General features: G+C 39.0%; 4 protein-coding genes across 6 annotated transcripts in view; 3 read left to right on the top strand and 1 right to left on the bottom strand.

Moving 5' to 3' along the window:
- Positions 1 to 18,518: 18,518 nt before the first annotated feature.
- Positions 18,519 to 49,219, bottom strand: chka (choline kinase alpha). 2 transcript variants are annotated; one of them, XM_063900219.1, is made up of 12 exons: positions 48,740 to 49,219; positions 47,579 to 47,687; positions 45,716 to 45,769; positions 40,134 to 40,247; positions 38,999 to 39,132; positions 28,532 to 28,636; positions 27,418 to 27,476; positions 27,241 to 27,328; positions 23,842 to 23,950; positions 23,644 to 23,750; positions 23,476 to 23,557; positions 18,519 to 22,260 (listed from the first exon to the last, which is right to left on the bottom strand). In XM_063900219.1, exons 1-12 carry the CDS (start codon positions 48,973 to 48,975, stop codon positions 22,192 to 22,194), a joined length of 1,266 nt encoding a protein of 421 aa, XP_063756289.1. In that variant the 5' UTR covers positions 48,976 to 49,219; the 3' UTR covers positions 18,519 to 22,191. The 2 variants fall into 2 exon arrangements, with proteins under 2 accessions (XP_063756289.1, XP_063756297.1); XM_063900227.1 differs by lacking the exon at positions 45,716 to 45,769.
- Positions 33,301 to 37,372, top strand: LOC134875626 (uncharacterized). Of its 2 annotated transcripts, XM_063900198.1 has the most exons (3): positions 33,301 to 33,448; positions 35,082 to 36,786; positions 37,048 to 37,372. In XM_063900198.1, exons 2-3 carry the CDS (start codon positions 35,103 to 35,105, stop codon positions 37,317 to 37,319), a joined length of 1,956 nt encoding a protein of 651 aa, XP_063756268.1. In that variant the 5' UTR covers positions 33,301 to 33,448; positions 35,082 to 35,102; the 3' UTR covers positions 37,320 to 37,372. The 2 variants fall into 2 exon arrangements, with proteins under 2 accessions (XP_063756268.1, XP_063756276.1); XM_063900206.1 differs by lacking the exon at positions 33,301 to 33,448 and having other exon boundaries at positions 34,411 to 36,786.
- Positions 49,220 to 54,119: 4,900 nt separating the features above from the next.
- On the top strand, positions 54,120 to 61,767 carry si:dkey-12e7.1 (uncharacterized protein LOC557553 homolog). The gene is made up of 3 exons (XM_063876279.1): positions 54,120 to 54,384; positions 55,938 to 56,576; positions 59,379 to 61,767. Exons 2-3 carry the CDS (start codon positions 56,013 to 56,015, stop codon positions 59,964 to 59,966), a joined length of 1,152 nt encoding a protein of 383 aa, XP_063732349.1. The 5' UTR covers positions 54,120 to 54,384; positions 55,938 to 56,012; the 3' UTR covers positions 59,967 to 61,767.
- Positions 61,768 to 62,536: 769 nt separating this feature from the next.
- anpeplb (alanyl (membrane) aminopeptidase-like b) overlaps positions 62,537 to 72,089 on the top strand; it is a 20,458-nt gene continuing 10,905 nt past the window's right edge. Inside the window, exons 1-11 of the mRNA XM_063901883.1 lie at positions 62,537 to 63,701; positions 65,692 to 65,834; positions 65,944 to 66,080; positions 66,526 to 66,646; positions 67,897 to 68,051; positions 68,141 to 68,254; positions 68,393 to 68,536; positions 69,272 to 69,337; positions 70,409 to 70,474; positions 70,590 to 70,738; positions 71,875 to 71,954. Coding sequence (XP_063757953.1) covers positions 63,094 to 63,701; positions 65,692 to 65,834; positions 65,944 to 66,080; positions 66,526 to 66,646; positions 67,897 to 68,051; positions 68,141 to 68,254; positions 68,393 to 68,536; positions 69,272 to 69,337; positions 70,409 to 70,474; positions 70,590 to 70,738; positions 71,875 to 71,954 — 1,783 coding nt within the window. The 5' untranslated portion in view covers positions 62,537 to 63,093. The remainder of the gene's footprint in view (positions 63,702 to 65,691; positions 65,835 to 65,943; positions 66,081 to 66,525; positions 66,647 to 67,896; positions 68,052 to 68,140; positions 68,255 to 68,392; positions 68,537 to 69,271; positions 69,338 to 70,408; positions 70,475 to 70,589; positions 70,739 to 71,874; positions 71,955 to 72,089) is intronic.

Raw genomic sequence — 72,089 nt, forward strand, 5'->3', positions numbered from 1 at the left:
ATCTTTCAATTAGAAGGTTGTGGGTTCGATCCCAGCCCCTGCAGTCCACATGTTGATGTATCCTTGTTAACGATGATCACAAATGTGTAAGTGTGAGCTTTATTTGGCAAGGGGCCAATTACTGTGCATGAACCAAGCGTGAATGGATGAAAGATTACTTCTAGTATGTTAAGTGCTTCATCGGGTCGTAAAGACTGGATAAAGCACTTTTACAGTCCATTTATCATTTACTGTTGGTTCTCTCATCTGGAATTCAATTGGTTTTTGAATGTGTCTTTGGTTATATGCCTGAAATAAGTTCTGTGGTTAACACTAGATTTTCAGGATGTGATCACGACACATACCATATGCCAATAAGAACCCCACTGGTAAATATCTGAAGTTGCTATCCACTGACTGAATGAGAATACTAAACGTCATCACGCTGAACATTATCCGCCTTTAGCTCAGCGGTGGTGATGCGTAGTGACTGTGATATAGTTCCTTTATAGCCAAACCTTAGCTTTTAACTTCTGGAGATAGCATTAATGTTCCAAAAATCATAAAAGTGGTGTTTTTATCCTGCTGAACTAAATTTGTCAGTAATTTTTTCCACAAAAATCTGAATTCCAATGGAAAAGTCTATTGCTTTATCCTATTGCTTTTTTTTTGCTGAAGCGATGATGACGTTAACCTCCGGGTCAGCATATACGTCACTGCACCTCTCTATTGTGAAAAGGATTCATTGTATTGGACTGTTCCACAGCGCTCTCCAAGGTGCTGAACCTGCTGCCAGGAGCGGCCAGAAACTCCTCTCTCTCCATACCCACACTAATAAACTTGCCTTGCCTTGCCTAATCCAGTTTTAATCATATAGCACATTCAATAAGAAATAACATGCAACACAACGTGCTTAACATAATAGTGATATACAATAACAAGTTCCGAACATACAAATGACTAATACACAAAAGTTTGCTTACATGCACAAACACACCCTCAGCCACACACTTTTAATATAAGAAGCAAGATTCTGTTTTGCAGAGCAATGTTTTTAACTTGCTGTTAACAGTGTTCAGTGTGGGGACTCCTCAGGTCCACAGTTTTGAGAGACTTGTACTTAACTTGAGTATTTCCATTTTATAATACTTTGTACTTCACTCAAATTCAGAGGTCAATTGTGTGAACTTTCTCTCCACTACATTTATTTGACACCTTTAGTTACTTTACAGATCTGGATTAATGATCCATCCATACATCCATCCATCTTCTCCCACTTTTCCGTCAGGGTCGCGGAGGTAACAGCTCCAGCAGAAAGCCCCAAACTTTCCTTTCCCTGGCCACATCAACCAGCTCTGACTGGGGGATTCCAAGACGCTCCCAGGCCAGCGAAGAGATATAATCCCTCCACCTGGTCCTAGGTCTACCCCTTGGTCTCTTCCCAGCTGGACGTGCCTGGAACACCTCCCTAGGGAGGCGCCCAGGTGGCATCCTCACTAGGTGCCGGAACCACCTCAACTGGCTCCTTTCAACGCGAAGGAGCAGCGGTTCTACTCCGAGTCCCTCCCGGATGACTGAACTTCTCACCTTATCCCTAAGGGAGATGCCAGCCACCCTGCGGAGAAATCCCATTTCGCCTGCTTGTATCCGTGATCTCGTTCTTTCGGTCATGACCCATCCTTCATGACCATAGGTGAGGGTAGGAACGAAGATGGCCCGGTAGACAGAGAGCTTTGCCTTCTGGCTCAGCTCTCTTTTCGTCACAACGGTGCGGTAAAGTGACTGCTGTACCGCTCCCACTGCTCCGATTCTCCGGCCCATCTCACGCTCCATTGTTCCCTCACTCGAGAACAAGACCCCGAGATACTTGAACTCCTTCACTTGGGGTAAGGCTTCATTCCCTACCTGGAGTGGACAGTCCATCGGTTTCCTGCTGAGAACCATGGCCTCAGATTTGGAGGTGCTGATCCTCATCCCAGCCGTTTCACACTCGGCCGCGAACCGATCCAGTGAGTGCTGCAGGTCACAGACCGATGAAGCCATTAGAACCACATCATCTGCAAAAAGCAGTGGTGCAATCCTTAGCCCACCGAACTGTGGACCCCCTCCCCCACGACTACGCCTCGAAATCCTGTCCATGAATATCACAAACAGGATTGGTGACAAAGCGCAGCCCTGGCGGAGGCCAACCCTCACCCGAAATCGGTCCGACGTGCTACCGAGGACCCGGACACAGCTCTCGCTTTGGGAGTGCAGAGATTGGATGGCCCCTGAGTAGAGACCCCCTCACCCCATAATCCCGCACAACTTTGGTGCCGACCGAAAGTCCTTCTCCATGGCTTCTCCGAACTTGAATGATGGTAAATATAATCAGCCCTTAAATCAGACTTTAGTTCACCCGGAGTAAATCCAGCAGCTACCCTGCAGTATACAAAGCCATTCAAACTAGCTGCACCTTTACCAGCTCTGAGAACACTTTAATGATCAATAATTATAAAACATATCAGAGATATTATTCTGAAATGGACCAATCAAACAATGACTACTTTTACTGTCGCTACTTTAAGTACATTTAGATGAGAGTACTTTCTACTTTCACTGGAGGAACATTTAGAATACTTTTACTGTGACAGAGTATTCCTACACTCTGGTACTTCTACTTTTACTCAAGAACAAGATCTGAGTACTTCTCCCACCTCTGCTACTACGTATACAACTGGTAGAATTGTTAAATAAATTCTTCTTGTGTGTTTGTTTTGCTATTCCGGGAGGGTGGGGCAATGCAGACATCAGAAGACGTTTAGTGTGGTCATCATTTTTAGCTACTGTAAAAACATATGCAGCACATTTCGAATTAGCTGTAGCGTCGCACTGATGACTTTGGGAGACCGATGAATAAACAGCAGTATAGTCTGCTTGCTATAAATTCATGTTTTCATTTCTCAGAGAGGGTTTGATAGAAAGCCCCTTTGTTTCAAAAGAAGAAGAGTACGACATATCTTGTGAGATCATTATATGAATGTTTAAATGTAGATCCCTCTTCCATCTTCGCTTTGGAATCCATGACAGGAGGTGTTGTAATATGAACTCCTTTTGATATAATCGATGAGTGTGACTGCAATTTCTTTAAAGCCAGACCTCCTGGAAAAGTTCAGGTTCAGCTTATTTATTTGTACCCGTAGGTAGATTTAGTTTGCAAATAAAAAGAAAAGGGATGACACACTCTGAAAACAACACACACAACATACAGATAAAAGTACACCCTGCTCACATCTAAAAACATTTTAAAAACACGAGTACAAACATGTGCATTCAAATGTAATAAATACATAATAAATACGCCTCTGTGCGACAGCTGCGGTTATAAAGCTGTTTTTGTACCGCTTTGTTCTACACTTTGGGACAATTAACCTCCGACCCGAAGGAAGAAGCTTAAAGGTCCCCTATTATGCCAAATGCACTTTTTGCTGTCTTTTATACATAAATATGTGTCCCCGGTGTGTAAGGAGACCCACAAAGTGTCAGAAAAAACAACCCTCTCTCTGTTCCTCCTTACCCACATCTCTAAAACTGGGGTACAAACGACCTGATCCAGATTTGCTTCGGTTATGACGTCATATTGGAAATGTGGGCTGGCTTTACATTGAACTCCTGGCAACGTCCTCCCCACAGGACACGTCCCAACCTATCGTCCGCAATATACAGTCGCGAGCTGAATCCCCTCCGCAGCACCTCTATGTGTCTGTGTGTTCAGCAGGATGTCTGCAGGAGGGACTTAGAGTTGTTGTTAATATAATAGATATAATGTCTCTGTTCTAGTGGTAAACACTGAGAAGAGTTTCAGAAATAATGCTGGATGTGGTTTGGAGCATAATATGGGGTTTAATCACGGCAGCGTTCAGCTGAGTTTCTCCCGTAGAAAACTTTCACAGAGGAGAGAGAGCTGCATGATGATGCAAAGGGGCGTGGTCAGCAGCAGCTCAGCTCAAATTTAAATCTACAGTCACAGAATCAGCACTTCAGGAACATGGCTGAAATAGAGGGGGATGAGGCATGCTACAATGGGGGATCTGTTTGGGATTTTGAGCAAAACACTTCACAGACAAGTTTTGTATAGATATTGCCCTACAATATACTGTTCAAATATAGAATAAGAGGAGACCTTTAAACTCTGAGTGCTGAGGGGGGAGTCATCCTCCAAAGTATAGAGCTGGACAACCGCTGTAACTATCTTGTGTACAGGGTCTCCTGGTTTAGCTGTTCAGTCTGCGAGACCACTTTATGATCTGAGTAACGTGTAGCTGTGTTACTTATATAATAGTAAGCAGTGTGCTCTTTACAAGTCATAATCATGCAGTTTGTTCTGACTGCAATAAGACATTATGAGTTGAAAAGAAGCAGCATACACTGAGTTTACAGGCACTTCCTGTGATCCAAAGAGCTTCTGCAGATCTGAAGCTTTGTGCTACGCTTGGTTTGACAGTTTACAAAGTCTGGATACACTTAAAGCCATGATGACATTAAGTGTTTCAAGCTTTATTACCAACAGCAGTGATCCACAGCAGGGGAACTTACTGAAGAACACTTCCTCCTGCTTTCAGCAAAGGTGATCCAGAGTAATGGAAACGGGCACCAGAAGGTTTAAGTGATGAAATCTAAGATAAGTGGAACTATTTTTCTCCAACTGAGTTCAGGGCATCCTGTACTCTTTTCAAACACTTCAGTAAACTTCAGCAGTTCCAGTTGTGACCATGGACATGGATTGTATATCAGAGAGCCTTGTATACACTTAAGCTGAACTTTGTAATGTATTATTATTATTTAAAATGATTTTCATTCAGAATCAGTATCAACTAGAATCATTTTGAGTATTTTATTTATCACGCACAAGTGGGCTTCTTGAAAAATGCTCTATTTCAGAATGAAATGAATCGAAAATATATTGGAAAAAAATACAATACATTTCTTAATATAAACATAAGAAAGTAACGCTAGAATTTGCCATAAAAGATCAAATAAAATACAATAAAGATATTCAAGGACAAGAAGTCCTCATGCTGCCTCCTGGTGGAGCACGTGTGTTGTCACATGCACTCTGTTGCAGGTTATTGGGCTGAGACGTGCTGCTGTGAGGAGTGGGGCAGGATGACCTTATGAGATTTTGAATTGTAACTTTATAAGTTAAAAACTGTTTTACTGCACGAAAGAACGAATACTAAACAATTCCTGAATCCTTATCACTCAACATCTATTTTATTATTTCAATGCTGTCCATATTACTAAATATTTAACCTGCAAAATCCATGTCTCTGAAGGAATACATAAAATATAACGGCCACTTTCATAATTCATCTTTTTATTCCTAATGATTTGCTTGGATAAAATATAAGCTTTGCGGGGGTTTTGCATTTATTTGAATTGGAATCACAGGTTTATTGCAAAATAGGTTTACACATACAAGATACATTATTTGCTTTGGTGCATACATAAACATAGTAGGGGAAGACATGGGCGTCACTTTGTTAGAAAAAATGGTGAGGACAATTTTTTCAGATCTAAAAAAACACTAATACATTAAGTGCCCCCGCAAAAAAATGCATCCATATGCGAACATTACATTTTTGACAACTAGTGCAGTAACTATGCTACGCTGCTGCAAGCTGGAGCATCCATTACTTTACTATTCTCTAATCCATTATTACCAATATTAAACGTGTCCCAGGTCCAAACTGCTCCACTTGGTTTACCAGAAATACACCGAGAAAGTGAGAGCAGGCCTCCAGATTGTACATGTTCTCTCTTCTCAAAGTGAACTGTTCTTTATGCACGCTATTTTCAGAACATTTTTAACAAACGATCCTAATGCCAAGTGGTGGGGACAAAATTGGCCGTTTCCAAAAGTGGTGGGGACATGTCCCAAGTATCCCCTGTATAAATGACGCCTATGGGAGAAGACAGTACAGCCAAAGTAAGACAGGAAAACGAGGAGCGAGTAGACAACATGCAGCAAAAGGAGCAAAAGAGAATTTTATGGAAATGTTTCTGGACTAAACGTTTCTCTGTCATATGTAGGGCTCTTTGTTTCAGTGATTTATATAACTCAATTGATAGAGGTGTGGACTTCTACTCTCACACATTAAATTACTAGTTCTATGTTCCCATTACCTGGACGCTGCACTACCGACTGAGAGCTGGCACGTTCTTCCAATCTACCTGATTTGATAAGAGATGAAATGTTTCTTCTCTCTCTGGTATTTATAGCTACGAGAAATTCTCCCTCAGGGAATTCACATCTTTTTGAATTCTTTGTTGTGTCTATAAATTGGATTGCCCTATTTTTGTAATCATTGCTGTCTATCTTCCACCAACATTTGAATATGGCTTTATCAGGAATGCTCTAAATGTCAATAAGGGGCACACTCTGGACATAAATAAAACTTTTACATTTTAAGTTAACTATTTTTGTCCATGGTCACTAAGGATCTTGTGGACAACTTCAACAAATAAAAAAGGGCTGTCTTTTGTTTTTGTCCTTTTGTATGTGTTCTTGAAATTGTGTAATTACTAAAAACTTGTACTGGGAGTGTGTTGTTACTTTATGCAAAGGAAATGGTTGTGCCCTGTGTGTAATGTGTACTAGGGGACATATTCGGCTCATTTTCAGGTTCATATCAGTATGTTGTGTCCCACTGGGACATGTCTCCATGCATTAATGTTTAGAAAGCTCTTTATTTTTCTCATACTGTCTGTGCTGCAGCACCTCTTTTCACCCTCTGTCTGAAACCAGAGCCCAGTCTGTTCTGATTGGTTAGCTGACACGCTCTGTTGTGATAGGTCAACTGCTCAGACATGTCCCGTCCATTAGCCTATTACATACAATGTGTTAAATAAAGCAGTATTGCTGCAATGTGCAAAAGATTTTAATCCAAAAGAATGTTAATAATATCAATCATGTTTTTGTTTACTCAACTATAAAGATGTTATTGAATGAAAAATGGAAAAACAATAAATAAGAAATATGCAGAAATGTAAAAGTCTAAAGTCTAATCTAAAGTACTCTGGTTCTGGTTTGGCACTAGAGTGCAAACATGAACTACCCCTTATCATCAGACAGAGAAAAAGTGTCTTTGCTAACTCTTTTGAATTTAAAAAAAGGTTTTGAATGTGCACTGACCCTGTTAAATAAACGATTAGAAAACAAATCAGCCACGTCCAAGATATTTGATTATTTTTGAGATTGCCAACAATCCTATCTGTAGGTATACTGTATGTGGCTGGGGAATAAATATTATAAAAATAGGTATTTTCTTATAAAAAACCTAAATTGATTTTAAGAAACAAATCATTTATTTAGAACAATCATTCTAAATTATTGAAATCAATAAAAATACCACAAAAAGCTTCCGAATTTTCCATATGCAAATCCTGAATAGGGGTCATGGGTAGGGCAGCGGTTTTAGGGTGGCAGTGACAACCACTTGACAGTGCCACTGTATCTGTGACAGGGAGGGGGTGCTACAGTGGCTTGGAAGGCAGATAGTGTCAAAGTGTTGTAAGGTCTCTTTTATAATTGTCCTTTTCCCAAATGCCAAAGGGCAGACACACTTAGAGATACCTCAAATAGGAAGTGTGAACATTAGGCCCTCAGCAGTACCCACTTACATAACAACAAAGAAAACAGCAGCATAATGACTCTGCAGATTTTTTATGAAAATATTTGCAGGATTGGCGCCTTTATGGTGGCCGACAGGTGCAAACATGCTACAACGGCACAAAACACCTAAGAGAAAAGCTAAAAATATAGAAATAACAACACATGCAAATAGAGAACAATCTAAAATGCAGCACATGAGCAGCATTTTGAAAAAACAAACCAACAACTTTAGGAAACATGCACAGCATTTACTAAAAGTGCTGCATTAAGGCAAAAAACACAGGGGAAACCAGGGGACAATAAAAAGTGACGCACACAGCTGGGACAACTGTCTCTGTTGGCAGTGTTAGTCTGTCTCATAACTGTAAGTGTTTGGTCAGTGTATTTGAAATACAATACATTAGCTAGCTAGCGTACAGCAGATCTGCATTAACAGCAGAAGGAATAATGTGATCACATTATTAAAATAAGAAATTAAAACTTATATTTTAGGTAAGTTTCCAGGGGAAGTGACAACTAGTGTATGCAGCGCTTTTAGTGAACCCTTTGTGTGTTTCGTTAAGTTGCTGAACGTTGTTTTAAATGATGAGCATGTGTTGTTGGTGAAGATATTTCTTTATTTGTATGTGTTTAGTGTTTTTATAACTGCATTGTTTTTAAAAATAGAGGACGTTTCTCGTAATGTAAATGCTGTTGGCCCCTGTAGCTCGTTTGCAGCTGTAGGCCACCGTAGGCTTCATCGTTCTGAGACATGTACATTTATTGATAAAGATTTGGTAGGTGCTCCACCATCATCCTCTTCAGACTCTGTCTCAGCAGCCTGAAACACATCAGTGCACTTCCTTCCAATCAGCTGTTAGCAAAATGAAAAAAGGAGCAGAAAGCACCCTACTTACCTTTAGACCCAACTTATCTTTGTGAGCCGGGGTTCAGGTGTGGAAAACCTACTAAACCCTTGTGTGTTCGGCTCAAAGAAACACATTTTTGAAAAGTAAAGCAAAGCCCTTGTTGGAGGCTTTACGGCAGATTCAGCATGTTTTATTGAAAGACATCAGTAATAGAAATGTCTCTGACTGTTTAGCTAACATGATTAAGTGCACAAGAGAAGAAAGAGAAGTAAGGAAAGCAAGTAATTAAGGGAACACACACCAGGAAACTGTGAAAATCGTCTGCATGCTGAATTGTTTCGTATTATAGTCCAGCAGTGACTCAGTCAGTAGGGGCTTGGACTGGGAATCCCCCAACCGACTTGAAATATGGAAAGTGGACTGCTACTTGGAGAGGTCCCAGTTCACCTCCTAGGCCCTGCTGTGGTGCCCTTGAGCAAGTCACCGGACACCTCCAATCCCCCCTCCCCATTGCTCCCCGCACAATAGCTGCCCACTGCTCCTAGTACTAGGATGGGTTAAATGCAGAGGACCAATTTCACTGTGTGTGCTCTGCTGTGTGCATGTATGTGACTAATAAAGAGGGTTTCATCCTCCGACTCTATCTTATAGAAGAGCTGGTTGGTTATCTTTATGTACTGTTATCTTAATTGAAAGCGTATACAATTGCTTTATGTGTTAAATGTATGATTTGTGTCATGTTACCAGTTTATTGTCAATATTTCACTTGCAGAGAGTTAGGGAAAATAATTTATTCAAGTAATTCAAATCCCCCCATTTACCAGCTCCATTAAAATAATGCATCAGTGATCCAAGTTAATATAATACACATTAATCTAAATTGGGCCATCTGCATATGTAATATTTTAACTGTTATTGCATTTTTTTATAATACATAATAGAAAGTAATAATAGAAGTACAATTATGTATTAAGGGTTTTTACTTATAACTTGCTACTTTAACAATAATGCCAGTTTTACCTTAGTAAAAAATCTGAGTAATAGATATCTATTTTATAATCTATCCACCACAGGATAGATTTATTTTAGAATAATTGTGGAATATTTATTGCCCCAGATTGTATTGAATGTCCTGCCTGGCTGTGATGAGATGTATATATTCATTTTATAATACATTTATTTGGAAATGACGTCATTAAATGTAATGTCAGGATTCAGCGACCTCTAGGCTCACGCTGTGATGCTGAGTTTATGGAAGTCTATACAGCTATCAGCCAGCAGGAGGGGCTGTTGGATTACTGTCAGACAAACGCTGCAACTGGGCATTGATTACTATAGTTTTATAACTGATCTGTATAAAGATCATTCTCAAATGTACCTGTTAAGTTAACGTTTTACCTTCACTCAGTATAATCACTAGATGCTTCAGTGTGAGTAAATGAGTCATGTCATGGTATTTACTGTGTCATGCACTTTAGCAAGTACACTGTTTTTAAAAATACACAAATAATGCAGTATAAACATTGTGTCTACCTGACAGACTGTCCCAGCTTCATCTTAAACCTTTAAACATCTGCTTATCATTACAATACTTCTGGATATCATTTCCTAAAAGCTTACATAACAAATCTACCAGAAAAAATGTATTCCCAAAAATAAATAGTAATAAGAATCATGTGTGGAGTAGGTAAATATAACTACACAACAAATATTAGAGAAGCTCAATATACTAAAACCTGTTGGTGTTCAAACGCTGGTGATGCAGCCAAAATGTCCTTAAAGAGAAGACCAAAAACACTTTCAATTAGCTACAGTCAACCGATTTCCATCTCGGCAAAGCAACACTTTGTGTAGAAAGAACAAACCTTAAGTCCCACAATTTATCAATACTGCTGTTAATATATGAAATGGACTGAACCCGAATTCTTAAGGTATTCTCATTCACAATTAAAATTAAAATGTAGTAATCTTTGTTAACAATACATGTGTATATGTCGAATAATAATGAGACTTTGAAGCTTTTAGTTCATCTCTAAAACTGATTTATAATGATGCAGATTGTTGATGTACTTACTATTCCTTTATTTTGTTTGTATTGTGTGGTTGTTTCGGCCCTTATGGATTCCTAACTTGGAAAATATTTTGTTATATTATATTGTTTTTATATTTGTGTAGGCCTTATTTATCATAAAGTTGTGTAGTTATTTTTGCTGGGATATTCAAGGTCTTTCACCAGGGGTGATGTGATTGGATAACTCCCTGAGGATTATTGCCTTTATGTTCTCTTCTTTCTGCCCTCCGGCTTAAACTAACATGGATTTTTGTACCTTGTCTGTTTAAAGGTCTGTATCAATATTGAATTAGTTAAAAATAACACCTCTAAAAACAACATTAATTATTCATGCAAGCTTTCAATCTCTCTGTTTATTCTGACAACTTTTCAAAATAAAAGCTTACTCTCAGCGGGCACGGAACAGCAGTGGATGTAAAAATGTTCTGTCTGTCCCGGTCCTGGATGTAAACAAGTAAGTGGTCCGGGCCAAATCCCCCAGCTGACCATGTCAGCCTTTCAGCATCACACTTCTCTTTGTTTCTCTCTCTGTTAACATTCCTCCACTCTGCATTCTTGCCTCTGTGTCAGCACTGGGAACCAAGGCCTCAGCATGACTCGGGGAAACACATTCTTCCTCACTGGTCAACAAGATGTTTGGTCTGGGAAAACATGACCAGTGTCCTGAGTCAAAGGTTAGGGGGCATAGTCCTCAATAGAATCAAGAGGTATACCTGTTCATGTGTCCTAAACTCAGGTCAGGGTTGTTACTTTGAAAATGTTTTCCGTTACAAAAACAATTGATCTGTAAAAATATTTGATGAACAAGTGATAGGCTAAGGGGTGGGACATCTCTAAGCGGTTGATCAGAGGCGGTCAGCTAACCAATCAGTACTCAGACTGGGGTCTGGTTTCAGACAGAGTGTGAAAAGAGGCAGTGTGAGGAAAATAAAGAGCTTTGAAGTACTAATATGAACCTGAACATGTCCTATTATTTTGTATTTATAGGAGAACCTGCTTTTCATTAATTATATGTATATAACCCTATTGGTCACCGACATGAAACACATGAGCACATACTACAGTTTAAAAAAGCAGAAAGAAAATCTGAGCTGACAGAAAGGCTCTGTTTTAGTTTAACACACACAGTTGAGCTCACACACATTATTGTATGAACATATAGGTTCACCTGCTGAATTAAAAACAGAACAAATGAACCAAAGAAGTGAAAAACATAAAGCAGATTCAGGCAGTAGGCGTATAGATTCACACTTAAGGTATTAGCCTACAGAACAGATCAGCTGTTTTTGTATCCTGATTATGTTATCCTGTTACATGTATTTCAAGTGATAACACCAAGGACGGGGAGAGGACAATCTATAAGTGTTGGTGTGTTACATAATGACTTTTAAGTTGTTCAACATATATTTTTGGATCTTTATTATGTATACCGTTATTTCCCAGGCTTGTGTGAACAACATGGAGGGGATTACTGTTTGCACATCCAGTGACATGGCAAATGACTCACCATGACACACTTTTCTGTTTCCTTGCTAACCAAGGGAAAGACACACAGAGAAGGATGCAGCCCCCTCAGAGGCCAGTCACCCCCACCCCTTCCCCCAGTCTCTGACACCCCCCCCCCCCCCCTTCTTTCCTCTTCTTTTACCTTTACCTCTGTGCTTTACTGTCTAAAGGTGAGAGGAATGCATGTTAAACAAAAGAGGGCGGGACTAACTGACTCACTGACATTCCTGAAAGACACTGTCAATTTTACAGTGATGTAATCTGACACTTCTCCTGTGAGGGGGGGCTGCAGCAGAACTCTTTTTTGGCCTGAATTTGAGAGTTAAAGACACTGATGAAGAAAGCTCTAACCATATATCACTTTGAAAAGTTTTCCATTTCATTACTCCATTTCTTTTCTCTTTTGGCTTGCTCTGGTATATCCTACTCCCCCTACTCACTGCAGTAACTTGAGCCACGTTTACATGCTGCACCCACTGCTCAAGGACAAAGAGAGGGAAGCTTTACATTGCAGAGTGCTCTGTGCATTGAGAAGGCAGTGTAACAGGCTGATCTACAACCAGACATGGGGATAATGGATTGCACGTTACATAATCAGGATACAGACTAAGCTAACCTTACCGTTACAATAAATAAGATGCAATCAGATAACTGCAGTATTACAATATCACATTTTAAAGTAAATACCAGTATGTTATAGGTAGAAAAAAAAATTAAGAGCTATTGGATGTATTTGAGCTTAACTGTGTGTGTTAAACTAAACCGGAGCGTGTAGGCCAATACTATATGTATATGTACAGTAGGGCAAAAAAGTATTTAGTCAGCCACCAATTGTGCAAGTTCTCCCATTTAAAAAGATGAGAGAGGCCTGTAATTTTTATCATAGGTATACCTCAACTATGAGAGACAAAATGAGAAAACAAATCCAGGAAATCACATTGTAGGATTTTTAATGAATTTATTTTCAGATGATTGTGGAAAATAAGTATTTGGTCACTAACAAAAGTTCATCTCAATACTTTGTTATATACCCTTTGTTGGCAATGACAGAGGTCAAACGTTTTCTGTAAGTCTTCACAAGGTTTTCACACACTGTTGCTGGTATTTGGGCCCATTCCTCCATGCAGATCTCCTCTAAAGCAGTGATGTTTTGGGGCTGTCGCTGGGCAACACGGACTTTCAACTCCCTCCAAAGATTTTCTATGGGGTTGAGATCTGGAGACTGGCTAGGCCACTCCAGGACCTTGAAATGCTCCTTACGAAGCCACTCCTTCGTTGCCCTGGCGGTGTGTTTGGGATCATTGTCATGCTGAAAGACCCAGCCACGCTTCATCTTCAGTGCCCTTGCTGATGGAAGGAGGTTTTCACTCAAAATCTCACGATACATGGCCCCATTCATTCTTTCCTTTACACGGATCAGTCGTCCTGGTCCCTTTGCAGAAAAACAGCCCCAAAGCATGATGTTTCCACCCCCATGCTTCACAGTAGGTATGGTGTTCTTTGGATGCAACTCTGCATTCTTTCTCCTCCAAACACGACGAGTTGAGTTTTTACCAAAAAGTTCTATTTTGGTTTCATCTGACCATATGACATTCTCCCAATCCTCTTCTGGATCATCCAAATGCCCTCTAGTAAACTTCAGACGGGCCTGGACATGTACTGGCTTAAGCAGGGGGACACGTCTGGAACTGCAGGATTTAAGTCCCTGGCGGCGTAGTGTGTTACTGATGGTAGCCTCTGTTACTTGGGTCCCAGCTCTCTGCAGGTCATTCACTAGGTCCCCCCGTGTGCTTCTGGGATTTTTGCTCACCGTTCTTGTGATCGTTTTGACCCCACGGGGTGAGATCTTGCGTGGAGCCCCAGATGGAGGGAGATTAGCAGTGGTCTTGTATGTCTTCCATTTTCTAATAATTGCTCCCACAGTTGATTTCTTCACACCAAGCTGCTTACCTATTGCAGATTCAGTTTTCCCAGCCTGGTGCAGGTCTACAATTTTGTCTCTGGTCTCCTTTGACAGCTCTTTGGTCTTGGCCATAGTGGAGTTTGGAGTATGACGGTTTGAGGTTGTGGACAGGTGTCTTTTATACCGATAACGAGTTCAAAAAGGTGCCATTAATACAGGTAACGAGTGGAGGACAGAGGAGCCTCTTAAAGAAGAAGTTACAGGTCTGTGAGAGCCAGAAATCTTGCTTGTTTGTAGGTGACCAAATACTTATTTTACCGAGGAATTTACCAATTAATTCATTAAAAATCCTACAATGTGATTTCCTGGATTTTTTTTTCTCATTCTGTCTCTCATAGTTGAAGTGTACCTATGATAAAAATTACAGGCCTCTCTCATCTTTTTAAATGGGAGAACTTGCACAATTGGTGGCTGACTAAATACTTTTTTGCCCCACTGTATGTATACTATATATGTGTGAATCTATAGACATACTGCCTGAATTTGCTTCATGGTTTCTCTTTCTTTGGTTCATTTGTTCTGTTTTTAATTCAGCAGATGAACCTATATGTTCATAAAATAGTTTGTGTGAGCTTAACTGTGTGCGTTAAACTAAAACAGAGCATTTTCTGTCAGCTCAGATTTTACTTCTGCTTTTTTAAACTGTAGTATGTGCTCATGGGTTTTGTTATCGGTGTATAGGCTACTGCCTGAATATACAGTACAATATGATAATACTTTAAGTGTCAGATCAAGTCTGAGATTTGACTTGTGTCACAACAGCACCATTTCATCATCAACAAGGACAAATATCAAGACAAACTACAAGAAAAACAATCCTTTAACAACATCTCACTCACTGAGAGAAACTGCTCAAAGACCTACATACCTCACCTTACCATACCATACCATACCATACCATACCTTACCTTACCTTACCTTACCTTAACTTACCTTACCTTACCTTACCTTACCTTACCTTACCTTACCTTACCTTACCTTACCTTATATTACCTTACCTTACCTTATATTACCTTACCTTACCTTACCATACCGTACCATACCATACCATACCTTACCATACCATACCATACCATACCTTACCTTATATTACCTTACCTTACCTTACCATACCGTACCATACCATACCATACCTTACCATACCATACCATACCATACCTTACCTTACCTTACCTTACCTTACCTTACCTTACCTTACCTTACCTTACCTTACCATACCATACCATACCATACCATACCATACCATACCATACCATACCTTACCTTATATTACCTTACCTTACCTTACCTTACCTTACCTTACCTTACCTTACCTTACCTTACCTTACCTTACCTTACCTTACCTTACCTTACCTTACCTTACCTTATATTACCTTACCTTACCTTATATTACCTTACCTTACCTTACATTACCTTACCTTACCTCACCTTACCTTACCTTACCTTGCCTTACCTTACATTACCTTACCTTACCTTACCTTATATTACCTTACCTTACCTTACCTTATATTACCTGACCTTACCTGACCTTACCTTATATTACCTTACCTTACCTTACATTACCTGACCTTACCTTATATTACCTGACCTTACCTTATATTACCTTACCTTACCTATATTACCTTACCTTACCTTATATTACCTTACCTTACCTTATATTACCTTACCTTACCTTACCTTATATTACCTTACCTTACCTTATATTACCTTACCTTACCTTATATTACCTTACCTTATATTACCTTACCTTACCTTACCTTACCTTATATTACCTTACCTTACCTTGCCTTACCTTACCTTATATTACCTTACCTTACCTTATATTACCTGATATTACCTTACCTACCTTATATTACCTTACCTTACCTTACCTTATATTACCTTACCTTACCTTATTACCTTACCTTACCTTGCCTTACCTTATATACCTTACCTTACCTTACCTATTACCTTGATATTACCTTACCTACCTTATATTACCTTACCTTACCTTACCTTATATTACCTTACCTTACCTTATATTACCTTACCTTACCTTGCCTTACCTTACATTACCTTACCTACCTTATATTACCTTACCTTACCTTATATTACCTTACCTTACCTTGCCTTACCTTATATTACCTTACCTTACCTTATATTACCTGATATTACCTTACCTACCTTATATTACCTTACCTTACCTTACCTTATATTACCTTACCTTACCTTATATTACCTTACCTTACCTTACCTTACCTTATATTACCTTACCTTACCTTATATTACCTGATATTACCTTACCTACCTTATATTACCTTACCTTACCTTACCTTATATTACCTTACCTTACCTTATATTACCTTACCTTACCTTGCCTTACCTTACATTACCTTACCTACCTTATATTACCTTACCTTACCTTACCTTACCTTATATTACCTTACCTTACATTACCTTACCTTATATCGCCTTACCTTACCTTACCTTGCCTTATATTACCTTACCTTACCTTATATTACCTTACCTTACCTTGCCTTACCTTACATTACCTTACCTACCTTATATTACCTTACCTTACATTACCTTACCTTATATTACCTTACCTTACCTTACCTTACCTTATATTACCTTACCTTACCTTATATTACCTTACCTTACCTTACCTTACCTTATATTACCTTACCTTACATTACCTTACCTTATATTACCTTACCTTACCTTACCTTACCTTATATTACCTTACCTTACCTTATATTACCTTACCTCACCTTACCTTACCTTGCCTTACCTTACATTACCTTACCTTACCTTACCTTACCTTACCTTATATTACCTCACCTTACCTCACCTTACCTTACCTTACCTCACCTTACCTTACCTGAATGATATGCTTACTGAAAGGCAGGTTTTCCTATCAATCAAATCATTTTTGATCCTAAATATCTTGGTTTCTTATTTTCTAAGGTCATATTGCTCTGTTGTCTTACATAATAATGACTATAAATATATTACTGACTTAGTGATTATATAAATAAAAAACATCTTACTGATATTTATTTTCTCTTGTTTATATTTGCATTGCATTTGATATTGATGTAATCCAAAAGTAACAGAAAGTAACCAGGTGACATCACCTTTATATTGTGATACTCAGATTAGGTTTCTGATGACATTTTTTCTTGTAACGAGTAATTATAACAGATTCCATTTTGAAGGTTGCCTGGCAACAACCACCAAGTTACCACAAGCTTATACACTGTTACAAATGTTCCACACACACCTAAAGACCATTTATGTGCTGTTATGTAACTGCTCTTCCCTGTGCATTTGGTATGCAAGTATTTAGGTTGTTTTACAATGGGTTTTGTTTTATTTCACTCATATTTGGCATTTCAATTTACAACTGTTTCAGCCTAAATACAGGTGTATCAACCCCCCTCACACTCAAGCACACACTCACAACACAAATGTATTCTTTTTTTTTTTTACATTTAAGTGTTTTGTTTTATTTTTGCTTTTATTATATATTGGGATAATAGTTTGGAATCACTAATGAATTCATAATATTTTTGGGAATGTTCATTTTTTCTCTATTATGAATTGTAACGTTATCTCAAATAAGCCCAAAGGATGAGCAGTGTATTATTGTATACGTGTTATATGTTTGTGTATTTTCTATTGTGCAAAAAAACATGGTTAGCATCCGAGAAACTTAAGCAATAGTTTGAAATGTATGGACATGTGTATGTATGAAACATTATCAGTAAGCAATGTCATCATAATAAAGTAGCATGCTATTGTTAGCATTTAGCTCAAAGCATTGCTGTGGGAGTCTGATGGGGAGGTCATTCACTTTCAAAACATGTACAGTATGTCAGTTGCTGAATCCTAAGCAGTGGACCAACATTTCTTGAATCAGTAAGTCAGTAATATATTTATTTTTTTGTTTCTAGCAAACTGCTCAAGTTTTCAGGATATGATTAGGGAGACCCCCACACAAACGCGCCTCTTGCAATCCTGTGCAATAAATCTGCAATGTGCAATATAAACACAATTTGTCAAGTGCTATAATCACTTTAATGTAGAAAATACTTACTTTTATAAACTTCCCAAATTATATTCTTTTAATGTCACAATACTTCTATGACATCTATGTCACTTAGTTTACTGAAATTACAGCTGCTCATTTTTAGACATGGTTGTGTACTTATTTGTCTATTTGATTACTAATGTGTTTCCCTTTTTTATTATGTCATGATTATTTTTCTTTTACCTGCTATTCAACTTTTGCTATAACACTGTAAATGTCCTCGCTTTTGTTCTAATGAAGGATTTCTGATTTCCGATTGGATTATTATATACTTAAATAATAAAAAGCAGTGCTTATATGACATGTTGAAAATAAAAGTTTGTGAACAGGCAGCAGCTCCCTCAGTTTGTTTCACCTTTCCTCTCGTTTATCTGTAATACCCTCATGATTATATATCCAAACATAGAATAACACTCATGAGTCAGTTGGTCAGTTGTTTTCACTTTAATCGTTGTTTGTGCAAAGCAGAAAAGTTTAATTTACAGCCAAGATCATTTCAATGCTGCAGCAGGTCACCCGAAACCTTTTTTTTAAAAACAAATTATAATATATCATTTGAGTACATATTCATTCAGAGTAGCTGCATAGAAAGCAAAGGTCATCACTGTGAGTTGCATGATAGTTGTGGATGCTATCACAGAACACAATGTGTTTTTCAACTGAAATCAGGTGTCTTACATTAGCATATTGATAGGAATGATAATGTACACATTTGTTATTATATTTTTTTAGCATTTTGTTAGTGAATATTAAATTAAATGATGTATTTGTGCAGAAGAGAGAATGTTTGTTCCCTTCTGATGACTTTGAGTTTTATTGAAAAGAAAAACATTCTAAATGTAGTTATTTTGGTCACAATACTGAAGTTGAAGTAATAATTGAGGAATGTACTATAGTTACAGATTGTAGAGTCCATTTCTACCATAACAAATACATAAAATCATGGTAAAGGACAACAAGAATTAGATGGTTTTGAACAATTTTACAGTTGTAAACATAAGATTCTAAATGTATCCCAGTTCATTTCCTGCCGCAGGGTATTTGAAGACATCAGCTGACAGATAGTAGTCATGGACCCAAGCTGTTGCCTAGCAATGAAATTCAGTTCAAATAGTCTATTGCTACAGACGGGATGCAGCAGTAACACTTCCAGTATCTTCCACTGCACATTCAGCTGCTAGAATATTCCTAATCCCATTGAATATCAAAATAAATGTCAAACTAAACATCAAACACATTGCAAACAAATATAACAATAAAAATATACATACAAATACACTTGCAAGTAAAATAAACCCTTTTCAACAACATTCACGATTCGATAACCCCCACATGAAAACACTCAAGTACATATTTTTATTTTTCATATAGATATTTCCGATCCTAAAATCAAAAGTGCCTTAGTCGACATTCAAAAACCCCTGGATTGTTCCAGTTTGAGGTGACTAGAGTAGTGTCTTGTTACGTTTCATGATCCAGCTCACCTCATTCAGCTCTGTGTAAATGTACAGTAGTCATTATAACAAGGGGTGTGAGCCAATTACTACTGTTCACTACACCAGAGTCATTGTGTGGCTTCCATACTATGTCTTCGTGCTCACAGGCAGACAGAGAATGTACCCTGATGTATTACATGATGCTTCAACCCAACATGGAGATGCATCTCAGCCATTATATGGTGGTTATTCAACTTTTTGTCTGTGTATCCACTTAAGTGTTACCAGACGATATTAAGCTTTTAAATAGCGTATTGCTAAACCCCAAACAGGGAATGTTCAATCAGGGCTTAGCAACTGTTGTAGTACCAGCTTTTACGGAGTTTGGAGAATGATGTTATGTCATGTTTATAGCTAGCATATGGATTGTGTGGTATCTCCTCACTGGTTGGAAGCTAGTCTTGGATGCTACATTTAGGCTAACTTAATGGAAGTAGGCTAAAATATTATTATATTGCATCATTAAGAGGTGTGTGCTTATATGACATGTTGAAAATAAAAGTTTGTGAACAGGCAGCAGCTCCCTCAGTTTGTTTCACCTTTCCTCTCGTTTATCTGTAATACCCTCATGATTATATATCCAACATAGAATAACACAATAACACGTCTGGTAACACTTAAGTGGATACACAGACAAAAAGTTGAATAACATTTAGGCTAACTTAATGGAAGTAGGCTAAAATATTTTTATATTGCATCATTAAGAGGTGTGTAGCTTTGATGTACATTATTTGGATCCCTTTTACAGGGATTCTTGTAGTAAAACAAGTTAGCTGTAGTCAGAAATAGGATTTACAACAAACTCATTAGCCAAATTAGCTAGCTAGCTAAATTGGGACACAACAGTTGTCATTAACGTTATCAGAATCGATGAACCCTGGCTAGTAAGTGCCTCTTTCTACAACTTTCTGAATTTAGAGAACCATCGTTTCTAAAATGAATACACATTTTAGACTTTAACCTCCTGTTTTGATTTTAAAGCTTTACAGCAGTATCAGCTACAGTTGCTGAAAATGGTTGACGAGCGATAGGTTCATTTTGGTCTTTTTTGTTGTACCAGATACTGCACCTTCCCCATGTGATATGCTAAACTAAATGTTCATTCTAGGATTAAAAGCTTTACAGTCACAGTTATCATTTATGAATGAGGTCTAAACGGCATTGCTACTGAAATGGTGCGCTAACACACTAGCTTGTACTGACTCTAAGTTGGGTGAACAGAGGAATACTGATCAGGACCAAAAAAGGCACCAAAATGAGATGGTGCCCAGAAACTGAAATTCAAGATATATAGGTGTAGTTAAATGCAAAAAGAAGGCTGTTAGCAGCATATGATGGATCTGTCTCTCTGTGAACAATAGCATAGTTGGAGCACAAATAATGACTCGATGCGGTGAAGTAGAATCGAGCTGCTCAGCTGTGCAGCATGATGTGACCGTCTGTGACATTATTCTAGATGGGTACGTCTGGGTACAATGACCCATGACATCCCCAAAGAATCAATTAACACAAACAGAAACCATTCATATGTGAACTGTATGATGTTTCTTCAATGCATGGATAATATATAAAAGTAAAAAAACAAATATATGGTCAGTTAGATCCCTAGTGTTAAGCAACACTTTCCCAAGCTTATAAAGCATGGCTGGAATGTCTTCGCCAAAGCAGACAATGCAAACGTTAATGTGTAAACTACATGAAGATATGAATGTACTTGTCACAGTGATTTGTAAAAACGACATAATCCCACCAAACTTTACCAGTTGAGAGAATAATACCATAAACCAATCAAACTTTAACTCTTTAGGAATCCAAAGATAAACAGATTTAATGTATTGGAAATACCTGATATTAAAGTCTTTGATTTTAATTTGGTGGCATTAAGAAGATACCCAGAAAAGGGACTTCAAATATTCACATACTCGAAAATCAACACAATTCCGATATTTGCCCTGGCTTGGCCTAATGAAATTTCTAATACAACCATTTAAAAAAATAAAATCAAAAAAACAGCAAGTGTAATACCTATAAGTGTAGATCAACCTGACCTGTAAATCAAGTCAGGATTTCACCATCAGTAACAAACAAGCCAGGTTACTGGCACATTGGGGTCTATATATAATATACATAGCTGGCGGCTCTAGTTAGCAGGAATCTACCAAGCAAAATTCACATTTTGGTTATTTCCAGCAGAACATTTCCATAAGGGAATGATCAATACATTTACATTGATGCAATGTTAACATTTCAAATCTAGCTGTTCCCACCTCTCTCCTGCTCAAAACCCTTGTGTTAGTAAAATGGTTTGAAAAAAGGCAGAAGCAGACAGCAGTTCTTACAAGTGATGAAGGTAAGTAGTCAGTGTTTTCTCTTTTTTTTGGCTCTCAGGGAGTTACACAGTGTAAACTTTGAGCTGCAATGGATTTTGGGGCGTACCTTAAGGACTTAGCCACGTCATCAAGTTTTGGCTTTGGTCAATACATCACCAACAGCAGCCAGCCAGCAAGGCTTGGAATATAAGTGAAGCGCGGATGGTGGAGTCTTCCTCAGCCTGCATGTGCCCCACCTGCTGTTTGGCTAAATGAGTTGTTAGTCCATCTATTCATTTCGCTCCGTTAGCCCAGATCTTCTTCTGCTCGAAGTAGGCATCAAATCTAGCCAGGGCATAATCCTTCAAAACAGTCAAATATAAATGTTGTTATACATATGTGCACACAACTGCAATTATCTTATAATGAAAACAAAAAATTCTGCATTGAGCAACATTATCAAAATCAGCATAGCAGAGCAGTATAATACTCACTATTCTGTTCTGTTTCTTTCTTTTTAACAGAATTAAATAATTAATGAAATTAATATTACTGTATATATATTTAAAGTATATATATGCATACAACCAAACGAAAAACATTGATAAAGGGAAGTTTGCACATGTGCTACATTGCTTCATATTTAGGAACACTTATTGGCATTAAAGGAACCAAGCTAAAGTGGTTTATAGCTATTATATGAATCCTCTAAGTAAATAATGGGGTCTTGCAAGGTTCTGTATTGGGACCTGTTGTATTCACCTTAAATATTGATCATTTTGGAAATGTCACTAGAAAACACTCCATAAACTTTCAATGTTATGATGTTGAAAACATTGAAAACATTGAAATCCTTCTTCTCACCTACAAAGCTGTTAATGGTGAGGCATCATCATAACTTAAGAGCTCATAGTACGCTACTGCCCCACTAGAGCACTGTGCACACATAATGCAGGGGTATTAGCAGTTCTTAGGTTCTCCAAAAGCAAAATGGGAGCCAGAGCCTTCAGCTATCAAGCTCCTGTTGTGTGGATCCAGCTTCCAGTTTGTGTTTGAGATGCAGACACCCTCTCCACATTTAAGAGTAGGTTTTAGTCTTTCTTCTTTGATAAAGGTTATACTTAGGGCTGGCTCAGCATCAGTTGTTTTTATAGAAGTTATATGACTATTACTATTAGAAGATGATTAACATCCAACTTGTTTCATATATATTGACATTATTATTTTTGTGACATAGATTGTCTATTTTGTAATTTTATCATGACGTTTTTCTTTACACACATATATTGCACTTCCTAGGAGATGGATCTCTACCTACATTCACACATTTTTTGTATTCTGTAACTGTAGGGTAATGTCTCACCATAACAGTTCTGACAAAGTTGAGTTTGTTGGGCTGACATGACCTGACCTGTTCTTTACAGTAAATATTGACATTGCCTCAGCCCCCAGGACTGTGTATATCTTCCTGAACCACAACAGCTTAGTGCTGGAAGTATAAACCTGTTTGTCTTCATGCATCACCATTACAGTTTGTTTGTTTTTAAAGTAGAGAAATAAATAAATGTTTTATTTACCAGATATCCAAACTTGATGGTGGATAGCCGGGCCTGGATGATGGACCACAGGCCCCAGAAAAAGTGGGACGCCAGGGAGAACCTATTCAAAAACCACATGGTCACTATTGTTATGTGTTTTATTCTCATGCTGTGTCAGTTCACACCATGTCCTGCAAGAGAGCTCACCTGTTGACCTCCACGTACAGCTCCTCCATCAGCCTCATCTGGTCTTCTTCACTCAGGTTGTCAAATCCTTGGTCAGACTCACGCAGGTAGCTTTCAAAGAAGTGCAGCTGAACAGAGAGGTAAAGAGACGCCATCAGTCAACAGCAGACAATTAAACCAAATGAATTGGACATTGTTGCGTTAACATATCGTACACACCTGCTGGGCCTTTGAAGGGTAGGCCTGAGCATTGACTTTGAAGAACGGAAACTCCTCACAGTTGTAGTCGTACATCCATTCACAGAAATGGTTGCCGATATCAAATCCCCTGCAAGGTTAACACATGGAGAGAAACAGTTATGCTGATGATGTCTTTACATTCACAAATACTTTTTGGTCGGGCTTTGTTCCTCATAGATAAACATTTCCTTAAAGTTTGGAAGAGTAAAATAGTTTTTGTTGTGCATTTTGTGCTGTCCATTCTATTGCACTAGAGCCATGTGTAATCAAATGTAATGTGTGCTGATTACACAGCACACCAGTATATTTTGTATACTGTGGTATCTTAAAATCACCAAAAACATCTAAGATATCTAATATCAAATATACCTGTATCTAATTTCATTGTAACAAAACTGAATAGTTACTGCAGTAGTTCAGTCTAGAACAGGGTCTTACAGCACTAGGGGGGCTGCCCAGGCAGCAACACTCCAAGCAATCATAGAACTCGATAATGTGCTTCAGAAAAATTGAATTTTTGGGGTTTTCTTTGGCACAAGGTTATCACTAATTCAGTATACTCTCAATTATGCAATATGCCAAAAACTAAGGTTAATAAAAGAGCGATCTAGGCATTGCCTTCAGCAGATCATATTGAATCCTAGCAGCATTATACTTCTTGTTGACCCCCCTAAACCTTAATAGAGTGGTACAGGAATGAGTCCTAAAGTCTGAAAATGTGTCAGTATTGTACCACTTCTGGTTCCCTCATCTCAAAATCTTTTTTTTTTTTTAACAGGTTTTGTTAGCAGCCTAAAATAAGGTCTGTGGTCAAATATGTCAGTAAATACCCCACAGGTGAATGTTTGGAGAACCTCCTAAAATGGCGGTTGCTAACGTGACTAAACAAGACTTCACAACATTATCATGCTGAACATTAGGTGGTGAAATGAAGTTATGTGACTGTGTTGTAGTTAATTTATAGCCTAACATTAGCTTTTTACTTTTAGCAAAAATCACTTTTCATTTTTGGCAACATTCCGAATAGGAAAAATCCCATTGTTTTTAGTCGAGCGAGCCCTTTTAATGCTTGCTTCTTGCTTCGCTGCACCACTACAGGAACTGTATACTACAACATGAGGTGGGGAGTATTGAGGAGGTTGTTTAGATTTTGAAGAAGGAGGGGCATTGGCGATAGACTTTGAAACCCCAGGTCTAGACGAAAGAGTTAGACCTTGTACCACACAGCCTGTTGCTAGGGTCTGATGGTAATCACACTGCAGCACACATGACAGATCAATACTCAATTAGAAAGGCAGTTTATTTAACAAAGTAAGCATCTATTTGAGGATTAAACTTGATCTGTGATTTAGTCTGGAACAAATGGGTCGTAGATGTGTGTGGTGATGGCCTAAAGCAACACTTTAGCATGTTGATTCCCACACTGTTATCAGCAGTCAATAAACTGGGCTCATCCCCTTCTGTTTCCAGCTTATGTCAGACAAAGAAAAAAATGTCCACAGTATGTGTTTCTATTTGTGGGCGTGTTCTTCCTGCAGATATTTGATGGCACACGTGCTTGGTGGGTCACTTGTGCAAAGAGAATCACGTGTTAGCCGCAACATATGAGGAGACTTAAAGGGGCCACGCTGAGGGAGATGCAGGGGGGTGGGGGTGTTTCTGCCTCGGTGCGAGGGAGAGAGAGAGAGACTTTTGTCTGAGATCAACCGTAAGTCAAGGCCAGAGCGTTCAGCGCTGTTTCCCATAAAATGACTCATTTAGAAACTCACACACCCAGACACAACAGCAGTTTAAGAAAAGGTGGCGAAAATGTCCTTTTTTGTTACACTGACAGCATTCCCCTTGCATCCTCACTGCCCTGCAAAATTCCTGTTACATAACAGCTGCAGTGAATAACTTAACAGAGGGAGGTGGCCATGATGGAAGACAGATAAAAAGCCAGGCTGCAATCTTCCCCTCTCGATTTCCTTCAGATGATGCTTCCTTTCTACCTTTAATCTGTGTTATTGCAATTTGTGTCTTCCAGATTCTGCGACACTTTCACACACCCCGCACACATAAAGCCAAGGTAAGTCGGGAGGCAAAAATCTGGCATGAGGATGAAAAGAAGTGACACAGCAGTGGAAGAACATTTAATTAGCAATGCCTCAGGCTGGGGTTGGCAAAACATTTGATGAGAACCTATTGTGCTCTTTTCCATATCAGTATGTAGTTCCTCTTCTGGGACATGTCTCCATGCTTTAATGTTCAAAAAGCTCTTTATGTTTCTCATACTGCCTGTGCTGCAGCACCTCTTTTCACCCTCTGTCTGAAACCAGAGGCCAGTCTGCTTGGATTGGTTAGCTGGACGACGCTAAAAGATGTCCCACCCCAAAGCCTATCACGTACATTGTGTTGTAGCGCTAGCCAATAGAAGCGAAAATGTTACGTGGTGATGTCACTATGTGAGGGAACAAAGGGCAAAATATGATTTGGACAGGAGTTCAATACTTTGGGACATGCACAGCGGCCAGATATTTTATTTTACGCTCATGTAACTACTTTGCAATGTTTCCATGTGACCTTTAATGCTTATTCTATGGGCTCTGACAACCACCACAATGGTATCCGATACTTCAAATACTTCCTCTTTACTTACTTCTTCTTGAATACATTATCATCCTAGTACACATGCGAGGGATGACAAACACTTTGCAGGCACAAAAAGCAAATGGAGGATTGGAATAGAATCAATGTTTACTAATCACACTTCACAGCGGTTTTGTCTCGGTATGTGAACTAATGAATGAGTCAGTGTACGGGAAACAGCACTGGACTGTCTGGCCTTGACTAACGTGAGATCAGAAATACAGTATGCCAATTGGCACCTATCCACATACCAGTACAGACTGTAGTGGGTGTGTTTAGGGACTTGAACCTGCAACACCCTGGTTCCCAAGTTTCCAACATGATGTGACATAATTGGGTTTGACAGTGATTGCAAGTTTGAAGCATTAGATCGCATACAAAATAAAAGTAAGTGATGTACAGTGTCACTGGGAGGTCTGTTAAGCCAACAAAAGAACAATTTAGCTTCAAAATCAGACACATGTATTAAGTCAACCTTAATGTTTTCTTAAAAGTGATTTATTTTAGATTTAAAAAACAACATTAAACGCACTCCAAGAAAAGGACTTAAACTAAGTGTCTGTAATTAGGACTAAATAACATTGACATTCAGTTCCCACGCTCCCTGTATTTGACCGTCCAGTGCTTTCAGAGAAAAACTGAGCTGTATGGCACGGAGGAATAATTATATCAGGCTTTGGACAAACAGACAACACTTGAAAGTAGGGCCTTTTTTTATAGAAATATGTGTTCCAGTAGCTGCTATCTTACCTGTAGTTGTAGCTGCTGTACTCAAAGTCAATAAGCATCAGCTTCTGTTTGTCTGAGCTCTGGCGGCCATTCAGCAGCAGGACGTTTCCTGAAAGCAGCAAAAAAACAAGATTATTTTATGACAGAGGAAAAGCAAGTGAAAAACAGATAGGGCCCATCGGGGTCTGTGTGCTTTACCTTCTTGACAGTCGTTGTGGCAGAACACGACAGGAGAGTGTGTGGACTCCAGCAGAGACCTGGAAGCACACAAAGAGGGGAGGAAGTCAGTGGTTAAGATCATTTACTGTCCACAATGATCTCAATACATCGTTAAAGAGCTACAAAATATTCTAGATATTAACCAAATAATCAGTTTTTCAACTTATTGAAGCATTTGCACATAAAATAAGGTAAACTGACATGTTTGCTTTCAGGTTGTATGCCTTCACCCAACCATCAATTTAAATATTGGTTTAAACTTTTGGTTAAACATAAGTCTATCAGATGGCTTAAAAAAGATCCCCACATCTATGCTGAATGGTTGAAAATTCTAAGAAATATTTATACAATGGAAAAGGTGACATACATTATATGCTACGATTACAGAGGGAGACTTTTAAAGAGAGATGGACAGCATTGGTGGAGGTAATAGGAGGACTGGGATTGATAATGGAAGGATTTTAAAGGCTGCATAAAAAGGAACTGGACTGCGTGACACCCCAAAATAATATAATATGGCTTCTTTAAAATGAGGAATATTTTCTGACATTAATGGATATTTTTGTAAGTATATTTGACTGTATTATTCTAATATGTTGGATGACCTTATATATAACCCATCTTATATTTAGTTTTTGTTATACCTGTTATTTACGTTCTCAGTGTTATTTTTGATTTGATTTCTATACACTTTTTTTTCCTGAGGAATTTTTGGGATTTGAGACCTCATACATGTTGTGACCCCTTGTTAAAGAAACCATTCATCTAAAATGGAGTACTATTGGATGTAAAGGGGAGTGTGAGAAAATAACTAATAAAGAATAAGTGAAAATGGTCAGGTTTAGCATCAGAATTCTGGATTTGTGGCTTAAAACTTGTGATTTCACAGTGGCCTCAACATCAGTCCGAGTAGACATCTGTGCCTAATTTGTTGGCATTTCTTTGTTATCCAATGTTCTGTGTGTGTGTGTGTTTGTGTGTGTGTGTGTGTGTGTGTGTGTGTGTGTGTGTGTGTGTGTGTGTGTGTGTGTGTGTGTGTGTGTGTGTGTGTGTGTGTGTGTGTGTGTGTGTGTGTGTGTGTGTGTATGCCTACTTGAGCATATCCATCTCCTGCAGCAGGTTGTAGCTGAGCAGGCGGTTGTAGCGCCGCAGGTGGGACTCTCTGGTGAAGTTCAGCCTCATGACTTGGCTCAGGTACCTGCATGGTGAGAGTGTTAAACACACATTTATTTCACCCTCATCAACAACATTCACAGTGAAGCCAGGACGTTCTGACAGTAGAATACGTACATCTTAATGTCAACATGAATTGCTGATAAACATGATGATGGCACATTTGGTCATGATTATCTCACTGGAACATTTCATCTTCAACAAATGAAGTGATGTTGGGCAGGATGGTTTAGTCAGTCATGTCTATGTTATTTAAGTGTATGTTAGTCACTTTGTATAAAGATAAAAACATGTAATGTATCATTGTGATAATAATGGTGGTTGTAATATTGCGTAATATTGTCAGGATTGCCAGCAGATAGCTTGTGCAGGAGCAGAGAAGAAGAAAAAGATGTGGCTTGTCAGATGCAATGAAAGGTCACAAATATAATCTGTCCTCTAACTTTGTTACCTTGAAAACAACATCCACAGCTTTTCTAAAGGTTAAGTAGCTTTGTTTGAATAATAATGAACATTAATCATCACATCACATCATATCTAAATCCACATCTTTATCTCATACGATTTTGGGTGTAAGGTATATATATGTATGTATATGCATACGTATATTAGTATATATAAGGTTGAAACCATTGAATCTATTTCTATATATTTATTCTCTGGATGATGAGAAAAAGAAGTTCAATTCCCCCTGTCTGTATAACACAAATAGAAGAATTAACAATAAAATTGACTTGGACTGATATGTGTGAAAAAAAACCAAAAGTGTTGTCCATACAGCTTGAGGTGGGATTGGTATGAATTTGTAATAGATCATGAAACACGCCCATCTAGCTCGAAGCTACCAAGGTAGCGAAGGCTTCCAAGCTAGGCTACATGCTACCGTATGCTACTCGCGGCGCTATCCCGTTAAAAGTCAACAGCACATCCTGCGGTGTGGTTGCTCCCGGTTGCCTGTGTTCCAGTTTAACTGGATTCCGATTCAACTGGTGGCATTTGTTTACGTTTTCCACTCCTTGAGCGTCATATGACGCTATACGGGCCGAATCATATGTGGTTGCCAGGTTCGTCATTTTCACCTTACTTGTGTGTCTGCAGTGTGACCAGACAATATTAAAAAAAAAAAACCTCGGCGAAAAAACGTAAGCATCACTTCATGTAAATGTGCATGTGGCGATCACCTACTGGCAACAACAGAAAATACGCTGTGCAAAAAATAAAAATGAAAATAAACAACATTATACTCTAGGACAGGATTCGAACTCTTACATTTGGGTAATATATATATCAACCATGAATGTTACTCATTACGCCACCGACAGGCTCAAACAACGCCCTGCTTGAACCATATAAGTGTTGTCAACTCTTGTCAGCTGTTTACAATAACCGTTTGACATGGATGAAATAAACCCCACCATGTTAACTGGTGATATCCACAATATGACACAGGCAGACGCTGCCAATGCAAGCCTCAAAAACGACTTCAAAAGCCATGTGTTACGGACAAAACACTAGCATGGCCACCTCAAAGGATATTGCGTTGTTTTTTTGCCTAAAAAAGTGCATATAGTGACCGAACAAAGCATATATCAAACGCTATGAAAATAGCGAACCCAGTCATCCTTTCAAAAGGTATTAATCCACTGCCTTACCGCTAATGGCCTGAGCTACCGTTCAGACGTTGAAAGAACCAGGTGAATATTTGTTATTGACTATTTACTTGTAGCTGTTCCCAACAATTGGGAAAAACAGTAACAATGACATTGAAATTGATCACTGGATGAAGTCAATTAGCAAATTAGGTGGAAAAGGATATAGATATATATATATATAGCTGTTTAGACGGGCCATTTATAATCGTCAGCATGGATGGAAAAAGTGATGACATAATGTCAAAGAAGGGCAAGACCTTGCATAAAGTATATAGACCAACTCGGCCATAGAGCCAACACCACGTTTGCCGCACAAATGGCAAACTGGTTCCCCATCCGCAATTACTGACCCATCCTCACCTCAGTCCCCATCCCCACCTCAGTCCAGCCCTACATTTCCACAAGTAGGCCTACAAGAAATACAAGCAGACACTCTGGAAACTGGTAATTATGGACTTATTTTGTCGATTGTTGATGAAACTGGTGGCTGATGAGCAGGGGATCAGCCATCTGCGCATGGACATAGCCCAACAGCTCATCAAGGAATTGGGTTGGTTTCTAATTTGTTTTCAGTTGTTATGCAAGTGCTATTTATTTCAGTCAATAACATGGCTATCTGTAATCAGCAGATGATTTGTCGGAGCTATGTCGGGTGTGTGGCGAACATGACACCCATGACCAATGGGTAAGGCAAGTTTGGAGCACTTGAAGTTGATTACTGTAATGTTTTATTATACAACTGTCCTAAAGCATATCTTTCCTTTTTTTTTTTGCCCTTTTCTTCCAGACGTAGTGCATGCTTTGTAAAAGCTGGTATCACAGCCTTTGTGTGGGGGAACCACCTGTGGACAACGATTAGCTACTGTCCTGCATGTATTTGACAGCCAAAAAATAAATAAAGTCCCTTGCCGAACCATGCCTCTATTCATCCAGTGATGAAATTGTAGCCAATTGTGACAGTTTTTCTCAATTGGGAACAGCTACAAGTAAATAGTCAATAATAAATATTCAGCTTGTTGCTTCAACGTCTGAACAGTAGCTCAGGCCGTTAGCGGTAAGGCAGTGGATTAATACCTTTTGAAAGCATGACTGGGTTCGTATCTCACAGCGGCTATTTTCATAGCGTTTGATATGTGCTTTGTAATGGTCACTATATGCACTTTTTTAGGCAAAAAAACAACGCAATATCCTTCGAGGTGGCCATGCTAGTGTTTTGTCCGTAACACATGGCTTTTGAATTCGTTTTTGAGGCTTGCATTGGCAGCGTCTGCCTGTGTCATATTGTGAATATCACCAGTTAACATGGTGGGGTTTATTTCATCCATGTCAAACGGTGATTGTAAACAGCTGACAAGACTTGACAACACTTATATGGTTCAAGCAGGACGTTGTTTGAGCCGGTCGGTGGCGTAATGAGTAACATTCATGGTTGATATATATATTACCCAAATGTACGAGTTCGAATCCTGTCCTAGAGTATAATATTGTTTATTTTCATTTTTATTTTTTGGCCAGCGTATTTTCTGTTGTTGTCTGTAGGTGATCTCCACATGCACATTTACATGAAGTGATGCTTACGTTTTTTCGCCGAGGTTTGTATTTTTTAATATTGTCTGGTCACACTGCAGACACACAAGTAAGGTGAACACTTGGCAACCACATATGATTCGGCCCGTATAGCGTCATATGACGCTCAAGGAGTGGAAAACGTAAACAAACGCCACCAGTTAAACCGGAATTCAGAACTGGAACACCAGTTGTCTTACTCAAGGTAAGTTAACCTGAAACTATACAAAACAAAACTTGACATAAAGATATATCTGTTATTGAGATTATACTGCACTAGATTAAAAATGCTCGTTTCAAATATGGACGTAATTTGCAACACTATATTTTGACCAGAAATGTGGCCACCGTGTTACCGTGAATCAGCGTACCGTTAACGTTTAATTTGAAACTGAATTTACATTTTCACATGATTCAGTTCACGAGTCGTTTCTGTTGAACACTCGATTACAACGTTACTTTTAATACGTTTCATAAGCTAAGTTACATGTGATGGTAAATGTATTATTGATACTGGCTTGCATAGTCATAGTTATTATTGCTGCTTTTAAGAATTATACCAAACAAGACACATTATCAGTGCAGAGGCTGTTAGCGGAGCTAGCAGAGCAGACAACTAGCGGCTAGCGCCCACTGACGGCGCTAACCTGTCAATCAAAGCGACCACGCCCTTAATTATGCATAACCTTAAGCCTTAATATAATTAAAAAGCCTAAAGCAATTTTTGTATCACGCTGCAAACATGTTTATTTCTGCTGTAAAAATTTACATTTTACATCGTAAAATGTAAATTGCTCTGTTTTGGAGCCAGGCCACGCGGCCATTCGATGAACTGCAGTTTTGGGCACTTCCTATGTGTTTCACTGCTCAGCACCGGAGGCAGAGCTGGGCAGTATTTTAACTACATGTATTTGAAATACGTATTTAAAATACTTTTCAGTATTTTGCATTTTGTATTTTTACAAGATTGGAAAAAATGAAATGTAGTTTGTATTTAAATACTTTGAGGTGCTGTATTTGGGTATTTTAAATACAAAAATACTTTGCAAAAAACCTTTTTTTTAAATCAGTAAAACTAAGCGAATCACCAGAGATCTTTAAGTCAAGACGTAAATCACGTGACACGCCCAATCGAGACTTGAATGCGACCATTTTTTCTCCGCGACGTCAGCAGTCATCACTACTACAGCAGTGAAGAGGACCTGCACCTACACGGCTCTGTTGCTGGCTTTTCGAGGCATGAACAGAGCTGGGCAGTATTTTAACTACATGTATTTGAAATACGTATTTAAAATACTTTTCAGTATTTTGCATTTTGTATTTTTACAAGATTGGAAAAAATGAAATGTAGTTTGTATTTAAATACTTTGAGGTGCTGTATTTGGGTATTTTAAATACAAAAATACTTTGCAAAAAACCTTTTTTTTAAATCAGTAAAACTAAGCGAATCACCAGAGATCTTTAAGTCAAGACGTAAATCACGTGACACGCCCAATCGAGACTTGAATGCGACCATTTTTTCTCCGCGACGTCAGCAGTCATCACTACTACAGCAGTGAAGAGGACCTGCACCTACACGGCTCTGTTGCTGGCTTTTCGAGGCATGAAACAACACTAAGGTGAAATGTTTTGTATAAAAAAAATGCTACAGTCTTCCCACACACATTGTCAACAGAATTACACCATAAGCACTAGACTATTTTCGAGTGTTAGCTTTCTCTTGAATGATGAGTGTTTGATAGGCAGGGGTTGATAAATGACGGTCAGTCAAATTGCTTAGGTCAGCGAAATTGAGCAAGTTTCTTAGAGTGTAGCCTAGGTAGCTTATCAAATATAGACCAGAGAGGTCAAACATGAATGCTTGACTCGCAAAAGGTAAACTAGTACTAAACGTAAGATATGGTGATTAAATTAGTCACTCTCACTGAGGACAGTTAGGAGATCCAATTTTAAATTGGATGAAACGGTAGAGGAACACGGCCATATTATTTGATGTTAAACGAGAAAGGACCCGTTTCTATGACCCCCAATAAAACAAATAACGCCAGTTTTGTGTTTAAACCCGTAATAGCCCCTGTATCGGCCTAGTGATGTTGTAGGAGCCCTCGCAGGCATGTTCCCTCCCACGGCAAGACCTCGAGCTGGCGAATTCCTTTTCCACTCGGTACCAAATTCTATTACCAAACGAAAGAATGAGATAGGCTAAACTGGGCTCATAACAATGTTTTGAGCCCAGAACGATCCATAACTATAACCTGTCAATAAAGTACTTATTTATTTATTGTGAAAAAACGTGAGAAAATTGTGTTGTTTAGGGGCTTGGGCCACTTGACAAATGTCCATCATAGAGCAGTAGGCTAGGTCTAAGCATTTCTGAATAATATTAAGTCTTCTATGTTGATTCATACTAACTAATTATATGGAGATTCAGTTCCTGTTAGAGCTCCAACCAAAGCTAGGGAGGATCCTTGAAAACCCACTTTTATATAATCTTAAACTACACATTTAGCTTCTAAAATCATATTCACACTTTGCTTTTTTTTTTTTTAATAGTCCATTAGAGACCAATACAGTAGGCTGTATTAAGCATTTCTAGGGCATATTATTTATTTTATATTTGTATTTATTGAAAACTAATTCAGTATCTGTAGATCACTAGATTTGGAGTCACTGCCTGTTATGGCGCATAGTAGTTAGTTTTGTGCATGGAGCTTAGCTCAGCTGTTAGCAGAGATGTCAAAAGTAAAAGTTAAAAAAAAAAGAAAGAAAAGAAACACAGTTTCCTTCCAACACAGGTAACTTATCTGAGTAACCAGTAGACCTGTGTACTTGTCTTACGATCAGCTGACTACACTGGTTGGATCAAGTTTGTGGTGGGTCCTTGTTAGATTGTTAGAAGTGTTTTTCAGTAACAACGCAGTCTATCTATCCCATTAGGTACAATGGAGTAAATGGTCTAACAGCTATGTAATAGGCTACCACGTGCTAGTGTTGTACTTACACCAGAAAATGTACTTTTACTTTTACTTTTGACACCTCTGGCTTTTAGTTTTTCCACTTCCAAACGCTTTATCATTAGTATCCTAGGTAATATTTCACTTGGCAGGTTAGAAGAGCCCTTTCATGCAAGTGCATATAGTAGTCAGTTTCGGATTTAATTGTTTTTCCTTTTTTTATGATGTGATTTAAGTGTGTGTCTGTTGAAGAGTAACTGACTAACAACTTTTTTTTTGACAATTTCGTTTGAAATAGAGGATGTCCCACTGAACTGAGATGAGTGACAATCATGATGATGAAGAGGCGTCAGGTGAGCCTCAAGCCACCACATCTTCAGAAGGTACCACTGGGCCTAGGTGTGCCATATTGGATGGGAAATTCTTCAAAGTAGTATCTCAAAATCCAAGTGGAAAGATAGAAGCTGAGTGTCAGCTGTGCACAACCAAGAAAGCCATTATTTGTGGCTCTTATCAAGCAACAACAAATTTCAAGACACATTTGAAAAGAAAACACCCAGAGAATCTACAGGAATTTGAAAATTACAAAAAGGAAAGTGCAAGTGGCCAGCAGAAGAAAGCCAAAACATCATTAAGGCAGACTCGTTTGTTTGACCATGCTAGCCCAACAATATCACAAAGTAAAGTCGACTCCCTTGTGAAATCCTTTGTTGTCAAAGGAATGCACTCATTAGCCACCGTTGAACAAACAGAATTCATCGAGCTTGTGCAGGGACTTCACCCAGGTGCCAATGTAATGTCCAGACGGACACTCGGACGACGGATTGATGAAGAATTTGCAACAAAAAAAGCATTCCTAAAAGAGACGCTTAAAAATGTTCGCCGTGTTTGTACAACAGTGGATATTTGGTCAACAAAGAAAACCAGTTATTTGGGAGCAACAGTACATTGGATCAATGGAGACACGCTGGAAAGGCAGTCAGCCGCTCTTGCCGTTAGGCATTTTCCCAGCCCCCATACTTATAACCGAATAGCAGAACTGTTGGATGAGATTCACACAGAATATGGGCTGTCTTCAGACACCATTGTGTCTACAGTTACTGATAATGCATCCAACTTTGCAAAGGCCTTTAAAGAGTTCAGTGTCACTGGAAAAACAAATGACCCAGATGAAGTTGAAGAGCTGGACGATGAGCTGTCCTTCCTGGTCATAGATCCTGAGAGAGAAGAAGCATCTGAGTGTTCCATCATTTTACCACCACACCTCCGGTGTGCGACACATACTCTGAGTTTAATCTCAACTACTGATGTCAAGAAATCGATCACTAGCAATGCAACTCTCAGCAGGCTGAATCATTCAACGATGGCGAAGTGCTCAGCATTATGGACAGCATCTGGCAGACCAAAGAGTGCTGAAACGCTAGGCAAAGTAATCGAGCAGCAACTCAAGACACCCTGCATTACAAGGTGGAATTCTCTGCATGACTCCTTGAGTCAGTTGTCATTCTTGCGTGACAAGCTCCCTGATGCCATGACTGCCCTGCAACTTCCACCATTCAGGGAAGTCGAACTGGACTACATTGAGGAATTTTGCAGAGTGTTACGACCGATTGCCATCTCAATAGATCGGCTTCAAGGGCAATCTGCATGCTATTATGGTGAGCTGTTGCCAACACTTTTCACCATTCAAGCCAAGCTGGAGGATCTGCAAGCATCAAACTTGAGGTACTGCTCACACGTTCTTCAAGCAACCATAGCAGGGTTCAAAAAACGCTTCCACAATTTTCTGATGCTGGAGCATGACGTGAATGAGGCCATCCTGGCAACCACAACACACCCATACTTTAAGATGAGGTGGTTACCCCAGAGGTTGGCTTCTGAGAAGAGGCGAATACAGCAACTGATGCTGCACTCAGCAGACGAACTCGGACTTCTCTCAGAGAGTGACGGGACCACACCGAGCACAGAGGAGAATGACGAATTCTTTGTGTTCACTGATCAAGGTGAGAAGAATTTCTTTACACTTTAAAATACTTAATTATGTAATTTACAATAGCATGTTTTACCTTTTGGTGACAATTTCAGTATTTATACTTTGAAGAATGCATTATTTGGTCCTCGGGGGGGAGTTTGTGCTAGGTATTGCTATGACCCTGTCTGATTGTTGTCTATCTGTCTGTTTGTCCATGCATAGTGTCTGGCAGAGGCCAGCTTGCCATCTCTGATTGCTCTTGTTTTTTTTCTGTTGTCTTCAATCTCTACAGGAACAGTCAACCAGCTGGAGGCCGAGGCCTTGCCCAGCCACAGCAAGGCGGAACTGGAGACCCTTCATTTTTTGGAGGATCCCAGAAAAGACCTGGCTTCACTAAATGCATACCCTTTGATGAAACAGCTTTTTGTGAGATTTAACACAACCCTACCATCCTCAGCCCCGGTTGAGCGCCTGTTTTCTTTTGCTGGCTTAGTGAACCGGCCTCACAGAAGGTCATTAACACCAGATATGCTGGAGAAGTTGGTTGTCCTGAAGAACAACTGATCTGTTTTTCTGTTTAATATGGATAAAATAAAATGGATTTGAATGTAGCGTTAGCTGTCTCCTTTTTTATTTATTGTACATTCCTCAGTTTACAGACAGTATTCAATACAGGCATTATCTCGTGTGTATTTTTGTATTTTCAAAATACAAAATACTTGTATTGTATTTAAATACATTTTCCAGACCAGTATTTTTGTATTTTATTTTGATACATTTTTTGATCAAGTATTTGTATTTTGTATCAAAATACATTATGATGTATTTGTGCCCAGCTCTGACCGGAGGTTGCCCCTTGGTAATAGCACATATTACCAAGAACGCTAAAGATAGAATTGTTTGAGCAATGCACATTGTGAAGCAATACACCCAAAGTGTCGCTAATGCACACGTAGAATATGCCAAATATTTTTGAATCAACCTGAAGTTGAATGGTTCAATATCATTTACATACAGAGACCAGAAAGAAGGAAAACAGGTGAAAACAGAAATAGCTGGTGTTCCTTTAACGTTTTGAATCAGCCAGAGACAAACGCCACACTCGCAGCTAGCTTTAGCAAACCATGCTAGCTAACTCCAGATAACTGTAAACATTGAGTTAATAAGCAATAGATGGAAATGGAGGATTTTTATCGAAACCTTTTTTGCTATGATATTTAGTCTTTACATTCATATTAGCAATAGCAGTGGGTAGCCTAGCCATTAAACATACAGCACATAGGTAGCAGTGTGGGGGATAAGCTAAAGGAGGTGAAATGGCAACTCTAAAGGTATCGCTCCACAGTCTGTACTTAGTTCATTCCCTTCAGACTGAGATAAAGCAAAGTCTCCTTATCCTAGCCATTATCAATTTAAAGAGAGTGGTGTTTGCTAGCCAGCCTAGCTTTATTGCTATTACCAGTAGCCTATGTTGACTAATGTTTACAGACTTCAGGTAGATTGTCCTGGTTTGCCAGTGACTCTTTATATTCTGCTATGTCTCATAATGTATCATTACCTGGTAAATGTCACTGGTCAACAACATTTTCAACTGCTGCTTCAAAAGTGGACTGTTTATTTAGCGCACAAAGGGAAAAATAAGCTAACAACAGATTAGGGTGGGTGTTGCATTTACTAAGGTAAGGAAAGAAACCACTCTCTAACACTGTATGATCTTGAATCCATGACATTTATTGAAACGATTCAGGAGGTTTTTTTTTTTTTTTTAAATATTGCAGTGCTGTTGCTCAGCCTGTGCCCGCTATTTGTTGTTCTAAATGTCAAGGCCACATGGTCAGTTAGTGGAATTGTTAAGCTGGGAGATGATAAACAAGTAGTTACTTGACCAGTTAAAAACCAGTAGATCTGGATAATGGACTTTATCACCACATGCTGTCAAATATTGTGCAATGCAAACCTTCTAAAAGCAAGTCAACCTTGAGGAAATGAAAAGAGATGTGCATTATAAAAGCTAAGTGTTACTCCATACTTGTCGATAAGTTATCAGCGACGCAATATGTTATATAATGAAATCAAACTTCCAGTTACTAATGTGAGAGCAGTTACAAATCTGCTCAGTTTGTCACTCATTTGAAACCGTTGACTAGAACATCTGGGGAAAAGGCAACCAAATGCTCATCACAATATCTCTCAAGACAGGATACAAGATGGGGGCAGGACAGGACAAGACTCAAATGACTTACTTCTCCATGGTTCCAAACAGCCACTTGGGTTCCTTGTTGAACGGCATTCTCATTACATGAAACTTGGCCATCTTCTCCGCAACCTCTGCTGATATGCTGGGGTTGCTTAACTCACAGGTGTCCAGTTTACGACTCTGTCAACACGACAATATGAATTTAATCTTATTTTAAAAGTACATGAGTACTGTTGGAGGGGAACAAGGCAAGATTAAAGTTCAAACATTTCAGAGGCAATACTAGATCTGGTTTAAAGCAACCCCCATTGGCCTGGTTGATAAATGTAAGCAGGCAACGTTCAGTTTACTGATGTCATGAAATTCTGCATGATGTGGCAGAATTTAAGTTCAAAGTCTTACAAACCTGTACTGTTAACTGGACCTTGGTCTGTAAATACATGGACAAAAGTCCATGCGGTTTTTTTCCCCCTGAAATTGCTTTTGCTTAATTTGTAAGAAGGGATTTTACATCTTTGCACTAAAGATAACATGAATCTTTTTTAAATAACTTGCTGCAGGTCTTTTAGAATTAAATAAGGTCAAAAGGATATACTTTGAGATGAATTAATTATGTCACATGGTAATGTTTAGAAGTATTTATTCTCTCTGAACATCGGTTACTGTTGAGTCATTGAACAATACACAACACACGTGCAAAACATGTTGTTTCATTCATTCCAATGCTACCTTCCACATGCCTAACTATATCTAAGCTCTCTATCTCAATCCTAACTCTAACCCTACACACATCTGCAACCTCTTATACTGAAGATAATTTATAAATGAAACAATGAAGTATCTACGGCCAGGTCATCTTAATAAAAAAAAAGGTGAACACCAAGGGGTATGGAATTCTTTTAAGCCTTTCCATACCCTTCATTTTTTAATAAAAAAATAAGTGAAACACAAAATACTATTTAGTTTTACTAGAAGTTTGACCCTACACAACATATAAATAAACTCTAAAATGATGCACAATTGAATCACCACCTCTTTGTCAGTCTCAACTAAATCTAAAGTTCCCTCAGTAATTGAATCTATTCCAGAACAAAGGGTTGTTTGTCCTACCCTGTTCAAAAAGATCCCACAGTATAAAGAGATAGAGATATGTGTACATGAACAACAACGTGGTGACTTACAGGGACATACTGCTCCAGCCGGCCCTGAGGGAAAATACCATAGAGTTTAGGTCCAAGCTCCCTCTCCGCCAAGATAGCAAACATCACACTCTCCAACACCATGGCCTCTGCCCCCTGAAAACACACAATAAGACACTTATCAGCAAAGCTATGAGAGACACTACCCAGCGGTGTGGTGGAATGGACATTATACAAAGAGCTTTTCTGGTTTCCTAAACAAAGAGTGAGGGGTAAAGCGACAACGAAACACTTGTCTTGTCCACAACTGACTATGACAGTGCTAGGTTCGTGAGAAAGTAATGTGTATATTCAGACAATTAAGCTTTGTGCATGCTCTTTAAAGTGGTTCCTCTGCTTTCAGAATTGGATGGAAATAAGGTGGTGGGGAGAAAGATGGGTTAGTTGTGTTTGCCAGAAGCTTTGTCAAAGTTTCCAGGAGGCCCACTTAGGCATTTTTGTTAAAAGCTGAAGCAGAGTACAGTCTTGTGTTTCTCTCTTTATCTTAGAGACACACAAAAGTCACACACCAACACCCATAGCCCGGAGCCCAACGGGGGCTCAAGGTTAACTGGGAAAACCTTCTCTCATACGAACACAAACACATGCCCTGGAGCCTGGAGGACTGAAGCTGTGTGCTGGCTTCTCACCGACCTCATTCTGATCCTCATTGTGTAGGGAAGACAGAAAACCAGGCTTCTTACCAACTAGGCAAGAGGCCATTAGCAGAGGAGAGATTTAAACTGTGGGAAAACTGAAACTCCAATAGGTGGTTGTATTTCATATGGCTTTTCTAGAGGCCAGACTTGCAATAAAGAGAGAAACATGTTCATAGATTGAGTTGAGAAAAGTAAGAGTATAATTTAAGGAATGTTTAAAAAATGTTTAGTTCTGTTCACACAAAGAATAGTAGCAAGCATTGAGCTAGCAAAAATAAATGTGTTATTTTAATTTGAATTCCTGATGAGCATTGTTGCTGATATAGCTTAGCTTCAATACACAATAAGATGAATTCAAAGCTACAGAAAATTATAAAAAGTATTAGCCTACAGTTAAGATGTCTAAGGGGGTCAAACTATGCTAATCAGTAATAAGTTGCTTTCAGGATATGCTAAGTGGCTTTAGTATGCATAGCCACATCATACTGTTTTTCCTTGGGGTTTAAGTTTTCTGGCTAATGCTGCAAGCAACTGCTTTTAAATGTAAGCCTTACTGGCAGCAATAGATGCCAGAATAGCATATTGCTATCTCAACCCTTTTAAGTGAATCACATTAAGATAAATTACTGCAGAGAAAGATTTGGAGCTGATCATTAGGGTTCTGGCTACTTTCCAAGGAATGTGCTTCATACTGATTGTCCAGCAGGAAGCCAGCAGAAACAATACCGCCTGCCTCCAAGATTACTTGTTATTTCTAGCACAAGACTGTACTGCACCCCATACAGAAACTCTAAATACAGAATTCTTACTCGCAGAGAAGCTGAATCTCTGTTCTGATGAAGTTACAAATACATGTACATCTCACTTGGTAAAAATGTAGTTAAGAGTTCTTATTTATTTAGTTTTCAAAGTAGCAGCTAACAGTGCTAGCAGCGGTAACCTCTGTATGGTAACCTCTGTATGAGCGCACTGTATGAGCGCATTGCAGTGCGGTGGCTATTAGCATAGATTAGCAAATCTCTGTAATATTAAGTACATCTTGTTGTTTGCATCATTTGAATCACACAGCATTATTAGAGAATGTGTGTCAGCGCAAGGTTCAGCATTAGCCTGCTAAGTGAAAGCTGGGATATAGAGAGGATGATTCTTTCTTTGTTTCTCTTCATTGTTCTTTAAAAAATAAAAGCTCAAATTCCAATAATAAAGACGTTGCTGGAAGCAGTAGTATAAAACAATCGTTTGATATTTAAAAGTATTGGATAATCATTTCAACAAACTTCGCTTTCATATTCCATTACTTTATGTGAGGTGGTTAAGAAGAACACACTTTGGAATGTTCTAGCATTTTCTGTCCAAGGTTATTCATACCATACGTTTTATTCAGTATGGATTCCAAAGTGATTTTATATTCACCTTGAGTGACAGGCTGCCAGACCACAAGCACCTGGCAGTGTGTGTTAATGTGGTGACCCAGATCTGCAGCATCTAGCCCACATATGGACAAAGCTCCTGTATTTGTAGAGCTTTAGTTTGCATGTTCTAACCTACATCTCCAGACAGAGTCCGAGATAACCTTTAGAAGTCAGTCTGCATATTTTAAGTGTGCTCCTGTGAAGTGCAGTTTAAATTTAGCCTCAGGGATAAAGACAAATGGGCCACAGCAAAAGCTATAGTCAGATACAGTTCCTGAGAATTTTGTAGTGATGAAAAAAGCTACATCTTTTATTGGTTTAAAATCTGTAAAAGATTTAAATGACAAAAACCTACCAATGTGTTAATTGTGGTCAAAAACATGATCTTTTTCCTAATGGAACCAGCACACTTCACAACAAGGTAAAAAGAGGCCGGACTCTCGTGGGAAATAACTGTGGGGAGAAATAGTGTGTTAAGATATTACGCTTTTATCTTAATTTGGAGCCAGAGTCGGCAAAGCAGTGATCAGGGGGCGTAGCCACTGTATTGACGTCCCGCCCACAAGCTCTGAGCCAGCAGTGAGCAGAGCAAGGCAAAAGCTTGTTAGAGAACCACATCTGTCAATCATTAAACTGATATTACACTTGAAACAATCTATGGGCAAAATGGATTTCATGACAGTTTTTGGGTTTGCCCATGAATATTAAGTATTCCATCTTTATATACAGTCTATGGTATTACCCCACAGTAAGAAGCTGATTGAGAAGTTCACGATTCAATTGTCTAACGGCACAAGGCCATTTACCACTTGTTGTTTGGATATTTCAATACCCAAGTGCTCCAATATTGACTGGCCTCTAGCAACCTCTGTTTCATTTCCTCAGACCTATTTTAAAAGTCATTGTTTGTTTTTGCTGTGTGTTTAATTTGAATTAACTTTCCTAGACAGGTCTTCCACCGGTTAAAAGTTCATTAAGAACATTAGATTTCAAGCTAAGCTCATACAGACAAGAATTTTGACATCCCTAAAAAGCACCTCTGTCACACTTTCCTGTTTTCTGACAGGAAACAGAAACTTCCTCTAGTAAAACTAAATGTACTTTTTGAATGAATACCTGGAGAGGTGCCAGACTGCCCTCTTAGCACTGCTCATGTAGAAATATTTGATATTTTCATTTCCATCTTCATTTTGATAGGAGGTACCGGTCTTACTGTGGGTTTTGTGATAATGTCCCCTCTGGAAATTTGATTACATTTGAATCTGAATTGTTACACTGGTCCCATATCAGTGCTGCTTCCCGGCTCTGAGATATGTAGCATCTGGCCTTGGAGTGATACAGCAGGTGCATTGTACGCACAGCTGCTGCCTTCACTTGTATTACTTATCTGCTCTGTTAAGTCAATAAACATGTGAGGATAGATTAATAAATACAGATTGAACTGAGATTAACCAAGGTGACACTGATATTTAAATGTGTCAAATATCCGTATATCTTTGGGCTGATGAGAGGGTTCTGCATTAGCCTCTATGCTAACAGAAAGCAGGATTAGAAGGAGGGGAGGCTTCTGCCGAGCCGATCTGGAGGGGAGGATTCCGCAGTGCTAACAGTATAACAGGATCACCTCATCTCATCACATGACGGGGAGTTGTGATTCACCCACAGTGTGAAGGTCAAGGATCCTCATGACGAGACACCGGGAGTGAGGATTGTCAGTTGTCCGGCTGCCAGCAGTGACTCATTTGAGTATTTATTTATTTGCCTTTGTGTATTTGTATCTCCTTAATTTATACCGTACTAAATTCTCATTTAAATTAACATAAACAAAACATAATATTTGATGACTTGCTATATAAAATAGTATTGTAGTAGTACTTTGTTTTAGTTATCAACTGGGGGAGTTTTCTAGTGATATCTATTAGTTATATTTTAACCTCGTCACCTGATGTGTCTTGTAGGGATATTGTGTGGAATTTTACAAAACAGTAATAAAGGCTGTTATCTCAAAATGATCTTTTTACTCATTGAGCCAGGAAATCTCCCTCTTAGTTCAGCTGGCAGACTTTCCAGTTTCATTCCTATCTATATTCTGAAGGTTATTACAGTGGCTTATATTATTATTATTATTATACATTTACAGTCTGATTGTGTCTCAGTTTACTCCCAAAGGCGGTGAAAATGATTATTTCATGGCTGTTTCCTGATTCAAAGAGAGATACAAAGAAATATAATACTAACACATAAGATTTATATAGTGCTTTTCCTAATGCTTAAGACACTTATATTATTATGTCCAAAATTCCTTTTTGAAAGACTTGACTATAATGTCAACCAAGTGAAACACTGTTGCATATTTGAGGAATACTTGCTCTACTGTTTTTATTTTTAGTTTCATGGTGATATCTAGTAGTAAAAAAGGATCCACTATTCATCTGTAGCGTCTCCCAATGAAGCTTGGGCTGTAACACCAGAGAGGCAGCAACAGGAAGCTAAATTAGCTAACTCTTTCCCATTCTAAGCAGCTAGCAGCATTAGCTCTCAGAGTTGCTAGGTACGTCAGGCAGGTTGGCCATCCAAATAATTTTCATTTAGTCTATTACAGTTCAAATACAGGTTTTTCTGTCAGAGAATTTGATTTATGGATGTTGCCTGGATGTAAAACAATCGCAACAAATATAACAAAAAAAAAACTAAAATATATCAACCACTCTTTAATTTATAAACAGCCTCCACTGAAGGACATCAGTGCCTTGCAGTTATTACAGTGAGTTAGAAATTGGACACAAGTGTTAAATAGAAGTTCCAAACCTCACATGGACACAAAGGCTTAACCTTCTCGGTAATGGTGGAATGAAGAACATTTATCCAAGTACTGTCCTTTTTTTCACACTTCACTACATTTTGTAAGTAAAACATTGTACTTTTTACTCCACTACATCTATTTACACTCATATAATCTATTTCTTACATCTAAAACATAAAATGTTTGATGTGATAGCGGCACTGTACACCACTGTATATAGCCAGTATTTTAAAAAGTACCTAAAATTGTCGCAAACATTGACCAAATAAAACATTAAATCACCTTACATGTATTTGTAAGCAATACAAACTGAATAATATAATGTTATTTTATGATATAATACTTTGAAAAGAGCCATTATGCATAATAATTGTACTTCTGATACTTGTACATTATTCTTATTATAATTATATACTTCTCCTTAAGTAACATTTCAATTCATGACTGTTAAATGGAGGGTTTTTTTTACCAATGCACAATTATTATTACTGAAGTAAAGGATCTGTTTCTCGTGTCAAATCCAATCCAAACAACTGCTGCCTAGCCCAACAGAGAGGTTTAAGTGAGTGAAAAAAGAACTTAGGGAAAAGAAAAAGGAACATTTACAAACATCATCAGGGGGAACATGAGCAGGTGAGGGTTGTGGTGACTGGATGGCCAACACTCTGATCGGAGGAGCAGTGTGTGGTGGCACCATCAACAGGTACTTACTTGGAAGAGATTTTCTTTGTTTGACTGTCGGGAATCCCCTTTATTACAGGACATCTATCAACAAAAGAAAGAGGGAAGAACTATCCATGAATACATGTGAAGCTGTCCATGAGTGCCAACATCCAAACCTAAAGCAGGCCTGCAGTGCAGACAGTACAGTATGAGTTCAAACACACATCAAGTCTTTCAGACATGACGGTGCAGAGGATTGGTCAGAATAATCTCTGCCTCCCTATCAGAATCAATCAGAATACGTTATTTATTCTGATTCTGAATACCTGCTTATTAAAACAGACCGGAAAGAGAGAGACCAGATAGAGATCAGAGGAGGATAAAACGACGTTCTACCACCTGACTCAAAACCTGACGTTGGACGAGTGGATTAAAGCGGAGGCTAAAAATATACATTTATTGGTTGAATCACTCAACATGCTATTAAAATATCTTCATTGCTGAGAAACGCAGTCTCCAGTCCAGTTAGGCTTTGTTTAATCATTAGTAGCCGTGCACTCTTACGACGACATAGAGTCCTTAATCGTATTAGCTTTTTGATTATACATGAGTAATTCCTGAGAGGCGGTACTGTCCTGATGGAGACGGCTGCAGTTACCTTGGTGTAGGACACAGTCTTGGACATCCCTAGCAATAAAAGCTACAGTTAACTTTTATTACACAGTCTTTTAACCTGATGCGGGTATCATTTTAAGGCTGAGAAAGCAGCGAGACAGCAGCACTTTGTTTTTTCTCTTCTTTATTTAGCTCAGCTTGGCTTAAACAAACAGCATGTGCTGAGGACACCAACTGAAACGCCAGCAGGAGATTAGAATGAGCTGATTTCAGGAGTTTTCAGGTTCCTGAACTCTTCTCGCTCAATATTTGAAAGTTAAATCAATGCACTGGGACTAGATGGTCATCTTTGGGGTATTTTGGTTACTCTTAGCAATATTGGAATCTTGAACCCCAGACACACCAGCTACATCATCTGAGGCGCTATTTCCACAAAGAGATACACTATCTGTCTGTGAAAACTGTGAAACAGACCAAACAGCACTCTCAGTTCTTGCTGCTGTTTTACATTGTCTGGTGAGCAAGCTGCAAATGTACCGATTGCCCCTCAGGCTTGTTTTACGGTAGTTTGTATATCTTCTTGAATCACAAGGCAGGGGTTTAGAGAAGGAAAAAGACAGACAGGAGAGATGTTTCAGCCCTTTTGTATGCCCTCCATACAGTGTGTTCCCGGCGTTGTCAGCCACGGGGGTGCTACATGAGTGTGTGTTACGTCTTTGTATTAGGCTGAGATTTCAGTGATCTCATACTGTACCGTGTTTTTTGGTGGGTTCACATTGGGAACAAGAGTGCCCAAGGCACGCTCCTTTGGAAAGCCTACGGCAAAGAACACATGCATGTACAGCCATGGGGGTACATCATTATGTACAACAATGGCTAACACGCACACACATACTCACACACACACACACACACACACACACACACACACACACACACACACAATAACCTCTGGAGGTGGCACTGTCAAATCACATGGTTCTATGTATTATCTTCGTTTTTTCTGATTATTAACTCAAGCTTTGACCCCAGTTAATGAGTCAGATCTGTGTCAAGTCAAACATTCTTACAGCTAGTTAAAAAACAAACAGTGTATGATTTTACTTTTGGTTGCAGCATCAACACTTATCCTCATTCAAAGCAGTAAACATTCAGACTGATAACTCCACAATACTTAAGCAGACCAGTTTTTAACACATCATTGTGAAGGGGTTGGCTTACTTGTATCCCTCTGTTCACACAGAAAAACAACAGGCTTTGTCAAAGACATAAAATGATAACAGATGTGTTTCCCACCTGAAGGATGGCCCCATAGAGGCGCAGCAGGACGTTCCGCGGCTCGTCCCCAACAGAGCGCTGGCTGTCGGGGAGGCTGCACAAGAAGAGCTTGTTGCTCAGACCACCCCTGCAGGACAGACAGGAATATGATTATTCATTGCAGGTAGATAAGGCGACCATATTGTTTCTTGAAAGATACATTTTTCTCATAAGCATAATATGAATAGATCCACATGTTAATGTATTCTTAATTATTATTACATTAACTTTGTGTGCTTAAAATGTTGTTTATTTATATATATATATATATATATATATATATATATATATATATATATATATAATATATATATATATATATATATATATATATATTGTATCATTCTAATATGGAGCTACTTTCACAAAATCTGATTTCCGCCTGGATAAATAACCTATTCTTATTCTGATGATCGATTAATACAGTTTGAAAAAAAGGATACATTTGAAAATAAATAAATCAAATGTCATTTAAATTAGCCCTACATCACCAATTACACATGGTATCTGGTGACTTTGCATTATGTACAGCATATGACACCATAAACCCTGTAACATACACGGAAACACTCCCAAGAAATTCCACAATTTATGGGGGGAAAACAGGAAAAAAACAGTCTAAGCAAAATAAACTAAACAATGTTGGCCACCCAGTGTTTTCCAACACCATTTGAAAAAGGGGAAGTCCTGCTTAGGGTAGAAATAACTTTGACGTATGCTATGACATGAATGAACTGGTAAAATTCCAGTTCCAAAGCTAACATATTTACCGCAATTTATTTTTGCACATTTAACCATTTACCCTAGCCTTTTTTTGTAATTCATATATATTTATCTTTGTTCTTTTTCTAACGTTAAATATCTTTTTGTAATAGTTTTCTTATTATAATCGTTATATTTTTGACCTTCTCTTAAAACCTATTTCCCTGTGATATTAATATGTGCACCATCATGCACCAAAGCAGATTCCTTGCATGTGTAAACGTACCTGGCAGTAAACTGGATTATTGTCATAGTTTCCTATGTAGCAGCTAAGGATCACATCACTGCACTGTATTATTTAGCCTCTAACGTTGAGCCTGTGTCATCACTCCTACCAAATGGGCCTATTTTCACCGAACAAGCGCATGCACACTGTACCGTATGATGGTGATGTGGAAGTCTTCCTCGGCCAGGATCTTCCAGGCTCCATGGAGGAATTCCCGGCACCACAGATAAGCTTTGCGTTTGGTCTCCAGGTCTGGCTGTTCAGGCAGAACCAGCACCTTACAGTCCTCCTCGGTGTCGGGCTGAACCTGCAGGGCGTTTTCGGTCACAAGCAGACCCAGAGACAAGGAAGGGGAAGAAGAAACCCCGTTGATAAATTTAGTTTTCATACTGCTTTTAGGAATAAAACGCAAATTCGGAACCCCTCTGAGCGGCTAAGCTGATCGTTATCCTCTGGCTGGTGTCGCAGGAGGATTTATTTCCCTTATCCGCTACACTGTGTTTCTCTCTGTGGATGTATAAAGGACAGAAGGTGGTTGTATTCTTTATTTTTCGTTGGAAAAATGCGAAGTTCTGTGGAGAGGTCTGATAAAAACAGTCTGCAGGAAGCTCCGTGACTAGCAATGTATGAATAAAGTGTGAGGGACGCGCTGCTGTAACCGAAGGGTAAGCAGGCGGGGTGGGAGGGGTCACATTATGCGTAGGGGGCATACTCTTCCCTAATTGGTTGGCTCGGACACATCCCCGAGGCACCAAACCAAACCCTATGGTGACTTCAGGGACTATCAGACCAATTCAGATTCTACACTCCAGCAGAGAGGTACTCAGACTCTTGTACTCAAGTAAAAGTAGAAGTAGCGGAGTGCAGGAATATAAGTAAAAGCCCTGCAATCAAAATGTTACTCAAGTATTAGCATCAAGATATAATAGCGACAGTAAAAGTAGTCATTGTTTGATTGGTCCATTTCAGAATAATATCTCTGATATGTTTTATAATGATTGATCATTAAAGTGTTCTCAGAGCTGGTAAAGGTGCAGCTAGTTTGAATGGCTTTGTATACTGCAGGGTAGCTGCTGGATTTACTGCAGGTGAACTACAGTCTGATTTAAGGGCTGATTATATTTACCATCATTAATCCAGATCTGTAAAGAAACTAAAGGGATTAAATACATGTAGTGGAGTAAAAGTGCAACATTTACCTCTGAACTGAAGTGGAGTAGAAGTAAAAAGTAAAACGTTTTTTTACTCAAGTAAAGGACAAGTCTCTCAAAATTGTACTTCAGCACAGTACTTGAGTAAATGTACTTAGTTACTTTACACCACTGCATTCCAGTAGTAGTTTCCGGTTGTGTTCATTGTTTTCATTTTTTGTATTAAAGTTTGAATAAAAAAATTAAAATAATATTGAATATTGTTTTTTATGCAATATATTTAATGTAGTAGTATATCTCATAATGAACGTATGTGATATAGCAAACGTGGTTTTTTACTTTTGTTCAAGTCCCAAAAATAAATGATTATCCAGCCCTAATCCTCTTCCATAATATTCACTTGTTGAAAAAATATTTGATGAAGACTTATACATTTTTTACTGAATGTATTGTCTGACAAACAGTAGCATCTACATTTTTCCAGCTTAGAGTATCTGCCAAATGTTACAAGAACTTCAGTCCTTCTCTCACAGAACCGCCTTGGTACGCCTTGGAACCGCGCGTTGATATTCATACTTTAATGACTCCAAAGTTTTCCAAAGAACACAGGGCTAGGCAGAGGAGGATCATACCGTTTTTTGTCAATACAAATAATCAAATATATTTTTCTTTGTATTATATAATAATAAGATGAGATATGCTTTTATTTTTCCCAGTTTGGAAAAGACAAGTATTGCACATGAATTACAAATGAAACATAAACATTAAATATTATTGCTTTCAACTAACCTAATACAGTTATGTGGAATCTGTTGACATAATACATTTAATTAAGGTTGATGTTTCTGTTTTTTCAGTGAACATATCAACAATGAGAGATGTATTACTAGAGTCTCTCTATTGAATATACAATATTAATGTACATATTAGCAAATGTAATTGAAGTCAGTTTACTTTGATAGGCCAGCCAACAACTAGCAAGTATAAACAATACACATTTTACGAAACTTATATTGATCAGTTATTTATCGGCACATTGATGCTTACAGTTGTGTCGTCCTGCCCCCTGTGGAAAAGTGTCTTTAAACATCACACAGACCTTGTTTTGAGTTGTGAGTCCATGTGCACATGCTGGTAAAACAATAGACTTGGTCCTTCCATCAAAACATCGCTCAACAAGAATGTTGGAGAGGGTCTGTGTGTGCCAGCTAAAAATCATATAGTGTGTAACACATCGGTCACATTTTTCCCTCAATCAGAAACAAGTGGACCTATAAAGAAGTAAAAGTACTCCATGACAAATGACAACCAAGACTTTTACCATTTTACACAACATTATATCTTTATATTATTATTATTATTATTACTCATTCATCAATGTAAGGATTTCACTACTGTAGTTGGTTGAAGTGTTTTCTGTTGGACAGCAACTAATGGTTATTTTTCTTCGATGTATTTTTGATTGATCTGCTGGATATTTTCTCTGCTCGGCTAATTGATTAGTTTGTCAAAACTAGATAAACAGCAAAAGTCCACCCAACAGTACAAACCTATAAAAAAACTAAAGAATAACATAACATGTTAGTCTTAAGTTATAGTCAAAGAATTGCAAATTAGTGCTCAAATGTGTAAGAATGAACGATCCTCGATTTGCCCCAATTTACTGTGTTACAAAAGCAAAAGGACAGTGTAGATAAAAAAATGAATCCGTAGATTCACAGATAAGGTGGAATGGGCAAACGCACTTGGGATAAAATAACACAAGTAAAGATACAGACAAACACACAGATAAATATGCAGACATAATCTAACCTAATGTTTATTAAATGTATAACAAATGTCATATTTTATCAATTGTTCACACATGTTCTAATACATCCTACGAGAGCCAATATGAAATGTTTCACAGGCTAAATGTAACCTCTGCTATTTTATTTAAATATGATCCTATACACTGCACAGTCATCCCATGTAGCTGTGTCCTGCAATTGTACCAGTTTGAATTGAGATTTTTTAAAAGTGTTTGGAATAGATATACATCTAAATCCATATGATTTTGTCCTCAGATTAGACCCTGATTATGCACACAGACAAAGGCACATTCTTGGAATTGCTTTGTATGCTGTACGCCTCACTATATTACAGAATGTTTGGATGAAGATCCTCCTGATATCTTATTATGGATTGAAAAATGTATGTCCATTTTGAAGAGGAAAGTGGTATGAATTTGGGCGTGAATACAACAGGATAAGTCACACTTGGTTAGCGCATTAGGTTGTTTCTGCTGCCGCCTTTTGATTTAGTTTTGCTTTATTTCGTGTTACTTTAGTGCAGTTTTAGGTATTGTATCATCTTGTGACTCAAATAAAAAGATTTTTTTTTAAAGACCTATCTCACAACTGTTACTGGGACTGCATGTGTGTTTTGTAAATTGTAAATGTTGTCATTTCTAATTTTATCTTTAATATTTGTATGCATGCTTTTAATGAATATTAAACTATCTTTGGCTCTTTACTTGCTGTAACAATGTAGATGTCCCCTCTGAGGGACAGAAAAGGTAGTCTGATTCTGATGTTTTGTCCGGGAAAAATATAAAATAGAGTAACTAAGTACACCACATAAACACAGTGAAATAAAGAATGCAGTGTTTCCCTCTGAATTGTAGTTGAGTAAAGGTATGAAGAGAATTCAAGCCAAGCACTCACAGTTTGTCTTAAAGTTTCATTGCACCGCTTTTAAAGCATTTTAAAACCCTCTTTCACAAAAAAAAGGCCCCTCTTACACTGCAGTGCTCCTGGTTGTAAAAAGAAAGGCGCAGTGTAGAATTTGTCACCAAAGCATCAACTGCAGGACGGGAGACATGACTTCTGTACGTACTGACGCGATATGTGATGACTCATAAACCTCCCTCCTCCACTTCAAAAAGTCTGCCTGCAACGTTAAACTGTAGTACGGTCCTCACTTTATATTTCAAGGCAGATCTAACATTCAATAAGGATCAGGAGAGTAATGCTTCCTCCCTCTGATGCCATGTTGGTGATATACAGTAATCTACACTGCATTTAATTACACAGATCAAATACTGAGATGTGATAGGTCTCCAATGCATTACATTACATTACATTTCATTGCATTTTATCCAAATTGTCTTAACGTGCAAATAATCTTGAATATACAAACTAAGAACAGCAACAAACCTGCAAGTACTGCAAGAAGCCAAACCATTACAAGTACTACAGTATTTTCTTTGTGTGTGTGTGTGTGTGTGTGTGTGTGTGTGTGTGTGTGTGTGTGTGTGTGTGTGTGTGTGTGTGTGTGTGTGTGTGTGTGTGTGTGTGTGTGTGTGTGTGTGTGCGCGCGCGCGCGTGCGTGTGTGTGTAAGTGTTCCAGGAACTTCCAGGTATTGCTTCACTTGTTCAGGGAAATGTGGTCTGTTTTGACCGGACGTTTCATTGGTTTCTTCGAGCCAAGCCCACAGGCACACTGATCAACCATCAGCAGTTTAAGAGAACAGGATGCCAGCACAAGAAAGAGCATGACACCACAAGGTCCAGCAGTGGCTCAGTCAGTAGGGGCTTGGACTGGGAATCGTAGGGTTGCTGGTTCAAGTCACCGAACATACTTGAAATATGGAAAGTGGACTGCTACTTGGAGAGGACTCAGTTCACCTCAGAGGCCCTGCTGTGGTGCCCTTGAGCAAGGCACCGGACACCTCCGATCACCCCTCCCCATTGCTCCCCAGGAACTGCACAATAGCTGCCCACTGCTCCTCCTAGTTCTAGGATGGGTTAAATGCAGAGGACCAATTTCACTGTGTGTGCTCTGCTGTGTGCATACGACTAATAAAGAGGGTTTCGTCCTCCGATTCTATCTTGGCAGCCATTCTGTTTTACCAGCCTACTTTTTTGCATACTCATGCCATCTGCTGGTAAACAATGCATCTTGCATCAATTCACATTTTTCGAAATAGTGAAAAGTATGAATTATAACGCTTAAATCTAACCATCAATCATTTTATATGAGAAAATAAAACCTTGATTGGCTTAACAAAATATTAATAGTTTCAGCTTATATAATGCAAAGATGTGCTGCTTTTTAATATTTAAATACGTGTTGAGTGTTTTCTGCAGTAGGCTAAGTGCTTTTACTTTTACTCCATTGCAGTACTTTTCCCGTAACTCTTTCGTATTTAAACACTTTTACTGTGCAGTACTGAAGTTATTATATTATTTTAGTGTGTTATTAATACTATTACTCAAATAAAGAATCCAAATACTTTTTCCAATACTGACCGTTTCCCTATTAAACTCCACCCGACGAGGCAGCGCTGTGGATAAAACGAGCATCGCAGCGCATTTTGATGACGCCATCACTAGCCACAACAAAAACAACAACAGAACCCAGCTGTTAGCAGCTAACTAGCCGGCCTAGTTAGTGAACACCGTTATTATCAGATGTTTTTAATGTGAGATGTGTATTCGTTGCTTTACAGTTACTACTACGTTCGTATATAAAGCAAACGTCATAGAAAACAGCAACAACGCGTTTTATTTAGGGTTTATTTTATATTCCTTTGTCTCTTATCTGCTATCGTTAGCTTCTAAGAGGATGGCTTTTTAACTGGGGGGAGCCCGCTCCACTGAAAGGTAAATACTCCACTTTTGTCTCGATAACGGTGCAGAACAGTCATATACCATACTGTAGTCGTCATGGTGAGGAGCTTAGAGCCTATGAATGGGATATTTTGTTTTGACAGAAGCTGAAAGGTAAAAAAAAAAGGGGGGGGGGGGGGGGGGTGGTGGTGGTGTCTGTCCCCAAAGGAGGATGGCTGACAAAAGGGCTCGAGTCATGTTTCACACTGATATGTCACTTAAGTGTTTATTAAAGTACAATTGAGTTTAATACCGCGACTAAAGTGAGCATGTTTTAATAACAACACCTTTAGGTTTACTCAGTGTTGGAGAAGTACTCAGAATGTGAACTTGAGTAAAAGTAGCAATACTAGATTGTTAAAATACTTAGAAGTCCTGCATTCAACATATCACTAAAGTAAAAGTACAAAAGTATCAGCATCAAAGGTACTGCTTATGGCCCATTATAGAATCGTATATTGTTATTTACAGGATTTTGATCATTAATGTATTAATTTCATCCCAGCTGGTAAATGTAGAGCTGCTTTGATATCCTAACTTATACATATAGGACAACTTTGATTTAATTATTTATTGGCTAATAATCTTAATCTAAAAAGTAGGCTAATTAGTAACTGAATCTGTTAAATAAATGCAGTGGAGAAAAGGACAGCATTGGCTTCCAAAATATAGTGAAGTAGAAGTATGGAGTAGCATAACACGGAAATACTCAAGTAAACTAGAAGTACCTCAAAATTGTAATTGAGTAAATGTACTTTGTTGATATCACAACAGCGTTTACTAAAGTTACAGTTGTGACTTTACATTTAAGTAAAAAGAGATTACAATGTCCCCTCAGTGTTTGCATAAAAGACTTCAAAGGGAACAGCCCCCCCCCCCCCACACACACACACACACACCCTGCTTAAAGAGATCACAAACTGTATGATTGCATCTACAGCCACACACTCAGTGTTATTGATATTAAACCTCAGGAAAAAAAACCTTTGAACTGAAGCCATGATACCAGGTTGAGTTCAAATGCAACATTATGCACAGTGTGCATGGGAAAGCCAAATAAGCCAGCATTATGTCTACTATGTGTTACATGTTAATGAAACTGAAATTATATTATGATTTCTGTTATAGCGGTCCACATTCCCAATCATAAATTAAGCTGTCTAGATACAAATAAGGTACATTTCAAATAAATAAAATGGCTTTGAGAATTAAAATCATACTTATTTATTATTTTGGTATTACTGTTTTATTTCTATTTTATTTTTCAAATTGTTTTATTTATTAGTATTATTATGTTTTTGCTTGTTTATTTTCCCATTTATTATATGTTGGTTTGCTGGCTATTTTTGGTCAATTTGCTCGTATACTAATACCCCAAAATAAGGAATAAAAAGAGGAGTTAAATTCTGATTATGACTTCAGGCATGTTGTATTGCCTGCTTTAAGACCATTTCACATATGAGAGAGGGTATTATTTATTTGCCTGTTAACTTAAACAGGATCTTAAATTACTTCTTGTCTGTCTACTTTCTTTCTTTATCTCTCAGACTTCCTGAAAGCTGGATATATTTATGGCCAAGCCAGACCACAAGACCACCCGGTGGAGATTCTGACCTCCACCAATGACCACCAGTATATTACCATCATCTGTCTTCATGTCGCCACGAAAAAGAACCCTGGTCCCTGTGAGCAGCCGGCGGAAAGCAGTGGACGACTACTTCCCCTTCAACTTCCTGCCGGTGGAGTGCCAGCTGCATGTGCTGTCCTTTCTGAACGAGGTGGATAAATGTAGCTGCGCTCTGGTTTGCCTGAGCTGGAGCTGCCTGGTGCGCTCCTGGAAGCTGTGGCGTGTGGCGGACTATTCCCGGCGTGGCGTCTTCCACCTGGGTCAGGAGGGGCTGCTGGTTTCTAACCGGGAGTTTGAGCGGTGGAAAGCCTGGGTCCACCACTACACCCATCACCTGGTGTCCCGCAGAGCCAGCCTGCTCACGCTGAAGGCCAGCTTCGACCTGGGGGACCGCTGCAACAAGTGGAGCGAGCTGCTGAGTCACCTGCTGGACAACGTGCACTGCAGAGACCTCAGCCACCTGGACCTGAACTGGACCTTCACTCTGCTGGAGCCGCTGGATCTCAGGGTGCACTCCAGCTCCAGCTCACACCAGGACAGCATCACCAAGATGGACCAGGTAACGGCGAGAACTGGTTTGAAATTAAACTGAATTACTTTTCTTTTTCTTAAACAATATGGACACATATTTTCATAAGAGGTAAACAATTATTTAAAAAAAGTCACAACTACAGCCCCGGAAAAAATGAAGAGACCACTCCACATTTTTCTTAAATATTGATCTCTACAGCCATTCCAGACCTGTAGAATTCCAACACAAAGAAACATTGACATTAGTTTATAGAGTACAAACAAAAACATTTAACTCAAAGACGTACTTATAAATAATAAAACAAGAGAAAATGATAATGTGAAGTGGTCTCTTAAGTGTTGCTGCGGCTGTATAAAAACAGATAAGAAAAATAAATTTAACAATTGATCAATAATTAGTTCATTTAAATTGTTGCTGTGCTTGAAAACCTTTGTGAGTGGAAAGTCTTCTTAGTAGAGCTGCACTATGAATTGGAACTAATTTAAAATGGCAATATGGGACAGTGCAGCATTAGTTTCAGGCAAAATATGTGAAAGAAATATCATTCTGAATCCTTGTATTTGTTTTTGCTGCATAGATGCTGCAGCCTACAAATTTAGACTTCATTTAACATATTTGTTTGATACAAATCCTCTTAAAAAATTACAGCATTATCTTTCAATTATGATGAGAATATTGATGCAAAAATAATCAATCCCTCCAATAGCAGCAGTCATATCACAATTGTAATATCAGTCAAAAGGATGGCAGTTATTCTTCCAAATAGTGCAGCCCTACTTCTTAGAGACTATGGATGACAGTACTATAGTCAGGAGAGACTTGTTTTGATGTAACAATATATATTTATTGCCAAGATACACAGATGAAGTAATGGTGTTCAGCTTGTCGGGAGTACCATTCAGGAGGGGGGAAACCGAACTGATACAACCCCCCCTGGGAACTAGATACTGGTGATGGGGGAGGCATGAAGGGATTGATGGAGGTCGATCTGAAGAGGAGTGGTTGAAGCCTGACGTGAACCCTGGATTTTGAGGAACCGGAGGTGGAAGGGGTGGAGGAGGGCTGCATCGAGTCACCTGCAAGGGCAACTGTGAGGGGAGAGAGCAGATTTACAGGTTTAACGATGCGCTGTGATTGGCTTGTGGAAATAAAGGCGAAGTGATAGCTTTACATGGGGAGGGAACGCCCCTTTATAGCTGATTAAGAGGGTGAGCGTAGTGAGATGTGAATATATAAAGACGGATATAAGAACAGATACAAAGATGGTCTTCCTGGTTGAACTTGCGCTGAGCTTCATTACTACCAATTCAAGGTAATAGAGATGGATTCCCTGGTTCACACATACAATGAATCTGCTTTGGTGTATAATGGTGCATGTGTAAACACAGTTAGATGAATAAAGTTGTTAAAGGCAAATAAAATAAATTACACTTCATTCTCCTAGGGGGAAATTCAATTTTTAGACCAATCTCCTCATACACAAATATAAACGCAGGACTCTTTATACTATGTTAAAGTGTGCATTACAGTTTTCTAAATACAACATGTAGATGCTGTGAGGTAGTGTGACTACAATCAATGCAAATCGTTTATGGTCCTTTCGAAAAAAATGAACTATGGAGAATATGCAAAGCTCTGCAGAGGAAGTGTGCGTAACCATGGCAAATATATGGCATGGAACAAAATCTGGCTGAAGGTTTTCCACTGCAGACGTTTGGCTTGTCAAACAAAGCTGTAACTAATGGTGTAATTACCTGCTGGACTACAGACATCGTTCAGGTTATTGGTTCCACCTTTCTGCTGGGACTGCTGAGTGCAAATGTCTGGGCTTCGACTTTGTTTGATTCAGGTTTATATTAGTTATGTTTACCTCCAGGAAGATTTGGTTTGCAGTTAACAGACACGGTATCCATTGTGACGCATGTTTCAAACAACACGGTCAACAGGGGTATTGTTAAAGCGTATCCTAGGCTCCATCATATTACAAAACCACTAGCAAAATGAATACCTGAAACTAAATACAAGCAAGAGTAGGGGTGGGAATCACCAGTGTCCCCACGATACGATACTATCGCGATACTTAAGCCACGACACGATAGCATTGCGATTCTACAATATGCTAAGTGTTGCGATACGAAATATTGCGATATATGATTCCACACTTTTGCTCTAAAGGCGACCGGCGCATTTCTGATTTTTCTCTCCGCTGACTCCATCTTTGTTTTGACTAACTTCCTGCCAATCCCGCTGACTTCACCCATGGCCATGACCGCACAAGAAAAAGCTCAGCATCATCTAGTGGATTGAAAAAGCAATTATTACCAAAAATTTCATTTGGATTTGCAATATGAGTAGTTTCTATAATAAAATATTGATACTTGGCGTCCGTGTATGGATACAATATCACCACGCAAGTATCACGATACAATGCTGCATCGATTTTTTCCCCCACCCCTAGCAAGAGTGTAGTATGCAGATCAGGCATACACCCCAGGTCAGTGTGTGCAGCGTGAATAACAATTGCTTTATTTGTGAAAAATGTAAACTGAAGAGAAAAACATGCAGTTAATGTTACTGGTGAAGCTATTTTAATAACATCAGGCAACTTAGCTCATTTTGTTACTTACCAATTCCACAAGATGATTTTATAAAGTCTATAAATATGATATCTGGGAGGGATAATGTGGAGGTTTTTTTGTCTTTGAAAGGGGGGCTTGTCAGACATGTTGGATTTGCTGTAACAATGTGTTCTTGTTCATACCAATATTCAGACTATTCTCTGGGCAAATATTTCTACCCCATGGTTTACCTGTTTGTCTGATTTGGCAGGTGACCAGTTTCCAGGAGCTGCTGACCAAACTCACCCACAGCTGCCCCCGCATCTCTAAGATGCGCTTACACTTCGACTGGTCGGACGTGTCCATGTCGCTGCTCACCCAATTCCAGCAGCTTCGCGTCCTTGAGCTCAAGTACTTCTGGGTCTTTAAAGGAGTGACCCCGTCGACACTGCAGCACCTTACCAAATCCCTGCCTAACCTGAAGTCCCTGACTTTACAAATCCTTGTGCCGCTGAGGAACCTGGGCATCTCGTACACCCTGGAGTCTCAGTCTCTGGAGTTCCTGGACGTGTCCCCCAGTCGAGGCTTGGTCTTCTCCTGCCTGAAGCTCCCCGCCCTGCGCGAGCTTCGAGCCAAGAAGATTGTCCGCGGGATCACTCTGGACCGTAGGACCCGGCTGAGGATCCAGAGCCGCTGGCCCTGTCTGTACCATGTCCTCCGGGAGGGGACGCCCCGGCTCCAGGCCCTCAACAATGAGAGACTACTCCCCACGTGGAGAGAGGAGAGCTACGGGGAGATGACGGCCATCCTGGAACAGTCCTGTTACTGTGTGCAGCATCTAGACAGCTGGCTCTGGTAGTTCATGCAGCAGTGACCCTTAGCAATGTACGGTTTTACATTTCCCGTTTGAATTAACATGCTGTTACATGGTCATGGTGGTCGAAAGGCGCAAACACGTTACACCGACCCAAAACATTTCCATTAGGAGAAATGGTGCGAATATAAAAACACAAATGTGCTAAAACACTTGCTAATCAAGAAACAACTTCACAACACATGCAGCATTTAGAAAAGATTCGCCAACTTGAAGAAACATGTGCAGTGTTTACTAAAATCGCTTGAAACACAAAACCCTTCAAGAAGCTTAAAAACATAACGGAAACGAGGGGACACTAAAAAGTGAAACACACCGCTGGGACCGGAGCGCTTGATGACAATCTGGGATTACAAAGTTGGCAATAATATCGGAAGGAGTGATCATGTGATCACATTGATAAAATAAGCCAATTAAGATGGCTAAAGAAAACAGTGACAGTTGTCCAACTTTATAATCCCCGAACATCAACAAGAGCTCCCAGTTCCCAGCTGTGTGTTTCACCTTTTGGTGTCCCCGTCTCTGTTGTGTTTTGACCTTCTTCGTGTTTTGTTTATTTGCAGCATTTCTTATTTGCAGCGCTTTTTTAGAAACGCTGCCCATTTACTCAAGTTGGTGAAGTTGTTCCTTCATTTGATGTGTTTTGGCACATTTGTGTTTTAATATTTGCATCGTTTCTGAATCTGAATTGAAATTCTCCTAATGGAAATGTTTTGGGTTGTTGTAGTGTGTTTGCACCTGTTGGCCACCATACATGCACATAGTACAAAACATTTAAATAATTGAGTTTATTTTTTTTCTTTAACAGAAAATTACAATCAAAAACAAGAGAATAAAAGACAGCAAGTCTATTTCTTTTTATTTCGATTGCCCTTTATCTTTCAAAGTACTTCATGCTGATTGCACTCTTGGCAAGAACTAATATGATTTTATTGGTACCAATGATATAATTAATTCCGGTTCTTGATAATTCCTGAATGAATTTTCGGTGTGTAAAAAGTGACTTCCACACTGTTTATTTTTAGCATTAACAAAGCTATATTTACCTATGTTAAATCAAGACATTCCTGGGACTGTAGCCCATGTTTTCCTGACAGAGGTTTCTGGTGCTTGCACCATTACTTGAAATGAGCATTATACAGCCATCTTTCTTCGTGAATTGAGGCACCCTATCTTCCTCTCAGCCAGGACTTCTTCTTGCTGAAGTTTCTAGAAGTCAAGACGCAAGTCGGCATTGACAAAGGGACTTGAAAAAATCGGAGCTGAACAATTCTGATGGATTGGACAATTTTGGATTTGTTTTCCGCTCCCATATGCACTGTGTTGTACTGGCCTGGATATATTTTCAACATTAACTACAACTCTACCTGAAGTGTGCATGATCCATGTACCATACATGATGTGTAATGGCTGCTTAGAGTTGTGAAAGTTGCCTTTTTAAATGACAACATTGTGATGGAGCACTAGGAAATAATGTATGTGCTGTTTTAATTTCATTCCTTTTTTAACCTGAACCCCAGTGCTCTGTGCTTTTGCAGTTTTCATTCTAATCAGTAGAGGTCCTTGTTGTCAAAGATGGTGATTTGCTACAGCAGTGTGTTTACACATGCACTTGTGTAACAGTTCTAATGCTTCAGTTCTTGTGCTCATGTGTTGTACGTGTGGCAGATGTGTGCTTGAGGCTCTTCAGATTATTTCGATGTACATACATGTGAGATTTGGTTGAGATGATGAACGTTTGAATGTAGAACATTTCACAAGATTCCTCATAAAGAACTGTATTCAATCTCGTCATTCACAAGCTTTTTTCTTTTTATGTCACCAAGAAACATGAACAATTTTACAGATGCCGACTGTGATCCAATAGATGATGCTTTCTGAGAAGAAATCTCTCCTGGGCCACAAGAGTGCAGAATGTGCAAGTGGGGGGACCTGACATTCTGACACATGCAACATCTGGTCCTATTCCTTAGAATAAGCGTAGTAAATGTAATTCCTGGAGACAAGACACACATTTCCTTGTTCTGGGGAATTTGTTGTGAACGTCATTACAGCCCTAACCGGCCGTTAAACACAGATAATGCTCCTCCACCTGGCTCCAGTCTCTGCCACGGTATCTCATTGTTTGAGACACCTTACTGTTTCAATATGGTCTGGTTGGTTTGATCTCCGAGGTCCTGCAACAGGAACATCTGTTCCAAGTACAAACATCCACTGCTGCACCCTGCTCAAGGCCCTCTACCCCGGCACTGTTGCCATTTTGCCTCTGGTGTGTGTGTGTGTGTGTGTGTGTGTGTGTGTGTGTGTGTGTGTGTGTGTGTGTGTGTGTGTGTGTGTGTGTGTGTGTGTGTGTGTGTGTGTGTGTGTGTGTGTGTGTGTGTGTGTGTGTGTGTGTGTGTGTGTGTGTGTGGACATGGTGGTTGTGACCTCCTGAGGTTTGGCTTTTCTAGCTAATTTCCTAAACGCCTTTCTATCCTCCTCCTCTTTCCCCCCCTTCTCTTATACAACCTCTTCTGCTCTCCTCCCTTCACAGGCTTCTCCTTTCTTGGTCAGGATCCCCGTTCACATGCATCTTTATTGAAGCCATCATCTGACCCCTGTGCATTGCGATTTTTACCTGAGCATCTGAGGAACCATAACTGCAACCTGAACCTCTGAACACCTTCCATAACCCAAGCCTCTTCTGAAGGATTATTGCTCACCAGAAGCTCACGTTTTCCATTCAGGCGTGTGATTATTGTGATCGTAGTGAGGGAATGTTTGATGAGTGCAGTTTGACGATAAAGTGTTCTCTGAGGTTTACCTAACCCCTGTATTAGTGGCAAGACCTCAGAAACCACCTCCAGATGTTTGAGAGCACTATCTGACCGATTATTTACAACAGGGCCGGCGAACATCGCCCTCTTCACACGGACGGCTTACTCTTTGCTCCTTTGGCAATGCCCGAGTTAATGCTTAATCTAAGTACAAAGTCTTAATTGCTAGAGCCAAGCCCAGTTTACGGGAAGGAGGTTACTTGGATGTGAACAGATCACTGCAGACCAGAGACACGCAAGCTGAGGGACTCATCGGAATCATCTCTTCCTGACAAGCACCTTCAGGACGGATCACCATGTCCAAAAACTCCTTAGTCTCCAAGGCTTTCGCCGCCGCCTTCGCCGTCCTGACTATCTCCTCCATCGCCGGCATTGTCACCATGGTCATTTTGTACAAAACCCAGATCTCCACAATGAATCCTACGCCCCGACCAACTTTCCCTTCCACCACCACAGGTTTACCGCCCGTCATGCGGCTTCCGAAGAACCTCGTACCGGAGAGATACAAGGTCTTGCTCTGGCCTCACTTCTACACCAGGATTATCGAAGAGGTCAACGTCACCAGCCCCAACCAGACTGCACTCTTCACTGGAAACACCACCGTTTTCTTTCATTGTGTTCAGAGCACAAGCACCATCTACCTCCACAGCCAGGATCTGGAGGTTTTTGGTGGAAGCGTTGTGAACATAGACAAAAATGAAAGGATCCCCGTTATTCAAACGGTGAACCACAAAGATCAAACTGACTTCCTGGAGATCCAGTTGGATAATGCTTTGGAGACGGGAGGGAACTACAGTTTGTATCTGGCTTTCAGTGGAGAACTATCAGACAATCTTTTGGGGATGTATAGCAGCACATATGAAGAAGATACCCCAGGTCATGAAGACGACAGAGATATTGATAGGTGGGTGCAAAGAGTTCAAAACATTTGAGTGTGTGTGTGAAGAATTAGTGAGAATAGCTTCCAACTTTCTGATGGTATACTTGTTGTTTTGCCAAGTTTTACCCAAGGAAACCATTATTTATCAAATTCTAGAATTCCAAAATGCTTTACTTCGTGACTTCAGGATACACACAGATAGGGTAATGGATTAGGGCCACAGGTTAAAAAAAAATGCAGATCTGACAAAAAGTTACTTACTTATAGTTCTGAATTCTGAGGTCAGAAAAAATGAAGATTTATTTATTTTAGATTTCTGGGATTAAACAAACTAATCAGATTTTTTCAGATTTTTATCCGAGAACTAAAAAGGTTTCACATGAGGCCATAATCCACACAGCTTTATTGCTACTGTTTCACAGAAACTGAAAGAACCTATGTTGAGCAGTAAGCTTTTTATCTGACACCCACTAAAGTTCTGTGTTATAAATCCCCCTTCTTTTAGACAGAATATGTCGGTCTATGACTTCCTCACCATCATTGTCTTTTACTTAGCTACCCTAAAATGTAATCATGAACTCCTTGCTTACTGATGAACCAATTATTTTACTGTTCCAATTACTCAACACTGAAACATAATTGTACTTACAGTAACTTCTTTAGGCAAACATCCTTTACTCCCACAAGCCACATCTTCTATATTCAACACATTTAGAAACATTGAGACATTAAAGAGGTTAAAGAAGCATTTCGCTTTAATTCTGGAGGTTTTCTTTTATGTTGGCAAAATCAAACGTTCTCCACAGAATGTAGTGACATCATACTAATATCAACTCTCCATTATTTACTGTTCTGTCAGGAAAGATTAAATAAGATACACTAATCTAAAATCCAATGTAAAAACAAATGTATAGTTGCCGGGTGCAATTTGTAAAGTATATGCAATATAATGTGTAAAAGAAAACGGAAAGTGTAGTACAGAAGAGGATTAGGTTCACATGTGGAATGTTATTGAGATCGGACTGAAAGTTCTGAGAAAAAAAAGTCAGAACTCGCTTTTTTTTTTGTTTTGTTCGGATCTCAGAAAGTGATTCCCATGTGGCTCTAATGCTCTTCCACAGTAAAGTATGACTTTGAGCTTCATGAAGATATTTAACATTTTTCAGATACAAGTACAGAGGTCTTTTGCTTTAGAAAGTAACAATATTTTGTCTGTTATTAATCTGTAAAATAACTAATAACCGAGGCTGTGAAATAAATGTAATGGAGTTGAAAGTTGATTCTGGCTTCTAAAATGTAGAGTAGAAGTAACGGTAAAGTAAAAGTACCCCAAACTTGTACTTCAGTACAATACTTGAGAATATGTGGTGAGGGTATGTTCCACCACAGTATATGTGGTTTCAGACAAACAGAATCAATTGTGTTTTCATCTAGTTATTGTACTTACATTTCTAAATCAAATAATTGGTAGTGGGCTCTTAGATGTTGCTCGGTTGCCCTGGGCTTTTCGTATTTCAGTCCTTAAAGTGTGTATGATTTTTTTCCATTTCACTGACATTCCAAAAAAAAGGAAGTGTCCCCTTAAGAAGATAATTAATGGATAAAACACGTTTAAATATTTCCCTCTTCGAATGTCTTAAAATAAAAAGATTCTGTTTAGTTTTAGGAAAAAGGATTAAGTTTGGACTAATGTGCTGCTACAATTCTACACACTTGACAAAGTCCACTCACCAGAGATTTAGAATTTGGCATTGGCAGATTTTTGTTTGTAGTTATTCTCAACAAATCAAGTATTGTCATGGCTTGTGCCAAACTCACAATCTACCTGTTACGTAGAGGACACACAATGAGGCTGTATCCTCCAGTATTTAAAAGACACAAATGTGAGTTACTGCTTTTAAACGTTCCGATTCAATGTAATCTATTATGTGTTTTTTATGATATCAAAATTGTGTCCTCATTAACTTCCTGCATTGTGTACCTGACAATACACTGTCTTTCTTTGTATTTATAGATTCCTTGTTGCAACCGCAATGGAACCAACATATGCCAGGAGGGTATTTCCTTGTTTCGATGAGCCAGATTTCAAGGCAGAGTTCGAGGTGACAATAATCCACAGGAAGCACACGAGGGCTCTAGCGAATGGCATAAATACAGGTACAAAAAAAGCTGCCACAATGCAAAACCATAATATAGTACCCAGTTCTCTTAAAAATGATCCAATATATCTTCCTAATACTGGTCTTCTTTGTTTCTTCTCTCTCAGACGGCTCCAATATTATAGACAACGAGTGGCTTTCCACAGCTTTTCAGCCAACACCGTTAATGTCAACATACCTGTTTGCCTTCACGGTTTCAGAGTTTACAGCAACCCCTTCCTCAGGTGGCCGTGTGGAAATCAATGTATGTGTACTGTAGTTTTAAGATTAATCATATGTCTTTAGTCTCGGTATGGAGTTGATACTTGCTTCCATCACTTTCAGATCAGGTTATGATATATGGTGGGGAATTTGGTTCATTTAAATAACCATAGGTACTGACTAAGCAATTTCTCCAAGCTGAGAGATAGATTCTGTTTCATTTCCACAGCAAACTTACTTTTTTCTTTTTCTCAAAACACTTGAAAATCTATTCTAAAGTCAAAATGGTCCAGACATGTTTTCAATGTCATATCAAAATAATACTCAGAACCATGAAACCAAAACTGTATCCAATAACTGAATCATTTTCAGGTTTAATGGCTTAGTTTTTTACACGTCATTCCCACACTTTGTGTTTTATTTCAAATTATGAATATGTAAAAGTACAAAACCAAAATATCTTCTGTGCTTTGTGTTTGCCCATACAGACATATGCTCGTCCTGAGGCCACTCAAGCAGGGCACACTAAATATGCAGCGGAAATCACAAGAAAGATTCTCGATTTCTTCGAGGCACGTTTTGGCATTGCATATCCACAGAAAAAGCTAGGTAAGTCTTTGTCTAAGCAGGAAGAACATGTATACTCTGTCTTACTTCTGTATCATTTGATATTAGTATACAGTAGCAGGACCATACCCCAACAATATGTCATTTAAAGATTTAATGAAGGAGGGTTAGGGATAGAATGAATGGACGTATGGGAGGGGGGTAAAGGTGACTTTCATGAGGCTGGTTTGGGACTGCGTACTATGTACTGAAGTCAGGGCAGTGGGAGACTCATGGTGGGGGTTCTGACCCCAAGAAATTACCTAAAATTACCCATCTGGAAAAGTATGCACATGGGGTAAAGGAAGGGATGATGGGATGAAAAGGTCAATTGGTGTGGGGGATGAAGGAAGTTAGGGAAGAAGGGATGAAGAGTTAAATGTGTGAAGGGATGAAGAGTTCAATGTGTGAAGGGATGAAGGGATGTGGGCTAGGATGAGGGGTGTGACAGATGACGGGATGTAGGGTTCAATTTGTGAAGGGATTTGGGATAGGATGAGGGATTTTGGGGGATGAAGGGATGAATAGTTCAATTTATGAAGGGGTGAAGGGGTGTAGGTTAGGAGGAGGGGCATGAGGGTTGAAAGGATGTAGGGTTCAATTTGTGAAGAGATGAAGGGATGCGGGTTAGGTTGAAGGAATGAGTGGAGTAAGGGATGAAAGGAGGAAGAGGTCTACAGGTAGAAGGATAAAGGGATCTGGCTAAGGATGCGGTGAAAAGCTTCATGGGAAAGCTGTCAAAGATCTTCAGCCTCAGTTCCACCCTCCATCACTCTTTAGGCGATCATCATCCACCAACATCTCCAAACTTTTATTGTCCATTAGACCCACCCAGAAATGATCAATAAACTACTGGCCCCAGCTATTTTGGGGGGCAGAGAGTGCCTTTATTGATAGTGGCTCTGTCTTTTAACAGATCATGCACTACTTTTTTGTTTGGGAAAGAATTGTGTTATCCACTGTAAGAAATTCGGATAAAAATAAAGCTGACATGCAATATATCCTGGCTTATGTGGGCACAGCCAGTAAGGAACCACCACAAGCAGAGAAAGTCAATATAATCGTTATAGCACACATGAGGAATTGGTTGCTTCAAACCACTACATTTACCACCAACACTGATCACATAAAAGGTTCAATTCAAACTTCCTCAATTTTCATATCACCTCCAGAGAGACTGTCCTTTTCTGATGAAAACTCACTTTTAGATAGATATCATCTCAATGCTATTCATGTTTCTGTGATTCCTACAGATCAGATTGCACTGCCAGACTCACAATCACTAGGAATGGAAAACTTGGGGCTGATCACGTACCTGGAGTGGGGGCTGCTCTATGAGGAGGGAGTGTCTTCTCTGCTTCACAAGGAAGAGATCGCCCTTCTCATTGCACATGAACTGGCACACCAGGTTTGAGGAAGCAACTCTTCGTCAACTCTGGTCAATAATTAAAAGAGCAATATGAATGACTCTAACTTTGCACACCTTTTTGTCGACAGTGGTTTGGGAATCTGGTGACGATGAAATGGTGGAATGATATTTGGCTGAATGAGGGCTTTGCCACCTACATGTCAATCTTTGCAGTGGACGCTGTTGAGCCTGATTTTCAATCAGTAAGTTCAGACCAAACATTCCCCTCTTTATTATGAGGCTTATGGTACTTAAGAAAGTGTGATGCAATGAGGCAACACAAACACCTCTTCATGTCTTCATGTAGTAATGCAGCATGTCTCTCTTGTCATTTTCCCCAGAGAGAAGTATATATCCTGGATAACCTCCACTCTGCGTTTGAGGCGGATGCTCTGGCCTCTTCTTGTCCCCTCAGCACTTCGCAGGAAGATGTTCAGACGAATTCCCAGATCACTGGGGTGTTTAATACTATAACCTACAGTAAGGTAGAGACACCAAATATCAATGAATGCATCCTGCATAAGGAATCTTGGCCGTACGTAGGATTTCATAAATACCAAGGTCGAAAATCAAGCTAATAATCTCAAATCTAGATAAGTGCATTTTAAGATAATGTATTTGGAATGGCAAACATTAAATTACATTGTGATGTAAAATCATTTGAATAAGTAATACATGAGACTCAGGCTCAATAATGTGGACATGCATAAGAGGCTTACATGATCACAACATGTCTGAAAATTAATATTGGCAATGTTAAACTAAAATAAAAGTAAAGAAAATTGATCAATGAACCTTTTAGGCTATTATCTCACAACTTTTATTATATACACCACCAACACATTCCGAGGACCGAACCTCTGTGTCGTCAATGGTGGGTACATCCATGTTTGGGAGTGTAACGCATTCACTTGAGAAAACAATATTTTTCCGTTTTTTTTCAGTCACCTCAAGAAAAGATCTCACATCATTTAGAGTTGGATTTCACATGTCTTGCCCGTCTAGTTGAATCAAGTTTCTTTATGATTTTAGACATTAGGATAAACTCTTGTTTGAAGCCTTTGAAATGCGTTCAAGCTGGCTACAGTGATCCAAAAGCCAATCAGGCAACTGCTAAAAATACTGAATCCCCAGGGAAAAAAAACGGGAAGATTTTTCTTCTCAATTGAGCAGTCCCTTCAGTGTGTACATGTAACTTATATTTGGTGTTCACTCTCTAGGGGGCAGCTGTGCTGGTAATGCTGGCAGACATTGTGGATAAGCCGGTTTTTGACAAGGCAATCAGGGTAAGCAATTCCATTTTTACATTACATGTCACTTGTTATACGCTTTTATCCAAAGCGACTTACATACATTGAATACTGTGAAGCAATTTGTGGTGAAGTAGCCTCGCCCAGGGACACAACGACATGCTGACTGCAGTGTGACGTGAACACTGCTCTCCCCTCCCAAAGATCCGGAAATCAGCGCACTAACTCCCTGCGCCACACCCTCCCCATATTTAATCTCATTCAGTTAGGCTGAAATGCAGCAGTAGTCTTTCTAAATGCCTCTGTGGACTGTGCGACTTCAAGTATGATTTGACACCCTATTCAATATCAAACCATGTGTTGACTGATGAGATTGTCTGTCTCTAGTCTAGACTGTAGACTGTAGACTGTCAGACTAACAGACCAGTATCCTATAATGTTGCGAAGACACTTCCTTTTGGTAATACCAACGTTTGTCATATTACAGGACTTACAACATGAAGTATATACAAAAAAATACAAACTTCAATATCGCATAGACCCGTTATGATGATTTGGATGCAGGGCTCATTTTCTTCAACAAAGTGCAACAAAAACAAACAGAAAACTATAATTAAAAACTGTCAGTGCCTCATGGATTTTGTTTTTGTGTGTATGGAAATGAGCAGTTTCGGCTGGCTATAAAGACTGCAAGATATTGGCTCAAATTGATTTTCAGTTTCAATTAGGGCAATACTTTGGTCCCTACGCCATTACGCCTCTAGTTTAGCTTAGACTTTGCAAAGTCAATGGAAAGTTGCTTCTTTTCCAGCTGGTAACCCAACTGACACTGATTCTTTTCGAGTCATGTAGTCAGTTAGTTTAGTTGATTTGGAAAAACTGTTTAGTTGCTCTGAAGTCTAACATTCCAACATCTGGTTTTGGTTGTTGTTGGTTTTTATTGCAATGTGAAAAGACAAAGAAACCACAAATCCACAATGTTAGACAAACTTCACAACAATGTAGACATACATCATCTTCAACACGTTTGCTGTGGAAAGGTCTTTACTGCGATCTTTTTTAAACTTAACTGTAACCTCTCTTTATGGCGCTGTTTTTCTGTTTTAGAGGTACCTCTCTGACTGGAAGTATAAAAACACGGACCAGAACATCCTCTGGGAATACATACAAAAGGTAAAGTGTTGGATCTAATTAGGTGTTTCCAAATGCAATTGTTTGGTAAATAATTATTGATAAGTCCATGTTATTCATACAATGGAATATTAACTGATTTGGGTCATGTTTGCAGGCAGATGATGAGAATGATGGCAGCACGAATGTTGCCGAGGTGATGGACACCTGGACCAAACAAATTGGCTACCCTCTTATCACCATCAACACTACCAGTGGAGAAGGCTTCCAGAAGCACTTCCTGTTCAATGACTCTGCAGTATCTAGGTATGCGCCAAATGTGTACCCATTTAGATTAAAGCTCCGATAATACTCGTAACATTACAGTTCATTTAAAAATTCGTAGGAAAATAAAGGCAAATTGAGTTAGAATCAGATAATATTTTCGGGGGGATTGTGTGGGAGAGACCTAGATACCACACTATAGGAAAGGAAAAAAAACAAAAGCCTAAAGGGGGCCTCTTTAATGGAAACAATGGAATGACAACGCAAATAAAGGTTTACATTTTTGGTGTACTTTTTTTTGTTTTTCTTAAAGCATGTTGTCATGCATGGGGAGTCCCAAAAGACCTAGCACTGGGCCTTTCATTATTTTTGAAATATGAAGAAATAAAATAACAATTTTTAGTTAAAGGTAATGTAATATAAGATATTCCTAGTATCGATTAGATTTATTGGATTTTTGTCAACACTCAACACCAGTGCAAAGGAATCCTGGTAATTTAGATGGTGCTATCATTTATTGGCGTGATTACTTGAATCTTGCAAACTCTGGAAACTGGGTGGAAAATGTGAACAACTGCTGTAATGTGGTCTCTCCAAAATAACAACTACCTCCTTCAGAATTGGAATTTTACATCTTGAGTGTGAGTTCCCATTTTGAAAAAGATTTGAGAAGATATTTTACAGTTACTATCTTTTCAAAGGCCAAAGTGAAGTCACTCAAAAATGTCTTACTTCCTTAAACTCAGGGCTATGTGTCTGTTTTGGTTGGCAAATACAGTTACTCGATCAGTTGCACCTTATCTACCAACCTTTTTTTCTCTGTCAGGTCTGATTGAAATCCCTGCAACAGATGGCCATGTAGAGCGTTTGGAAACGATGTTTTCTAACAATGTGCTCAATGACACTGCCTGCTGAAACCCAGAATAATTGAAAAAGACATGGTTTTAAGTTGCATTGGCTTTACTCCGAACAGCTCTGGATTCTTGCATGTTAGAAGTGCAGAGAACTGCTTATTGTACAGGATATTTGATTTCATGCAGCCTTTACAGGTCATCTTAAAAAGCTTCTTTCTATGTTGCCTTTCAACCCTTCATTGCTCACTGCATAGACATTGAAGAACCCTTTCCTAGACTCTAAGCATCCTAATTGTTTTTGTCTTTTGCTTTCTGTCCATTTAGTCTTTCGTGGTATGTCCCGATCAAAGTCATGAAAGAAACAAATCAGATTTCTTCGATCATGTTGAAACCCGGCGACTCAGGTAACAAGATGTAAAACACAGAGCCTTGGAGTAAACATGTTGTTTCTCCTAAAACCCCATTTTTAACAGTTTTGTTTGCATTTTGGACAAACAAACCATTGATGTCATTGTGTGTATAACATTGGGCCCACAGAG

The sequence above is a fragment of the Eleginops maclovinus genome, chromosome 2 (genome assembly GCF_036324505.1).
Source record: "Eleginops maclovinus isolate JMC-PN-2008 ecotype Puerto Natales chromosome 2, JC_Emac_rtc_rv5, whole genome shotgun sequence".
Taxonomy (NCBI): Eukaryota; Metazoa; Chordata; class Actinopteri; order Perciformes; family Eleginopidae; genus Eleginops; species Eleginops maclovinus.

What these genes read in the sequence shown, in the direction of transcription:
- LOC134875626 (XM_063900198.1), top strand. Translation starts at nt 35,103, where the DNA reads ATGAGTGACAATCATGATGATGAAGAGGCGTCAGGTGAGCCTCAAGCC. An exon ending in CTTTGTGTTCACTGATCAAG is followed by an intron (nt 36,787 to 37,047) that starts GTGAGAAGAATT and finishes CAATCTCTACAG; the next exon opens with GAACAGTCAACCAGCTGGAG.
- chka (XM_063900219.1), bottom strand. Translation starts at nt 48,975, where the DNA reads ATGAAAACTAAATTTATCAACGGGGTTTCTTCTTCCCCTTCCTTGTCT. An exon ending in TTCCACATCACCATCATACG is followed by an intron (nt 47,688 to 48,739) that starts GTACAGTGTGCA and finishes TCTGTCCTGCAG; the next exon opens with GGGTGGTCTGAGCAACAAGC. An exon ending in ACCCTTCAAAGGCCCAGCAG is followed by an intron (nt 23,751 to 23,841) that starts GTGTGTACGATA and finishes CTCTCTGTTCAG; the next exon opens with CTGCACTTCTTTGAAAGCTA.
- si:dkey-12e7.1 (XM_063876279.1), top strand. Translation starts at nt 56,013, where the DNA reads ATGACCACCAGTATATTACCATCATCTGTCTTCATGTCGCCACGAAAA. An exon ending in GCATCACCAAGATGGACCAG is followed by an intron (nt 56,577 to 59,378) that starts GTAACGGCGAGA and finishes CTGATTTGGCAG; the next exon opens with GTGACCAGTTTCCAGGAGCT.